This window comes from Neovison vison, chromosome 4 (genome assembly GCF_020171115.1).
Source record: "Neovison vison isolate M4711 chromosome 4, ASM_NN_V1, whole genome shotgun sequence".
Lineage (NCBI taxonomy): Eukaryota > Metazoa > Chordata > Mammalia > Carnivora > Mustelidae > Neogale > Neogale vison.
The window spans coordinates 60,540,313-60,605,963 of record NC_058094.1 but is presented as its reverse complement, the minus strand read 5'-3'; the positions used below and the strand labels follow the sequence as shown (position 1 = coordinate 60,605,963).

The following is a 65,651-nucleotide window of genomic DNA, read 5'->3' as shown; positions in this document are numbered from 1 at the left end:
ATAGAAACTATTCTCACACCTTTCGCAGGGAAGGAGGGCAGTCTCAAAATAGGACAACTCTGCAAAAAAACTTTTCATGCTACTTCTACTTCCTTAGAAGGAAGGAAGTTTTCATGCTACTTCTACTTCCTGCCTTAAAATGGCAAGGAAATTAGAACAGGTTCAAAACTATTTCCTCTAAAAATGAATACCTATGGCGATTTGGTTTCTCATTCTGAAATTTCACATTTATTATTTCCTGGTGGCAATGTACTTGGCGTTTTAACATGTTACATAGTTAATTGACGGTTACAAACAAAGATGAAAAACTAGAAGAAAACAGAAATTTAAAACAAAAATTACAGGAAATGGAAAGATAATTCTCAGGACAAAACAATCCTCAGTTAATCACTCAATGGGAGAAACATTAAACTTACAAAAAGTGATTTGTAAGAAATTTTTCTGGAAACCTCTTTGTACTATGTTTTAAATGTCTAAAAATATACATTGTAATTTATCATTTCAAGTTTATCAACTATAGAAGATAGTTTATCACACATACAAAACAGTACGTGACTTTTCTTTTTTTTTTTTTCCAATTTATTTATTTTCAGAAAAACAGTATTTATTATTTTTTCACCACACCCAGTGCTCCATGCAAGCTGTGCCCTCTATAATACCCACCACCTGGTACCCCAACCTCCCACCCCCCCGCCACTTCAAACCCCACAGATTGTTTTTCAGAGTCCATAGTCTCTCATGGTTTATCTCCCCTTCCAATTTACCCAAAAGCACATACCCTCCCCAATGTCCATAACCCTACCCCCTTCTCCCAACCCCCCTCCCCCCAGCAACCCACAGTTTGTTTCGTGAGATTAAGAGTCACTTATGGTTTGTCTCCCTCCCTATCCCATCTTGTTTCATGGATTCTTCTCCTACCCACTTAAGCCCCCATGTTGCATCACCACTCCCTCATATCAGGGAGATCATATGATAGTTGTCTTACTCCGCTTGACTTATTTCGCTAAGCATGATACGCTCTAGTTCCATCCATGTTGTCGCAAATGGCAAGATTTCGTTTCTTTTGATGGCTGCATAGTATTCCATTGTGTATATATACCACTTCTTCTTGATCCATTCATCTGTTGATGGACATCTAGGTTCTTTCCATAGTTTGGCTATTGTGGACATTGCTGCTATAAACATTCGGGTGCACGTGCCCCTTTGGATCACTACGTTTGTATCTTTAGGGTAAATTCCCAGTAGTGCAATTGCTGGGTCATAGGGCAGTTCTATTTTCAACATTCTGAGGAACCTCCATGCTGTTTTCCAGAGTGGTTGCACCAGCTTGCATTCCCACCAACAGTGTAGGAGGGTTCCCCTTTCTCCGCATCCTCGCCAGCATCTGTCATTTCCTGACTTGTTGATTTTAGCCATTCTGACTGGTGTGAGGTGATATCTCATTGTGGTTTTGATTTGTATTTCCCTGATGCCGAGTGATATGGAGCATTTTTTCATGTGTCTGTTGGCCATCTGGATGTCTTCTTTGCAGAAACGTCTGTTCATGTCCTCTGCCCATTTCTTGATTGGATTATTTGTTCTTTGGGTGTTGGGTTTGTTAAGTTCTTTATAGATTTTGGACACTAGTCCTTTATCTGATATGTCGTTTGCAAATATCTTCTCCCATTCTGTCAGTTGTCTTTTGGTTTTGTTAACTGTTTCCTTTGCTGTGCAAAAGCTTTTGATTTTGATGAAATCCCAAAAGTTCATTTTTGCCCTTGCTTCCCTTGCCTTTGGCGATGTTCCTAGGAAGATGTTGCTGCGGCTGAGGTCGAAGAGGTTGCTGCCTGTGTTCTCCTCAAGGATTTTGATGGATTCCTTTCTCACATTGAGGTCCTTAATCCATTTTGAATCTATTTTTGTGTGTGGTGTAAGGAAATGGTCCAATTTCATTTTTCTGCACGTGGCTGTCCAATTTTCCCACACCATTTATTGAAGAGGCTGTCTTTTTTCCATTGGCCATTCTTTCCTGCTTTGTCAAAGATTAGTTGACCATAGAGTTGAGGGTCTATTTCTGGGCTCTCTATTCTGTTCCATTGGTCTATGTGTCTGTTTTTGTGCCAGTACCATGCTGTCTTGATGATGACAGCTTTGTAATAAAGCTTGAAGTCCGGAATTGTGATGCCACCAACTTTGGCTTTGTTTTTCAATATCCCTTTGGCTATTCGAGGTCTTTTCTGGTTCCATATAAATTTTAAAATTATTTGTTCCATTTCTTTGAAGAAGATGGATGGTACTTTGATAGGAATCGCATTAAATGTGTAGATTGCTTTAGGTAGCATAGACATTTTCACAATATTTATTCTTCCAATCCAGGAGCATGGAACATTTTTCCATTTCTTTGTGTCTTCCTCAATTTCTTTCATGAGTACTTGATAGTTTTCTGAGTATAGATTCTTAGCCTCTTTGGTTAGGTTTATTCCTAGGTATCTTATGGTTTGGGGTGCAATTGTAAATGGGATTGACTCCTTAATTTCTCTTTCTTCTGTCTTGTTGTTGGTGTAGAGAAATGCAACTGATTTCTGTGCATTGATCTTATATCCTGACACTTTACTGAATTCCTGTATAAGTTCTAACAGTTTTGGAGTGGAGTCTTTTGGGTTTTCCACATAGAGTATCATATCATCTTCGAAGAGTGATAATTTGACTTCTTCTTTGCCGATTTGGATGCCTTTAATTTCCTTTTGTTGTCTGATTGCTGAGGCTAGGACTTCTAGTACTATGTTGAATAGCAGTGGTGATAATGGACATCCCTGCCGTGTTCCTGACGTTAGTGGAAAAGCTTTCAGTTTTTCTCCATTGAGAATGATATTTGCAGTGGGTTTTTCATAGATGGCTTTGATGATATTGAGGTATGTGCCCTCTATCCCTACACTTTGAAGGGTTTTGATCAGCAACGGATGCTGTACTTTGTCAAATGCTTTTTCAGCATCTATTGAGAGTATCATATGGTTCTTGTTCTTTCTTTTATTGATGTGTGGTATCACATTGACTGATTTGCGGATGTTGAACCAACCTTGCAGCCCTGGAAGAAATCCCACTTGGTCGTGGTGAATAATCCTTTTAATGTACTGTTGAATCCTATTGGCTAGTATTTTGGTGAGAATTTTTGCATCTGTGTTCATCAAGGATATTGGTCTATAGCTCTCTTTTTTGATGGGATCCTTGTCTGGTTTTGGGATCAAGGTGATGCTGGCCTCATAAAATGAGTTTGGAAGTTTTCCTTCCATTTCTATTTTTTGGAACAGTTTCAGGAAAATAGGAATTAGTTCTTCTTTAAATGTTTGGTAGAATTCCCCCGGGAAGCCATCTGGCCCTGGGCTTTTGTTTGTTTGGAGATTTTTAATGACTGTTTCAATCTCCTTACTGGGTATGGGTCTGTTCAGGCTTTCTATTTCTTCCTGGTTCAGTTGTGGTAGTTTATATGTTTCTAGGAATGCATCCATTTCTTCCAGATTGTCAAATTTGTTGGCGTAGAGTTGCTCATAGTATGTTCTTATAATAGTTGGTATTTCTTTGGTGTTAGTTGTGATCTCTCCTCTTTCATTCATGATTTTATTTATTTGGGTCCTTTCTCTTTTCTTTTTGATAAGTCTGGCCAAGGGTTTATCAATTTTATTGATTCTTTCAAAGAACCAGCTCCTAGTTTGGTTGATTTGTTCTATTGTTTTTTTGGTTTCTATTTCATTGATTTCTACTCTGATCTTTATGATTTCTCTTCTCCTGCTGGGCTTAGGGTTTCTTTCTTGTTCTTTCTCCAGCTCCTTTAGGTGTAGGGTTAGGTTGTGTACCTGAGACCTTTCTTGTTTCTTGAGAAAAGCTTGTACCGCTATATATTTTCCTCTCAGGACTGCCTTTGTTGTGTCCCACAGATTTTGAACCGTTGTATTTTCATTATCATTTGTTTCCATGATTTTTTTCAATTCTTCTTTAATTTCCCAGTTGACCCATTCATTCTTTAGAAGGATGCTGTTTAGTCTCCATGTATTTGGGTTCTTTCCAAACTTCCTCTTGTGGTTGAGTTCTAGCTTCAGAGCATTGTGGTCTGAAAATATGCAGGGAATGATCCCAATCCTTTGATACCGGTTGAGTCCTGATTTAGGACCGAGGATGTGATCTATTCTGGAGAATGTTCCATGTGCACTAGAGAAGAATGTGTATTCTGTTGCTTTGGGATGAAATGTTCTGAATATATCTGTGATGTCCATCTCATCCAGTGTATCATTTAAGGCCTTTATTTCCCTGTTGATCTTTTGCTTGGATGATCTGTCCATTTCAGTGAGGGGAGTGTTAAAGTCCCCTACTATTATTGTATTATTGTTGATGTGTTTCTTTGATTTTGTTATTAATTGGTTTATATAGTTTGCTGCGCCCACGTTGGGGGCATAGATATTTAAAATTGTTAGATCTTCTTGTTGGACAGACCCTTTGAGTATGATATAGTGTCCTTCCTCATCTCTTATTATAGTCTTTGGCTTAAAATCTAATTGATCTGATATAAGGATTGCCACTCCTGCTTTTTTCTGATGTCCATTAGCATGGTAAATTCTTTTCCGCCCCCTCACTTTAAGTCTGGAGGTGTCTTCGGGTTTAAAATGAGTTTCTTGGAGGCAACATATAGATGGGTTTTGTTTTTTTATCCATTCTGATACCCTGTGTCTTTTGATTGGGGCATTTAGCCCATTAACGTTCAGAGTAACTATTGAGAGATATGATTTTAGTGCCATTGTATTGCCTGTAAGGTGACTGTTACTGTATATTGTCTCTGTTCCTTACTGATCTACCACTTGTAGGCTCTCTCTTTGCTTAGAGGACCCCTTTCAGTATTTCCTGTAGAGCTGGTTTGGTGTTTGCAAATTCTTTCAGTTTTTGTTTGTCCTGGAAGCTTTTAATCTCTCCTTCTATTTTCAATGATAGCCTAGCTGGATATAGTATTCTTGGCTGCATGTTTTTCTCGTTTAGTGCTCTGAATATATCATGCCAGCTCTTTCTGGCCTGCCAGGTCTCTGTGGATAAGTCAGCTGCCAATCTAATACTTTTACCATTGTATGTAACAGACTTCTTTTCCTGGGCTGCTTTCAGGATTTTCTCTTTGTCACTAAGGCTTGTAAATTTTACTATTAGGTGACGGGGTGTGGGCCTATTCTTATTGATTTTGAGGGGCGTTCTCTGAACCTCCTGAATTTTGATGCTCGTTCCCTTTGCCATATTGGGGAAATTCTCCCCAATAATTCTCTCCAGTATACCTTCTGCTCCCCTCTCTCTTTCTTCTTCTTCTGGAATCCCCATTATTCTAATGTTGTTTCGTCTTATGGTGTCACTTATCTCTCGAATTCTCCCCTCGTGGTCCAGTAGCTGTTTGTCCCTCTTTTGCTCAGCTTCTTTATTCTCTGTCATTTGGTCTTCTATATCGCTAATTCTTTCTTCTGCCTCATTTATCCGAGCAGTGAGAGCCTCCATTTTTGATTGAACTTCATTAATAGCTTTTTTGATTTCAACTTGGTTAGATTTTAGTTCTTTTATTTCTCCAGAAAGGGCTTTTATATCTCTGGAGAGGGTTTCTCTAATATCTTCCATGCCTTTTTCAAGCCCGGCTATAACCTTGAGAATTGTCATTTTGAACTCTAGATCTGACATATTACCAATGTCTGTATTGATTAGGTCCCTAGCCTTCGGTACTGCCTCTTGTTCTTTTTTTTGTTGTGAATTTTTCCGCCTTGTCATTTTGTCCAGCTAAGAGTATATGAAGGAGCAAGTAAAATACTAAAAGGGTGGCAACAATCCCAGGAAAATATGCTTTAACCAAATCAGAAGAGATCCCAAATCATGCGGGGGGATTTCTCCCCCCTCACGATTGGGTGAGGGATCTCCTCTGATTGGGATCTCCTTTGATTGGGATCTCCCAATCTCTTCTGATTGGGATCTCTTATGATTTGGGGATAAAAAGAGGTTCAAAAAGAAAGAAAGAAAAAAAGAATTAAAAAAAGAGATTGTATTAAAAATTCAATCAAGAATTTAAAAAAGAATTAAGAAAAAAAAGATTGAAGAGATTAGGATCTCTTCTGATTTGGGGATAAAAAGAGGTTCAAAAAGAAAGATAGAAAAAGAATTTAAAAAAAGAAAATGAATAAAGAAAAGTATAAAAAAGCAAAATATATATATGTTAGATAATCTAGTTAAAAAACGTTAAAAAAGAAAAGGGTAAAATTATAAAAAATTTTAGCAGAAGAAGAGAAAAAAAATGAAAAAGAAAAAAAAAATAAATTAACTGCAAGACTAAAAAATCACAGGCAGAAAGCCATGAGTTCCGTGGTTTGTTTTCTCTTCCTCTGGAATTCTGCTGCTCTCTCCTTGGTATTGAAACTGCACTCCTTGGTAGGTAAACTTGGTCTTGCCTGGATTTCTTGTTGATCTTCTGGGGGAGGGGCCTGGTGTAGTGATTCTCAAGTGTCTTTGCCCCAGGCGGAATTACACCGCCCTTACCAGGGGCCGGGCTGAGTGATCTGCTCGGCTTTGCTTTCAGGAGCTTTTGTTCCCTGAGCGCTTTCCGTAGAGTTCCGGAGGACGGGAATACAAATGGCGGCCTCCTGGTCTCCGGCCCGGAGGAGCCGAGAGCCCAGGGCCCCGCTCCCCTGTGCGCCCTCAGCGAACAGCTCCTAGTAACTCGCGTCTGCCTAACCTCCGGCCGCGCTCCGAGCTCACCGAGCCTGCGACCGGTTCAAGGCAACTCCAAGCTGCGAGCTCACTGTCGGCTCTGTCTCTGCAGCCGGCTTTCCCGTTCCAATATCCGCAAGCTCTGCGACACTCAGACACCCCCGATCCTTCTGTGACCCCGCGGGACCTGAGGTCACGCCGACCCCGTGTGGGCTTCGCCCCGGTTTAGCCTCCGGAGCGATGTCCCTCAGCGGAATAGACTTTTAAAAGTCCTGATTTTGTGCTCCGTTGCTCCGCCGCTTGCCGGGAGCCGGCCCCTCCCCCCGGGGTCTATCTTCCCATCGCTTTGGATTCACTTCTCCGCCAGTCCTACCTTTCAGAGAGTGGTTGTTTTTCTGTTTCTAGAATTGCTGTTCTTCTTCTCTTCGATCTGCCGATGGATTTGCAGGTGTTTGCAATCTTTAGATAAGCTCTCTAGCTGATCTCCTGCTAGCTGAGGTAGTCTCAGCCTGCTACTTCTCCGCCATCTTGACTGAAATGTCCAGTACGTGACTTTTCAATTCAAACTAATCATGAAGGGTCTAGCACAATAAAAATAAAACTACACCAAGAAAGAGTATCACGAAATTGCAGATGACTATAAATAAAGTTTTATATAGTTTCTACTGTAAAAAAGCTTCCAAACAGGAAAAAGTTAGTTTCCAGACAATGATTAAAAACTTGAACTGCAACAGATCTCTCTAGGGTATTCCTGGATGCTAAAAGACAATGGAGCAACCATCTTCCAGCAATTTCCAAGTGTGCATTCTGTATTCAAACTATCCTTCCAGTGAGGAGAGAGAATTACCGTATTTATAGGCAAGAATAGTCACCTCCCATGCATAGGGTAAGGGCACAGCTTTTCCAGATGTTGGTTGCCAAAAGAGGAAACGTAAGGGCACACTGATGGATATTACTTGTATTTGTGCAGAAGTCTTCAAACCAGCTTCACTGATCTCTGGCCCCCAGCCCACCTCACATTTTACTCTTTTGATTGTTGGACTTACAAGTAAACTAGTAAGAAAGAATTTCACAGCATTTTTGTTGTTTTTAAGATCTAAAATATTTGCATGAGGGAGCAATATACTATGTATTCTATTGTGTAACCAAATATTTCATTCCATAGTGACCTCTACTGGGAAGAAGAAATAGATCACCAGGACTGACAAAGTAAGCAGCCAAACTAGTCAGTTCAGTCAAGGAATTGGTTAATCTGGAAAGGTAATGCTGGTTAAGTCTGCTATTAAGAATTGTTAAGGCCCAACTGTACTCTGATTATTTTTATTTTAAAAAAAGATTCTGGGAAGTATTTCAAACTTATGTTGTATAGAGAATAATTAATAAATATATACATGCCACCCACTTTTATGAAATGTTTACATTTTTCCATATTTAACTCAGATCTTCTTTTAGTAAAATAATTCTGTGTGAGGTCTCTTACATCCCCTTTCTAGAAAACAGTTCCTTCCTCCTCTCGAAAGAGGGCCCTACGTGGCCTTCATCTTTCTCATGAATTTTTTCCTACTTCCCCTGCACATGAATGTATTCATATTTAATATAGAGTGATGTGGGCCAAGTTTTAAATTTTATACAAATAGGATTACACACACATACACACAACACACAACACACACACACGCACAACACACACACTGTTCTGAAGTGTACACTTTTCTGCTCATTGAATTGTCCTGTTATTGTGATCCTGTCCCCTCCTCCCTCAGGGCAAAACAAAACAAAACAAAACACTGAGACTTACACTGATAAGGAAAACATGATTCTTCATAATAGAGGTAGTTCCGATAGTTTCCAAAGGGATTCTGTACAGAAATGTTTGAGAATCAGGACAAAGGAGAAAATCAGTATGAGCTAGTATTAAGAGCATTTACAATATGCCAGACAGCATTTTAAGGGTTTTTTTTTTTTTTGGTTTAGTAATTTAATACACACAGCGAATCTTTTAGATAACGTCTACAGTGACCTCCACTTTACAAAGAAGGAAACCGAGGTGATAAGAGGTTACCTAGTTTGTAGGTACAAGTAGGTCACGCTGCTGAGCGGCCAGCCCGCCCAGGAAGCCAAACCCCTCTGACTCCCTGCTCTGAATATGCTCATATGTAGAGTTGTAATGTAGGGCCAGTGTGGATGCTCTTGAACTCTACCTGTTTCCCCTCCTTGTGGCTTTCTGAGACTCCCTGCCAGGCCCCAAACGGTGTTGACAGTGGCTCTCTTCTCTCTATTCTGAAATTTCACCAACCAGAAATTGAGCAATCTCCTCCATGCAAAACCTCTTGGTCCCCTGGCACGAGAAAAACTAAGGTTTGTTCTTGACTCCAGCAACTGTGACCGGAGATAAGTCAAATATAATAATTTCTCCAAATCCATTCTTTTAAATAAGGCAAATATTATCCTTTTCCATTTGAAATGATCTTGTTGGGAGGAAGAATAATTTAATGTGTTGTGACATCATAAGTCATTAAATAGGTGGATGGAGAAGTGGTAGGCATTTATTGGCAGAAGCAGATGTGCATGAGAGCTTTTGGTTTTAATTCTTTAGCAGAGAGAAAGGGGAAGTAGACCTCTAGGCCAAGTAGGGCAACAAGGAAAACCAACTGGTTGGTGTCGGCTCCCCCAGGGCAGACTTCTAGTGAAAAGCAGGAATAGCATAGTTAGACCTCCTGGTTTCAAGGTCCTGGGTCTCCATCTTACTAACTAGCTAACTCACTTACTGGTCATGGATGATTTAGCACTCCTCCGTGTTACAGATCCATCCTTTATAAAGCTGTAGGATTATAATGCATCTACCTAATAAACTTGATGTGAAGGGTGCCTGGGTGGCTCAGTGGGTTAAAGCCTCTGCCTTCAGCTCAGGTCATGGTCCCAGGGTCCTGGGATCGAGCCCCACATCGGGCTCTCTGCTTGGCAGGGAGCCTGCTTCCTCCTCTCTCTCTGCCTGCCTCTCTGCCTACTTGTGATCTCTGTCTGTCAAATAAATAAAATCTTAAAAAAAAAAAACTTGATGTGAAGATTAAATTAGATGATACATTAAAAATGCACCTAGGAAAATTCCTGACACCCATGAAACATGCACCAAATGTTAGATGTGGTTGATACAATCATTATCATCATCATCGTCAGTAGTATCTAGCTGATGGAACTTGGTCTGACCTCCTAAAGTTAAAGGGGTAAAGACAGAAACAGAAGGCTCTGGTTTTTTTGGTGAATGTATGCAACAAATCTTAGCATACCCCTTAGTCCTTATTAGCTGAAGTTTTCAAATTCTGAAAAGAATTTCATTGGTAAGAATGTTTTCCATTCTTTTGAGTATCAATTATCTTTTAGTCATGTCTAAGAAAACTGTATTGAATGAATCCATTCATTCAATGAATATTAATTGAACACCTACCACGTGCAGGCATTTTTCTAAGCCTGCTGGGAATACAGTGGTGGACAAGATAAAACACCTGCCCTCGAAAATCATACATTTTAATGAAAGAAACTGACAATTAAAGGAAAAACTAAACTGTGAGTATGATCAGTTGGTGATACATGCTATGCAGAGTACTGCAGATGAGCGATATTTAGACAGAGTGATACAAGAAAGCGTCTCTGAAGTCCCAACAGTTTAATTTTGCTTTTGTTTCTCTTGCCTCAGGGGACATATTTAGTAAGAAGTGGCTACGGCCGAATGTCAAAGACGTGACTGCTTGTGTTCTCCTCCAGGACTTCAATGGTTTCATGTCTCACATTTAGGTCTTTCATCCATTTTGAATTTATTTCTTGCGTATGGTGTGGATGGAGCTAGAGGGTATTACACTAAGCACAATAAGTCAGTCAGAGAAAGACAAATACCATATGATCTCACTCACATGTACAATTTAAGAAACAAAATGATCATAGAGGGGAGAAAAGAGAGCAAGAGGCAAACCAAGAAACAGACTTTTACTACAGAGAACAGATGGTTTACCTGGAAGGGCATAAGAGGGGGGATTGGTTAAATAGAGGATAGGAATGAAGGAGGGCACTTATTTTAATGAGGACCAGGTGTTGTATGGAAGTGCTGAATGACTAAATTGTACACCTGAAAGTAATATTATACTGTATGTTAACTAACTAGAATTTAAAGAAAAACTTTAAAAAAAAAAAAAAAAAGCCTTGGGCGCCTGGGTGGCTCAGTGGGTTAAGCCACTGCCTTCGGCTCAGGTCATGATCCCAGGGTCCTGGGATCGAGCCCCACATCGGGCTCTCTGCTCAGCAGGGAGCCTGCTTCCTCCTCTCTCTCTGCCTGCCTCTCTGCCTACTTGTGATCTCTGTCTGTCAAATAAATAAATAAAATCTTTAAAAAAAAAAAAAGCCTCTCTGAAGAAGGTAGCATTGAATGCAATGGGTTGGCAAGAGATCCAAGCAATTATTTGAGAGAACAATCAAGTCAGAGGGAACAGCATGTGCAAAGGCTCTGAGACAGGAGTGAATGTGGTTTATTTAAGAAGCAGCAAGAAGGTTAGAATGGCTATAGCAGAGTGAGCAATGGGCAGGGTTTCTAACAGCTATTGTTAGAAACATAAATAGAAATAAGTTTATGTCATGCCTTTTAGGCTTACTAAGGAGTCTGGATTTTATTCTAAGAGTGATCACAAATCATTACAGGTTTTGAGCAGGTGGGAAAAAAAAAAAAAAAAAGACCAGGGTAAAAGCAAAGAGATCCACTGGGAGACTAGTGGGGTCCAAACCAGATGAGGATCTGTGGCTGAGTGAGGGTGGAGATGAAGATGATGGTTAGTAACTAGATTCTGGATCTATTCTCAAAGTAGAGCCAACCAAAGCTATTGAAGGACTAGACGTGTTGTGTGAGGTAAGGAAAGGAATTAAGGATGAAGCCTGTGTTTGGGACCCAATTAATTAGCCAATAAAGGGGCACCTAGGTGGCTCAGGTTATGACCCCAGGGTCCTGGGATCGAGTCCTACATCAGGCTCCCTGCTCTGCAGGGAGCCTGCTTCTCCCTCTCCCACTCCTCCTGCTTGTGTTCCTTCTCTTGCTGTCTCTCTCTCAGTCAAATAAATAAATAAAGTCTTTTTTTAAAAGTTCATAATCCACATTAGTGTATGGGTAAGTATGTGGCTCTGAGAAGTCCATGGAAAGGAAAATTGACACTTTTTTAAAACCAGGATTTCCAGGGGGTGGGAGGTTGGGGTACCAGGTGGTGGGTATTATAGAGGGCAAGGCTTGCATGGAGCACTGGCTGTGGTGAAAAAATAATGAATAATGTTTTTCTGAAAATAAATAAATTGGAAAAAAAATAAAATAAAACCAGGATTTCCCAAATTGTGTGTGTGTGTGTGTGTGTGTGTGTGTGTGTGTGTGTAATCGAGTTTATTGGGAGTAACTTACAAGGAGTAAAATCCAACCATTTTAGGTATACAACTTTATGGGTTTTTATACAATCATGTAACTACCGCCACAATCCCAACTGATTTTAAATAAGTGTTAAGGGGTTAATCAGTTTGCTCAAGGATAAACAGAAAATGGAGAAAAAATTCAAATCTACATCTTTCTAAGTTCAGAGCCTGAAATTCAATCTGCATGGTACTGTGCTGTTCAGTATGGTAGCCACCAGCCATATCTGGCTATCTGGGAACTTGAAATGTGGCTACTCCAAATTGATCTGTGCATAAATGAAAATATATGCAGGATTTTGAAGACATTTTGAAAATGTAAAATATCCCAGTAATTTATTATAAGGATTATATATCAAAACAATATTTTGGATATATTGGGTTAAGTAAACTATGACATTAAAATGAATTTCACCTCTTTTTTCTTACTTTTTAAAATGTGGCTCCTAGGGGCACCTGGGTGGCTCAGTCGTTAAACATCTGCCTTCAGCTTAGCTTATGATCCCAGGGTCCTGGGATGGAGCCCTGCATCCCTCTCCCGGCTCAATGGGAAGCCTCCTTTTCCCTCCTCCACTCCCCATGCTTGTATTCCCTCTCTAAAAGTTACCCTCTCTGTCAAATAAATAAATTCTTAAAAAAAAAAAAAGTGTCTCCTAGAAAATTAAAAATTACATATGCAGCTCATGCACTGCTTTAATAAGTAGAGGCTGTCCATAGAATTCTTTTTTAGTGTTATGGTCAAGAGTTTTCCCTTTATTTTTCTATCCGGGGGTAGAACATATCACCGGGATATGTTGTTTTATCCAGAATTTATTTATTTCTAGAGCAAATAGATGGAAACAGCATTCTTCCTCTGGCCTCCAGCTATTTGCAGTCATATTCTTGTGCTCCCACACAATGTTACTGCTTTCACTTTTAGCAGATGCATTTTATTCAAAATATTAGCTGCTCAATGATTTGTTAAAGGCATATACCAGAAGGTTTTTCTTTTTTAAAATAAAGCAGTGAGGGGCGCCTGGGTGGCTCAGTGGGTTAAAGTCTCTGCCTTCAGCTCAGGTCATGATCTCAGGGTCCTGGGATTGAGCCCCACATGGGGCTCTCAGCTCAGCAGGGAGCCTGCTTCCTCCTCTATCTCTACCTATCTCTCTGCCTACTTGTGATCTCTGTCAAATAAATAAATAAAATCTTTAAAAAAATAAAATAAAATAAAATAAAGCAGTGAAATACAATGATCATGGGAAGTCAATCCTTACTCCAGCATTCAACCTGCTGCATTTCCTTGCACGGCGAGTCAGCATCTCTCTGATGCTTGTATTGTGTCAGCCACATCCCACAAGGATCCTGAAATGCACGTAATACCTCCTAAAATATCTCAAGGGGCTTCAAAGATCTTCTAAATATTTTTAAAGTTCTAAAGAATTAGAGTTGTCTAAAATAATATGTTCCTTCCTGAAACCTGCTTCGTTTTAGTTCTAAACATTCCTTTAGTCCTTGGTATTAATTTACTGATTCTGAAAAAGAAAGAAGTCTTCATAAGAGTGTGCTTTTTGCTCCTATTATAGTGTTATGTGTCTCTGTGTGTTTACCTGTTAGTGTCCACTACCTCAAAGTAGCATGGCAATTTGGCATTTATCTACTATCATTTTATTTCTGTGGTTCAGTAGCTATCAATCCTCTTTTGATATTGGAATCAACTGGGGAAATTTTGAAAAACACAAATGCTCGAACTCTGTCCCTAGAAATTCTGATTTAGTGACTCTTAAGTCTACCTCAGCCAACTGAGAAAATTTGATACATCACTGAAGTTGAGAACTGTTTGTGAGGACAGCCAAAGTAGTGCCTTAGGCTCCATAAAGCTTACTTTTAAAAAAGGAATTAGTGTGCACCCAGCTCTCTCTTCTGTCCTCTCTGCCTGCAAGGATACAAGGACATCTCCTCAAACCTTCTTACCAAAATCTCATTGGCTTAGACCCTTTCCCTCCACCAAACTCCTATTAGGGTTACTGTAGTAACCTACATTAGTCTGATGTCTACATACAGTGTCTGTATTTGGGCATGGGTGTTTCCCAACTGGTCTATGATTCTTTTTTAATTTAATTTTTTATTTTTTTAAAAGATTCTATTTATTCATTTAATAGAGACACAGTGATGGACGCCTGGGTGGCTCAGTTGGTTGGATGACTGCCTTCGGCTCAGGTCATGATCCCGGAGTCCCGGGATCGAGTCCCGCATCGGGCTCCCAGCTCCACGGGGAGTCTGCTTCTCCCTCTGACCTTCTCCTAGCTCATGCTCTCTCTCACTGTCTCTCTCTCAAATAAATAAATAGTATCTTTAAAAAAAAAAATAGAGACACAGTGAGAGAGGGAACACAAGCTGGGAAAGTGGGAGAGGGAGAAGAAGGCTTTCTGGGGTGCAGGGAGCCCTAGGTGGAACTCAATCCCAGGACCCTGGGGTCATGACCTGAGCCGAAGGCAGATGCTTAATGACTGAGCCACCCAGGCACCCCTGGTTTGTGATTCTTGAAAGAGAGGGATAACATCTTTATGTTCACCATGCACCATTCCAGCCAAGTACACTTCACACAAGAGGTAATTTTTTACAAAGGATGTTCTAAAAGTACACAAGATGATCCCCAATTGACAATGGTTCAACTTCTTTTTTTTTTCCAATTTATTTATTTTCAGAAAAACAGCATTCATTTTTTTTTCACCACACCCAGTGCTCCATGCAAGCTGTGCCCTCTATAATACCCACCACCTGGTACCCCAACCTCCCACCCCCCCGCCACTTCAAACCCCTCAGATTGTTTTTCAGAGTCCATAGTCTCTCATGGTTTATCTCCCCTTCCAATTTACCCAAAAGCACATATCCTCCCCAATGTCCATAACCCTACCCCCCTTCTCCCAACCCCCCTCCCCCCAGCAACCCACAGTTTGTTTCGTGAGATTAAGAGTCACTTATGGTTTGTCTCCCTCCCTATCCCATCTTGTTTCATGGATTCTTCTCCTACCCACTTAAGCCCCCATGTTGCATCACCACTTCCTCATATCAGGGAGATCATATGATATTTGTCTTACTCTGCTTGACTTATTTCGCTAAGCATGATACGCTCTAGTTCCATCCATGTTGTCGCAAATGGCAAGATTTCGTTTCTTTTGATGGCTGCATAGTATTCCATTGTGTATATTTACCACATCTTCTTGATCCATTCATCTGTTGATGGACATCTAGGTTCGACAATGGTTCAACTTCTGATTTTTCAACTGCATGATGGTGTGATTCAGTAGAAACCATACTTTGACTTTTGACTTTTGATCTTTTCCCACTAGCAGTATTTGGTAAGATAAAGTCTCTCATGACCCCAGGCAGCAGCAAGCAGAAGTTCCCAGTAAGCCATGTGATCACAAGAGTAGACAACCAATATACTTAAAAGTATTCTTTATCTATACAGCCGTTCTATTTTTTACTGTGCGTATAGTTTTTGATAAACTAAATTTTTTTATAGTTTTTGATAAACTAAATGATAAATTACATGATATATTCAACACCTTATTATAAGATAGGCTTTGTATTAGATGATTTGGCCTAATTGTGGACTAATGTAAGTCTTCTGAGCCCATTTAAAGCAGACTAAGCTATTATGTTCAGTAGGTTACATGTATTAAATGAATTTTTGATTTAACATTATTTTCAACTTAGGATGGGTTTATTGGGACAGAACCCCATTGTAAATCAAGGAAAATCTGTATGTAATTTAGATAATCAAAAGACAATTAACTAAGTACAGAAATAAAACAGTTTATATTATTCATAATGAGATCATTAGCTTATAGTAGTGACACATTTTTAACATGGTAAACATAATTTAAGAAATTTATAGGTTTCAAAGTGTTCCTTAGAAAACAGTCCAAGGCAAAAACAGTCTTGGGAATTGTCGGTGCCTGAGTGGCTTGTGGCGCATGCGCGGCGGGTTGGGCTGTGTGCAGAGCCAGCGTGGAGCCGGAGCAGCCGCGGTGAAGCTTCTGGGCTCCGCTGAGACCGCCGTGCCCGCTCGCTGCCTTGGCCACCGCTGCCTCAAGCTGTCGCCGCTGCCAGGTGAGCGGCTGCCTATTGTCCTTCTTGGTGGTGACGGTGCGGAGCTGCTCTGGCTGGGCCCGCGGGGGAGCCCCGGGTGCCGCACGACTTTGTCGGTGCCCCAAAGTAAACACTCCATTAAGATGGCGGCTGGATGCGAGCCAGTAGGCGGAACTGAGGATTAAGGAAGTAGTCCAAAATGCCTCTTGTATCTATGTGGCTGCAAGTGATTGGTTGTACAACTTTGGTATATATACACATGCGCGGGCGGTGGAGGGGGAGATCCCAACAGCTACCCAGAGGTAGCTTCGCTGAGGTCTCCTGGTCGTTCTTGCTGGCGAGAGCAACAAATGGTGCCGAAACCCGGGAACCCTCGGAAACCGAGGAGTTCTCAGTGAACCCAACGATCCAGTAAGTGCGCACAAAATTTCAGATAAGAAAGTTCCTAAGTATAGGATGAGAAGTGAGAAAGTTCCTAAGTATAGGATGAGAAGTAAAAGGGTTCCTAGGCATAGGACGAGAAATAAAGGGATCAAAGTTTACTAAGATGGAAGGATTACTGACGGAAGTGCTTAAGGCTAACGACACTCCGCTAGACTCTAACCATAAAACGGTTAAAAATGTTATCGAGGTGATGGAGCAGGTCAGAGAAGCCTCTAAGGCAGGATCTAGCAGAGGGGGAGAAAGTTCAGAGGAGAGCTCCTCTGAAGATGAGCTTGGGGAAGCCATGACGCACTTAAAATTAAAAGAGGAAGTCCCTAACGAACCTTTAAAGGGAAGGACATACAAAGAAGCCGGGAAAAAATATGACTCCCTAGCGCCCTCTGTCAGAAGGTCAAGAATTCCTACCCCTGAATGTAGGCCTATAGCGCCACCTGCAGAATGGCCGCCACCATATAACACTTCATGCTCCCGAGGGGCATGCGGTTGTCCAGAATGTAGAAATGCAGGATGGAGGGACATTACGGACTTTACTAAACCCTCCCCTCTTGCATACCCAGTGTTAGAAGATCAAAATCAACAGAGGTTTCATCAACCACTAGACTTCAAACTTATTAAACAGTTTAAGGAAGCAGTCACTACTTATGGGCCACAGGCTGCTTATACACTTTCACTTTTGGAAGCAGTCGGTAGCATGAACCTTACCCCAGACGATTGGACTAACATGGCAAAAGCAACTCTGTCTGGTGGACAATACTTGATATGGTAAACTGCTTGGCAAGAGTGTAGCTCAGAAACTGCCCGGCGTAAAGCCGCGTCAGGGAATCCCCACTGGGATATTGACATGCTCATGGGAAGAGGTCAATTTGTGGGACAAAACAATCAGATTGGGTACCCCCCAGGGGTGTATGTACAGATAGCAGCTGCAGCCACTAGGGCTTGGAAGACCATACAGGGTTCTGGCGATTTGCAGGGACAACTTTCCAAGGTATTGCAGGGGCCTAATGAACCCTATGCTGACTTTGTAGATCGTCTGCTCTAAGTAGCAAGGCGCATATTTGGGGATGTGGACCAAGCAATGCCCCTTGTTAAACAATTAGCCTATGAACAAGCAAATAAATGGTGTAAAGAGGCTATCCGCCCTTGGAAGTCTAAGGACCTGACTACGTATATCAAAGTGTGTTGAGACATCACTGATACAGTTGTTCAGAGCCAAGTTATGGCAGCAGCAGTAGCCCAAGGTATAAGAAGTTTCAATGGAGGAACCAGGAGTTCTTCCAAGGCTTGTTTCCTTTGTGGAAGGGACGGTCATCTTAAGAGGGATTGTCCAGAGGATAAAGGATCTCCTAGGCCAGTCAAGCCTGCACCTGGGTTGTGCCCTCGTTGCCGTAAAGGGAATCATTGGGCTAATGAATGTAGGTCCCAGAAAGATATTCAAGGAAATCCCCTGCCACCGAATAACTGGATTCAATCCAATGACTCAAAAAACGGGAAGCAGGGCCCCGCGCCCCGGGGCCCAACACAAATTTATGGGGTGCTAACGCAAATGCCCAGGACATGGTATCCTCCCTCGGAGAAAGGCGCGCAACCTCTGGATCAGCAGGGCTCGATATCAGAGCAGCCGCCCGAATGGTCCTAACACCGGAGATGGGCATTCAAGCATTGGCCTCTGATCTAAGAGGGGGCCCCCCTCATGGTACTGTAGGTTTATTACTTGGCCGAAGCTCCACTTATCTCAAAGGTCTGATAGTTCACCCTGGGGTAATAGATTCAGATTATGAGGGAGAGATCAAGATACTGGTGTCTTCCCCAAGGGGAGTTACTGCAATTAGCCCAGGAGATTGGATAGCTCAACTTCTCATACTCCTTATCCATCATCAAGCCTTTCCCAGTAAAGAAAAAGAAAAAGGTACGGGAGGTTTGGGGTCTACGGGAGTTGACCTAACATGCCTGACCCTGGATATGACTGATAGGCCCATAATTACCCTCAAGGTGCAAGGAAGAAAACTTTTAGGGTTACTGGATACGGGCGCCGATAAGAGCATCATCAGCCAGCAAGAGTGGCCTCCGAGATGGCCCCTAACACAAGCAAAACAAACACTCAGGGGTTTAGGAATCGCTCAAAGTCCTGATCAAAACGCAGCTACCCTTGAGTGGGAGGATGACGAAGGCCATAGGGGAACTTTTCAGCCCTATGTCTGCAATATTCCTATTTCCCTCTGGGGACGAGACGTTTTGGAACAGATGAGCATCCGCCTGACAACTGAAACTATATACAGCCCCCGATCAATAGCTATGATGCAGAAAATGGGATACACACCAGGAAAAGGGTTAGGGAAACAGGAGCAAGGTAAAATAGACACCATCCCTTTCACCTCATAATATAAGGGGCAAGGCCTGGGTTTTCGGTAAGGGCCACTGAGGCAATGAAAATAACGTGGAAGACAGATACGCCCTGCTGGGTGCCTCAGTGGCCCCTTACTAACGAAAAACTATCAGCTGCTAAAGCCCTGGTACAGGAACAGTTAGAGGCGGGCCATATGAAACCTTCTACCTCACCTTGGAATACATACACCTATCTTTGTTATTAAAAAGAAATCTGGTAAATGGAGACTTTTACATGATCTTGGAGAAATTAATAAGCAAATGCAGAACATGGGACCAATACAGCTGGGATTACCCATGATAACCGCCTTACCGAGAAACTGGCCATCAACAGTGGTTGACATAAAAGATTGCTTTTTCTCTATCCCTCTGCATCCTGAGGATACAATTAAATTTTTCTTTACCCTACCTTCTATTAATCATGCAGAGCCTGACCAAAGATATGAGTGGACTGTCCTCCCTCAGGGCATGGCTAATAGCCCCACTATGTGTCAATTATATGTTTCTAAAGCCATACAGCCTATTAGAGAGACTTACCCTGATTTAATGTGTTACCATTACATGGATGACATATTGTTGTGTGGATCTGACTCTACTACAGTTTCGGAAGCCTTAGTAATGTTACAAAAAGAGCTAAATTCATGGGGGTTAATTATAGCCCCTGAAAAGATACAGGCTTCCAACATCAAAGACTATTTAGGCATGAAACTATACAATACCATAGTAAAACCTTCAAAGGCCTCCATTAGAACTGACAAATTACAAACACTCAATGATTTCCAAAAGTTATTGGGGGACATAAATTGGATCCGACCCTACCTGAAAATAACTACAGGAGAATTGCAACCATTGTTTGATATTCTGAAGGGTGATGCCTGTCTAGACTCTCCTAGGAGCCTTACTCTGGAGGCAAAACAGGCTTTGAAAATCGTGGAGGACAGACTTGCCTTGACTTCAGCAGATAGATGTGATCCTAGCCAGATAGTCCAAGCCATAGTGATTCCATCCCCTTCTTCACCTACTGGAGTGCTATGACAAGGTGGGCCCTTACAATGGCTGTACCTCCCAAATACTCTTCCTCAGATAATCAGAACATATTCAGTTGCAGTAGCCATGCTAGCTAACAAATTGATCACTGTTTGTATTTGTACTCTTGGAATCATACCTGACAATTGCATCGTGCCGTATACTAAGGAACAGATTCGCCTACTATGTGCTACCCTAGATGATTGGGCGATACTGACCACCTCTTACTCAATAGAATTTGATAATCATTATCCTTCACACCCACTTACAGAATTCACAAAGGGTGTTGAATTCATACTACTGAAAATTAGTAGATCGACACCACTAAAAGAAGCCTCTACTGTCTTTACAGATGGAAGTAAAGAGGGCACAGTAGCTTATATCATAAATGGAATCATGAACCCAGTCATAGTTCCTGCCAGGTCGGCTCAACAAGTAGAGCTACTATAGTGCTCCTAGTGCTCCAGAGATTTTCAGACACTCCCCTAAATATTATTTCTGATAGTCAACACGTGGTAAATGCAACAAAAAATATCGAAACAGCCATCCTCTCCTTAAGTGATTCACCTATTCCATGGATCTTAAGGCAACTACAAGAGGTTGTGCAACTGCGCACTGCACCATTTTTTTATAGATCACATCAGAGCCTATATGAGCCTACTGGGACCATTATCCGAGGGCAATGCTCTAGCAGAGCACAATAGCCGTTTCCAACTTATTTGCCCTACCTTAGAACAGGCGAAGCTGTTCCATAGCAAATGGCATGTGAATTCTAATACCTTAAGATATAGATTCCATATCACCAAAGAACAGGCAAGAGATATAGTAAGGACCTGTGGGAATTGTGCCACATTACTCCCTCAGCCTTCCTTGGGGGTAAATCCCAAAGGCCTTCAAGCTAATCACCTATGGCAAATGGATGTCACACATGTACCCGAATTCAGGCAACAAAAGTACATACATATATCAGTGGACACTTATTCGGGTATCATAATGGCTACTCCCCTCACGGGGGAGAATTCAAAACAAGTCATCACACACTGTCTACGATGCTTCGCAGATTGGGGTATCCCAAAACAAATAAAGACAGATAATGGACCTGCATATACATCAAAATCTATCCATCAATTCCTGAGTCAATTTGGTATAGTCCATACTACAGGTATACCTTACAATCCACAAGGTCAAGGAATAATGGAACGCGCCAATGGCACCTTCAAACGATGCTTACAAAAAATAAGAAAAGGGGGAATAGGGGATGACTACAAGTCACCCCGTGATCTTACATCTCTCACCCTTTACATTTTAAATTTTTTGTCCTTGGACCATAATGGTACATCTGCAGTGGACAGGCATGTGGCGGTTACCGAACACACTCTAGCCCAGGCAAAGTGGAAGGATATACTCACCGGCCAATGGAGAGGCCCTGACCTGGTCCTAAGATGGCACCGAGGTTCTGTTTGTCTTTTTCCACAGGATGCCCAAGTGCCTATCTGGGTCCTGGAGCGACTGATTAGAAGAATCGATCAACATGGCCCTCCCCGTCCTGATGCTCGGCCTGATAGCGATCCTGGCGACACCAGCATCCCTTCAACAGATGCACCAATGGGCAATAGTGAAAGCCTGGCCGTTCCCCATGCCACTGACGAATGAGTCCGCCATCCTCCCTCCTGTGTACCTACTTTCATTCCCATGCCCGTTTCTGTAAATCCTAACGATTTGCCTGTAATGCTCTCAAGACATAAAAGAGACTTTGGAATCACTGCAGCCATTATTGCGGCTGTAGCGGCCTCCGCAGCTGCAGCAACTGCAGCAGCTGTAGCTCTCACCACGTCTGTACAGACTGCCTCCACTCTTAATAACCTAACTACAGGGGGCGCCTGGGTGGCTCAGTGGTTTAAGCCTCTGCCTTCGGCTCAGGTCATGATCTCAGGGTCCTGGGATCGAGCCCCACGTCGGGCTCTCTGCTCAGCAGGGAGCCTGCTTCCCCCTTCTCTCTCTCTGCCTGTCTCTCTGCCTACTTGTGATCTCTCTCTATCAAATAAATAATCTATAAAAAAAAATCAATAACCTAACTACCGGAGTTGCAGAAGCCCTCGCCACACAAGAACTAATTAATGGCCACCTTCAAGCCGGTATTATGATCGTCAATCAGTGAGTAGATCTAATCCAGGAACAAGTGGACATTCTCCAGAAACTATTGACGACCGGATGCATCCAATCACTTTCTGGGCCTTGCATAACCTCTGTGGCCTATAATGACCTTTCTATCGCCGCTAATCTGTCGAAAGAGTTAAGCAGACAAGATTGACATAGCTCCATTACGGGATCTGGTATCTGTTGTAAACCAATCACTCTCGTTCGCTAAAGAGTGGGCCAGTATGGGTGCACTATTAATTGGACTACTCCTGAACTTGATCCTTATGTTCCGCTGTTTTGCATCATTAACAGTTGGCGCTAATACAAGCTTGCATGGCACTGGAAGCTGGTACATTTCCCCAAATCTGGCTGGCAGCGCTAGATCAGTAGTCAATGACGGGTAAGATTGGCTGCATGCACATAGCAACCTAAGCCAGGAGTTCTCCAACCAGGGGGAATTATCCGATGACGGGTAAGCATGTTCATGGCAGCTGACAACCTAAGACAGGCACGATCTCCTGCCTTGCATGCCTAATATAAAAGAAAAGGGGGAGATGTCAGTGCCCGAGCGGCTTGTGGCGCATGCGCGGCGGGTTGGGCTGTGTGCAGGGCCAGCGCGGAGCCAGAGCAGCCGCGGTGAAGCTTCTGGGCTCCGCTGAGACCGCCGTGCCCGCTCGTTGCCTCGGCCGCCGCTGCCTCAAGCCGTCGTCGCCGCCGGGTGAGCGGCTGCCTATTGTTCTTCTCGGTGGCGACGGTGCAAGCTGCTCCGGCTGGGCCCGCGGGGGAGCCCCAGGCGCCACACGACTTTGTCGGTGCCCGAAAGTAAACACGCCATTAAGATGGCAGCTGGATGCGAGCCAGTAGGCGGAACTGAGGATTTTGTATCTATGTGGCTGCAAGTGATTGGTTGTACAACTTTGGTATATATACACATGCGCGGGCGGTGGAGGGGGAGATCCCAACAGCTACCCAGAAATAAAGCTTGCTTCGCTGAGGTCTTCTAGTCGTTCTTGTTGGCGAGAGCGACAGGGAATTGCAACAATACAGGGAATGTCATGTAGCCTTTATGGGAATCTATATTAGTTAGCTTGGGCTCCCTATGAAATCCCACAGACTGGGTGGCTTAAACAACATACATTTATTTTCTCACAGTTCTGGAGGCTGGCAAATCAAGGTCAAGGTACTGGCTGATTTGGTTCCTGCTGAGAACTCTCTTCCTGGCTTGTAGATGGGTACCTTCTCACTGCATCTTCCCATGGCTGGAGAGAGAAAGAGGGTAGAGAGCTCTCTGGTGTCTCTTCTTACAAGGATGCTAATCCTACAGGATCAGATATTCACCATTATGACCTTATTTAACCTTACTTACCTCCTTATAGGCCCAATATCCAAGTATAGTAACATTGAGGATTAGGGTTTCAATAGATGAATTTGAGGGATGGGGTGGGTCACACAATTCAGAATCTTTCCACATAGAAGAATCTTTCCACAGTATCTTTGTCTGGTGATCAGCCAGCCATTACACCAATGATTCTAGTGGTGAGAAATCAGTACCTGGCAATATGTCACTGTGGAAAAGCTCTAATGGTTAGAAAGCACATGCCATATGAAGTCACATTTGTATCCCCAAAACTTCAGTCTTTGGCTCATGATGTGTTCTTAGGAACATCCCAAAACACTTCAAATCTCTCCTCTCATAAAACTCCTTTAACTAAAAATAAATGTAGCAGTTACAGATCTCAATCCACAAATTCAAGTTTGCAAGAAATATAATCTCCTAATTTTACCCAAGGGAGGACTTCAAAATCACATTCAAGATTTTCTCTTGACTCACACATTCCTTTACCTCAAACTACTAGGATCTCGCTCCTGAAAAGCAGTCATGAAGGAAATGATACCTTATAAACTTTTCTTTTTCTTTTTTTCTTTTTTTTTTCAAAGATTTTATTTATTTTTTTGACAGAAAGAGAGATCACAAGTAGGCAGAGAAAGAGGGGGAAGCAGGCTCCCTGCTGAGCAGAGAGCCTGATGCGGGGCTTGATCCCAGGACCCTGAGATCATGACCTGAGCTGAAGGCAGAGGCTTAACCCACTGAGCCACCCAGGCGCCCGATTTTCTGGTGGGATAAAATTTTTAAATAATTTTTGATCCACCCCTTTAGGCCAGTCCTTCTTAAATATTCTTCAGTGAAATACCAGTAAGAGAAGAGGACAGAGAGTGCAATACGTAGCTGTAAGTAGCCCCTAAAGTAAAATTTTGTTTGATGATTATGATTAAATCTTAATGAAATTATTCACCTGGGGTGCCTGGGTGGCTCAGTGGGATGAGGCCTCTGCCTTCGGCTCAGGTCATGGTCCCAGGGTCCTGGGATCAGGCCCCACATCGGGCTCTCTGCTTGGCCTGTTTCCTCCTCTCTCTCTGCCTACTTGTGATCTCTCTCTGTCAAATAAATAAATAAAATCTTAAAAAAAATTATTCACCTCATTTCATTACATACCATTGCTTTAAATATTAAAAAAAAGTTTCACTTTCCTGAATCTTTCAGTAAAATGATGCCATAGGAAAATATGTTTACTTTATGGTTTTGAATAAACTGGTGTTATACCTAAGAATAACATTTAACTCCAGGCTGGGAAGAAGCAGAGGCTTGGAAGAAAGGAAGAAAAAGCAAACCTTATGTGAGAGCCCTGAATGACAAAAAAAGTTTCAGTTTGGAAACCAGGGGTTTGTTTGCTTTGCTCATAATGTGCCTCGACCCTTATTTCCTTAGACTCTGTTCCCCTGTATTGTTTGCAAACGTGACTTACTTTCCATGGGACCATTAGAGCCTGAAGGTGCAGTTCCTTCCAACTTAACACTCTCTTCGAGTCCAAATGTCCTGCTTGTCCAGCTAATATTAACTGAGCACTTATTATGCACCTGGTTTCCTTTTAAACCCTTTACATTTGTCAAGTCTTTTAATCTTCCCCAAAAATCTATGATGAGGTTATTATTATAATGCCCAACATATAGAAGAGAAAACTGAGATACAAGTAGTCCAAGGTCACCCAGCTAGTGGATAACTGGCAGAGTTTATTACAAGCTAGGCATTCTTAATGGCTACAATATAGTGCTTTATTTAAATGACTCCACATTTTAAACTATGGCCTTAAAGCAATAACAAATGTGTAAAATTAAAACACATAAAGCCTTGATAATGTTGGATGTTTTTTCAAAGTAGACTTTTTAATATTGGATATTGAAAAGTGCATAAATCATGTTCAGAGGTAACTATCACTCACGTAGAAAAACAGAATATAACCAGAGCCCGCTGTTCCCTCCTACGCTCTTACGTTTCAAAGTCCAAAATAAGTATCCCCTTATTGTTTAAAAACTGAACTCCATAATCTATTTAAAACCCTAATTAAATTCATTTCCATAGTAATATACTCTTTCTAAAGTAGTGATCCTCAAAATGTGGTCCCCAGACAAGCAGCCGCTCTAGCATCATCTGGGAACTTGATAGACTTGCAAATTCAAGGAACTCAAGCCAGACCTACAGAACAGAAACTCTGGGAGTGGAGCCCAGCAATGATGTTTCAACCCCGGAGCGGACTGTGACGCGCGCTAGGTTGGAGAGGCATGGATGTACGTCCGCTGGGATGGTTTTGATTGGGGATCGCATGCTGTCTTACGCGAATACTAGCGTATAAAGCGTTACCCTTAAATAACGGTGACAAGTTCTAATAACCTACCTTTTTGAAGTACACCGCGGGTAAGATGCTTTTCTATTTTAACTAACCGCGTTTCCGTTCCTGTCCATACTGCATTTTATCAGGACCAGAAAGCAGGTCCCTCACGTCCTTATCTCCCCGGTAGCCCGGGCTGTACTAGTCCAGTTGACCCGCAAGGCCCGGCCCCAGCGCCCCGGCGAATTCAACATCCAGAGGCGGGAGCAGGCATCAGCCAATCAAAAGCAGCGCTCGCCCATCCTGGCAGTGTGATTGGTGGTTTCCCACCGGCGGACGCGACCCATGGGGGCACGCCCAGGGTCTTTCAGCACCAGCCAATCCTCGCTCGGCGCCTGGAGGGGCGGACCCGTTCGAGTGTTTTAACATGGCGGAAAGTACTACCGTAGAGGCGCAGAGTCCGCGGGGTTGTGCGGACGGGGAGGACGCAGACCCCCCAGAAGAGGGGATGGCAGAAACGCCGAGAGATGATCAGGAGCAGTTTGAGTGCCCGGAATTGCTCGAGTGGCAAGTGCAGGTGGGGGCCCCTGGGGAAGAAGAGGCCTCTGGCCCGGTGGCGGAGGCCGAGGCGATAGCTGCCGGTTGGATGCTCGATTTCCTCTGCCTCTCTCTTTGCCGGGCCTTCCGCGACGGTCGCTCCGAGGACTTCCGCCGGACCCGTGACAGTGCCGAAGGTGAGTGCTGGGCAGGTCGGGCGGGGGGCTGCGCTGAGGCCGGGGCGACGACGCGCCGCGGGGCGGGAACGGCGGCGGGCGGTCGAGGCCTGGTTTGCCGCGCCGTACATCTAGTCGGGTCGGTGGCGACGGGGGCTGCTGCTGCGGTGGACCGGAGAGACCGCGGCTCTGAGGAGAACGTCGGTTCGAATCTCGCACTGGCCCGTTTTCGGCTTCTCAGTTTTTCTCAGATTCTTGTTTTTTCTCTTCAGTAAAAAGGTAAGACCCCGCCCCCCCCCTTGTAGAACTGATAGAGGATTCGGTGAGTGAAAATGTATAAAATTGCCCAGTGCCCCAAGTTCTTTTTCTAATTTGGCGCTTGTATTTGGTGTTTCTTCCGACTCAGGTATTCCTGTGATAGCGTTTATGAAGCGGTCACAATGGCCTCCAAGTGACCCAAGCACCGGGGTTTTCTGTTATTTTGTGAGCTTTTCCAATCCCATTTGGCCTGCTTGCACATTATAGGCTACAGGGAAAAAATAACTTGTCAGTGAAATGTGCTCCTTAGACAACACAGCCTTGGACCGACAAAGACACAGACTCCTAGAGAAGACTAGCCTGGCTTTTTTAGTGGTAACAGAAACGTGCTCTGCTATTTAATATAAAATTAAATATTTTGTAAAACTATATTGACATATTTCATCTTCATGGTAATCCCATTGCTTAGGCAAGTAATTTTAGTTTATAAATTGGACTAATTAAGCAGCCTCCAGTATTGGTAGGTTCAAGGGAATGTTCCACACTTGTGCCTTATCTTCCAGTTCAAGAACCCTTCCTCCAGCTCTGTCGGATAACACTGAAGCCTTGGTTAGTTAACATGAATGAGAAAGTTAAGTCGTAAATTAGTGTATTACAGTGATTTATTGAAAAAGTCCACTTTGGGGAAGAGGGTACAGTTATCTACTTGTCAATGAATTTGGATTGGAAAGGTCAGTATGACTTCCAGTTTGGCTTAATTACCTTAATACAGGTATAGATGGTGTTCAGAAACAACATTCAGCCAAGTACATTTGCAGATGTAATTGCAGAGCTAATAAGCAATTTCATGAATTGGGCAGACAACATCCCACCTTGTGAGTAGGCAGGGAGCTTGGTGTTGTACAAAATGGAAGATTTTTATAGATGGAAGGTGGGGTAAGAATGTTATTAGCAAAAGAAAAGGATTGTTCTAGGATAGGTACTTTCCCTTAGGAGGAAGAGCAGGGGGTTATATGCAGATTACCTCATCTTCCTTTGGGGCTGGAGACGACCCATTTGGCAGACTCTGGCTCCAGTCACAAAATTCCTTCCCAACAGGTTAAGACTATATTTCTGGGGGACATTGAAAGTGCAATTAGATTTGGTGTTAAGCCCCAGTTTGGGCCAGCGGTTCTCTCTTAACAGTGATTACATACAAAACTATGTATGTAATACCCATATATATGGGTATTTCTATACATCTCTAGATATAGGTTAATATATATGCATGTATTTCCTCATTCTGTTAGGTAAAAGTGCCCAGAAGCAATGTAACCCTAAGTAGCAACCTATCACTCAAGTCTTGGTTTCTAATATCAGTCCTTAAGAAAGACAACCAGAGGGCACCTGGGTGGCTCAGTGGGTTAAGCCACTGCCTTCGGCTCAGGTCATGATCTCAGGGTCCTGGGATCGAGTCCGGCATCGGGCTCTCTGCTCAGCAGGGAGCCTGCTTCCCTCTCTCTCTCTCTGCCTGCCTCTCTATCTACTTGTGATTTCTGTCTGTCAAATAAATAAATAAAATCTTAAAAAAAAAAAAAAAAAAGAAAGAAAGAAAGACAATCAGAGCTCTTTGGAGACATGACCTGATTCTGGGACTGGGACAGGAAGTGTGCAAGATGAACCTGGAGCATCTTATACCAGAAAATAAGGAAATGCAAAAATCATCCAAACAAAAAAACCCCACAGCAGTGACATTACAAAGGGACAGGAACCAACTGCAAGAGCTGCCAATGGCCAGAGCAACTCGAGTAAGAAAATAGTTTGGATTCGAACCCAAAGGTCAAATAATTATCTGTGAGCCCATAATGATGGAAATGAATGATGGGAAAAATAAATAAGTGGGAGAAGAAACAAATCTCATATAGAAGAATTCAGGTAATTTATGTGGTAGCTACTGTGTTCTCAAGGAAGTGAAGTATAACACCCCATTCCTTAAATGCGGGATGTGCATAGGGACTTTATTTTGAAGACAATAGAATGGAATTGGAGGGAGGTTAATTTCACAGTAGAGAAACCTAACAAATACTACTTAACCGCTAGGCAGCAAGGTCAACAGGAACAGTGCCAGTTGGTGGTGCGTACACTTTATTTGACATGTTGAAGATAGAACTTCTTTGATCTTTCTCCCAAAACCCCTTCACTCATTCAAATTGTAAGGAAAACGTCAAACTGTAATACAAAATGCCTCAAAACTGCCACAGTCCTCAAAACCATGGGAGTCTGAGAAACTTTCATAGCCAAGCAATGCTTAAAGTGACATGATAACTGAATGTAATGTCCTGGGTGGGATCTACAGCGGAAGAAGGACATGAAGTAAAAACTGAGAAAATCTGAATAAAGCATGGACTCTAGTTAATTACGTATTCTGTACTAATATAAGATGTTACTAACAGGAAACTGGGTGGAGGGAGTATAGGACTTAATCTTCACAATACTGTAAATTAAAAACCTTTCTAAAAAATAAAGACTCCTTTTGAGGTTCTAGAACAAGACCCAAAGAATAATCTAGGCAAGGGCACAGAATCCCAGAGAAAGTAAACTATTTTCAAAGTTGCTCTGCTAATCAGTGACATATAAACTTGAATACAGTGTTATCTCTCCCCATTTTTGACCAAAAGGACTCCCTTTTATCTTTTATAGAATTTCATTTATTATAATTTTCAGTGTTATAAAAATACACAACTCTTGATGCTTTCTCAAAAATTCTTAGCACTTTCATTCTGACTCAGAATTGTTCTCACACCTCACTTAATTCAGATAATACCTTTTCGAGACTGTTATTCCTAACCTGTCTCTTTCCATGGGAAGCAGTGTAAGATAGTGGGTAAGAGCATGGGCTCCAGAATAAATTGTCTGAGTTTGATTCCTGACTCTTCTACTTTCTAGTTGTATAACCTGAATCAAGTTACTTACTTTTCGGTACCTCAATTTCTTCATCTTTAGAATGGTGACAGTAGTATCTACCTCACAGAGCTGGTGATCGGTATAAAGTAAGGTTTCTCAGCCTCAGCACTGTTGACAGGTTGCACCACATAATCCTTTGTTCTGTGTGTGCGTGAAAGTAGAGGGGGGTGAAGGTGGAGCTTCTGTACATAGTAGGATGTTTAGCATCCCCCTTACATTCATGATAATCAGAATTGTCTCAGACACTGCCAGAACTCCTCTAGGGGTCAAAAAAGACCTAGTTAAAAACCACTGGTGTAAAGTGCTTAGACTAGTACCTGGTGTTAGAAGTGCTTAAATCTGGTTCCTGTTGTAGCTAGTCACTAGATCTCCCTATGTGTCTTTCTGTTAGCAGTGTTTGGTTACAAGTGAGGAAAAAGCAGATAGCAAGGTTCAACCAGGTTTTCATTGTTTTTGCTTTATTTATTGTCTAACAGGTACAAAGAACAGAAGGGCAGTGGTGCGTAAGATAATTTGTAGTTTTTGCATAATGGACTAAAGGGAAGTGAAGGGAAGTAAAGATAGAGGTCTTTCTTCTCTAGAATAGAGTATATTCTTTTGTTTTGCTTTTGTACCATACTTTTAACCTTTGTGACATTAAAATTTTAATAACTTGCATAAATTTGGGGTTGTGTCTTCTCAAACTAAAACCTTCTTGAGGAACAGGGGCTATCTTATCAGTCCCTAACATTGGCTAGCAGTAGATGTTTACTAAATATTGAATGAATTGTTTAAATTTTATATAAGTTTTGTGCTCTCTCTCAATCCTGTTTAATTATATTGTGGCTATATTTGGTCCAGATAATCTCTAGGATAGCACAAGAGTATGCTATTTTAGAATTGAAATAAATACAAATAAATATATTTGCCTCTTACTTCCTTAGTAACTGCAGGACTGCTTTTTGATTTTTCTAGCTGATTTAATCTTTATATACAATAGCCAAGCCCTGAGTGAAGTATAATAGTGGCATCTTCAGGTTTTACTTTATAAACATTATTTCCTCAGAGAAGCTTTCCTATCTTATCCCTCCAGCTAGCTACTAAAACACACGCTAAGGTTTGTTATATTGCACCCACAGCATTATGTACTTGTCTTTTTCAGTTTTCCCCATGTTTTTACTTTAATTGCTCAATCATTTGTCTTTCATTTCTACATAGTAATAAACTCATTGAGGCCCAGGATTATGGTTTATGCACCATGATACCCACTGCCTAACACAATATCTGGGTGGGCATTCAAGTAGTTAGAAGATTAATATTTTTTTTTAAAGATTTTATTTATTTATTTGACAGACAGAGATCACAGGTAGGCAGAGAGGCAGGCAGACAGAGGAAGAGAAGCAGGCCTCCTGCTGAGCAGAGAGCAGGATGCAGAGGGACCCCAGGATCATGACCTGAGCCGAAAGCAGAGGCTTTAACCCACTGAGCCCCCAGGTACAGGGAGATTAATATTAATAAATTTGTTTCTATACATCTGCAATCTTATTTCTTTGGAGTTAGGGTTGTGGAGAAACAGAGGTTTTGAAGGAAAAATAAACTTTTAATTGCTGAGATTGTATCCTGGAAGTTTTAAACCTGTCTCAAAACCTAATTACAATAGGGAAGGGAACTATTCTCTTTATTTTGCTGGGTGATGATCTAGACTGGAGACGGAGAAGGGGGTGACCACAAGTTCCCAAGAATGAGGGACATAAGTCCATTCTTGTACTGTCTCTGCTGAGGTACAACCCCTAAGACCCCTATCAAAGGGTAAAAGGTAGCTGTATGGACTCAGTTTGCTTCCATTTTCCAGAGCTTTTCTATCTAACAGTCACCAGTGGACAAAGCAAAAACCAAGGCACACCCATGACAGCCCCTTCAAATTTCCAGAGTAAGTGTTAGAGCTGAGCGGCAGCTTTGAAACATTCCTCTTAGATGAGCTGCATTATGATTTTTTTTTTTTGGCCCTGAGGAACCACACTCAAGGTGGTTTTAGCCTGGGAATTGGAACATGGAGCACCTTATTCTGCCACCACAAACTCTTCTACCAGCCAGCATGGCAAGTCTGACCTGCTCACTGTCAGCTTCTCCGCTTGCCCAGGAGCCTCTGCTTAGCAGAGCATTATAGTAGAGTGTTAAGTTGAAAGTGCAGAGCAACCGCCAGAGGTGGCTGCCCTGAGGGAGATCATGCATCCCTGGGCCCATAGGCCTGGGGGGCTCAGTGTTGCACCTGTCGGGACTGCAGGACCAGCTTGACCAGCTTCACTGGCCTCCTGCCTCCCTCTGGTGCTATGCTGTAGCCCTCCTGGAGCTTCCGCATCAGGGTTGCCGAATGCTGGAGTTGCCTATTGGGGCAGAGACTTTATTGCACCATCCCCACAGTGAGAAAGACCAACACACTGTTTGTTGGATTCGGCTGTGAGCTCACTTCTGACCCTCACAGCCCCTGGAAAAGACTTCGGGGCCTAGGGTCTAGTATCCTGTCGCCACCGGGCCATCCCTGTCTTCGGCCAGCTTGCCCCAGTAAATGTTTTTTTTTTTTTTTTTTTTTTTAAAGTCTTTGTGAACTTAAGAGACTCACTTAACTGAAACCTTGACTGAAATAACATGAAGTATTTCCTGTAATAGGAGTTTTAAGGTATAAAATAAGCTTCCAGCTAATGATTTGACACATTTTATAGTTTTGAATCTAACTGTCCCTTTTTGTTAGTATAGAGTGCTACCTGTGGAAGTACTATTAAATATTATTATTCTGCATGTGAAAATCTATTTTATTTTGTAAGTGTTCATTGCTGTTCTTCTCATTTTTAAAAAATTGCCTGTAAACAAAAGTATACAGTTCCCAGTTTGTGATAGTTTTTGTGTGTAACCTATTATTACTCAGCCAACCACACAGAGGCGCTGCTGGGTCAAGTTTGGGTTTTTTAAAAAAATGTTTTAATGTTTTTCTTTTTCAGCTATTATTCATGGGCTGTCCAGTCTAACAGCTTATCAGTTGAGAACGATATACATATGTCAGTTTTTGACAAGAATTGCCTCCGGAAAAGCCCTTGGTAAGTATGTGTTTTTATCTTATTTTGGAAATGTTTTAATCTATGCCTAAAGGTAAAACAATGAGAACAGATGAGATCTGTTATTTTTGAGAGTTTGCACAAGTGTGTTTGGGATGTTCATCTATACAAGCATATCTAAAGCAACTAAAAGAAATAATAGTTACAGTCTTCTTAGAGCACTGGTTGTCAAACTTAGCTTGCTTCAGAAGTATTAGAGAACTTGTTTAAAAAAAACAAAAAACAAACAAACAAACAAAAACCAGAATTCTCCACCATGAATTCCTGATGAGGTAGGATGGATGGGAGGGGCTGTGGAGTTTGTGTTTGTATTGGAGTTTCCAGATGCTTCTGACACTGCTATTGGTAAGCTGTACTTCATGGACTGTCTTTTGGAGAGTTCACCTCATACTGGACTGTATGGTAAGTTTGTGGTGACTCTTACTATCATACACACTTTTTTTTGTAGCAACTATGATAATTGACACCTCTTATTTGAACTGGATTTCCGCACTTCTTTAGATAGGCGAATATGATTTGTAGCTATAACAGCTCTCTCCTTTATCTCTACAGGTTATTTTAGATTGTAATGGGTAAGACTGCTTCAGTTTTGAGTAATGCCTGATATTTACAACATGGTCATTTAAAGGACCTCTTGATGCAAATAATTACATATTTATGTTGGTTTTTATAATTTACATAATGCTTTCCCAGAGTGCCAGTTGGTAGGCGGTACTTAAAATGAAACCAATTACTTACAGTCCTATTGTGTTATATGAAATCCCAGTGTGCTTGTACCATTCTCATGGCCCTCACTGTCTAGCTCTGGCTCATATAGCATACTCTCTGGGAGTGAGGCTGGGTCTGGAGTTGGTGCCATGACCATAAGTGAACAGGACTAGAAGCAGAGTAAATGTTGGGGTGATAGATCTATAAGTAGTTTGGGCCTATAACTAAAGAAGAAAACCATCTTGATGTGGACACAGAGAATTCCTGATCATGTAGACAGTAAGTTAGCATGGTTGTTGACAGTTGTTTTGTAAATTAAAATATGATAATATACTCTAAAGTGCCCAGCTGCATTTCACATACTAGCAGTTGTTCAGTAGTTCTTACTTTCTCCCCTGACAACCCTTCCCCCAACCTGTCTTTTCATTCTGAAAAGAAATGCAGATTTTATATGTAACCCCACTAATCTTGAAATTCACCAGGATCCCCCTTTTAAGTATATCTTAGAATAGGCCCACGTCATTTATCAAGAATCAGTGTATTTCACCATAATGAGCTCAAGTGAAGCCACAAAATTTTAATTTATATGTTGGATTTTGAGCTATACGTAACTCTTCTGTCTTATTTTTAAGTGGTTGCTCAACAGCAGCACTGCCTAATAGAAAAGTAATGTGAACTACATATGTAATTGAAAAGAAATATGTGGAATTAATTTCAGCAGTATCCTACTTATCCCAATATTTCTAAAATATATATCAACATGTAATCCATATAAAACATATTAATGGGATATTTTACCCCTTTTTTTGCAGTAAGTCTTTGAAATCTGGGGTATATTTGATACTTAAAGTGCATCTCAGTTTGCAGTTAGCCATATTTTGACAGCTCATTAATTATATATGGCCAGTGGCTACCATATTAGCTTTAGTTTCCTGCTGCAAATAGCTTTAAAATATGGTAAACGTCTTGAAGGCGAAATGTTTGTCTATGGCAGCCACCCTCATTTCATGGAACTTTATTTTTTAAGATACGTCTGGGAGACTTCCCTTCTTTCCACTCCAGCTTTCTGCAGCACCCCAGAACTCAGCAGATGTCTTGAGGGGAAAACCAGCTATGTGTTTTCAGTTCCTCTAGTTTCCAATCCACCGAAGTAGCCCCAAGGAAACCACCAGAAGCTTTTCCTCATTTTCTTAACCCAGTGAAATCTCCCTGCCTGGAATACACTGAATCTTCATCCTTATAAGCAAATACGGCCAGGGAAGAAAAGTTGCAAATCATTGACTAACTCCTGGAAATGTAGTTTATCTGGTTCTCTTTGCTTCCATCACTATCCCATGTCTTTTAGCAATATGATTTTGCAACTTACTCCACTTTTTTCTAGTTGTAACAAGAGTGTTGGCCTACTGTAATATCCTATATTCTACCAGAAGGTGAAAGGCTACTCTAAAATTTTTGAAGTTAAGATCTAACATAGGTACATTTTTTTCTGTATCTCACATTTATAAGAAGGCAGCAGATTAATGAGATGGGTTAGATAATGTCAGTCAAGAAAGACTTAATAGGAAATATAAATACTGAAATGAGTTTTTAAAAGAAAAACAAATGTGAAATGAAGATGGATTAGGCAGTCTGTCCTTCCATTTCATGCTTTCCAGCACATAGTCTAGCCTTACCAAGCATCTTGTTATTCCTGAAACATACCTTTTTCCTAATATAGAGTAAGTGGTTTTTAAGGGTTCTGGTTTCTGCTTTCTGCTACTTGCTAGCTGAGTGACCGAAGTCTCAGGTTCTACTTTATAAGACAGGGTTGGTAATGTTATAAACCCTTCTAAAGAAATTATTTGAATAAAGGAGATACTGCATATTAAGCACTTAGCATAGAGCCTAACAGGTTAATAGGACCTTAGTATGTGTTGACTATGAGTGTGAATATTTTTTTTTTTTAAGATTTTATTTATTTGACAGACAGAGATCACAAGTAGGCAGAGAGGCAGGTAGAGAGAGGAGGAAGCAGGCTCCATGCTGAGCAGAGAGCCCGATGCGGGGCTCTATCCTAGGACTCTGGGATCATGACCTGAGCCAAAGGCAGAGGCTTTAACCTACTGAGCCACCCAGGCACCCAGAATGTGAATATCTTTTGTCCTCTTCTTCCTTATGTTCTACTGCTGCCTTTCTGAAATATTCTTCCCATCCTTCTCCTCTTCACTTAGTTATCTCCTGTTTATACTCAGTGTCCCAGTTTGGATGGTTTCTCTTTCATAAAGGATTCTTTTGTTAGTATCCTTTCATAGAGCTTGTCTTCTTGGAAAACATAGATGCATGGGCTCTACCCTGTACTAATAAAATCAGTCTTTAAAGGATGGGTCGAGGCATCTGCATTTTTATAAAAACTCCTCAGGTGATTTTGAGGTATAGGTAGGGTTGAGAAGCACTGGCATAACACGTACTTCTAGTAGAGTACCAGTCACATTGGTTTGTCTTTCTTCATAGCTAGCATGTAAGTTTCATAAGGTCAGGAACTGTTTCTTCTTCCTGGTCAGATCCTAAGTATCTGGTATAAGGCCTGGAATATAAAGAGACTTTCTTTGTATATGAATTATATGTTTATGTTTAAAATGTTGGATAAACAATTATAACAGGAAATTGTTTCTACAAAGTAGGAGTTGTTGAAACTGCTAAGATTTAAATTGCATGCTCCTTCCAGTTTTTCAAAGGAAAAAAAAAAGGAAATTAACTTGAAAAGTTATATCACTTGCCTAAACTATTGTATACAGGAATAGTACCTGGCACATAGTATATACTCAGTAAATATTTAAAGAACTGAAATCATAAAAAATTAACAAAATAAGGTTCTGCTTAGCTTCCTAAGTTACTTATTTTTGTTCTGGTTTTAAAAGATGCACAGTTTGAAACTGATGAACGAATTACACCCTTGGAATCAGCCCTGATGATTTGGGCTTCAATTGAAAAAGAACATGACAAACTTCATGAAGAAATAGAGAATTTAGTTAAAATTCAGGTATGTGTGTTATATTATTATTATTATTTTGCATATAACATCAAAAGAGGGGCGCCTGGGTGGCTCAGTGGGTTAAGCCGCTACCTTCGGCTCAGGTCATGATCCCAGGGTCCTGGGATCGAGTCCCGCATCGGGCTCTCTGCTCAGCAGGGAGCCTGCTTCCTCCTTTCTCTCTCTGCCTGCCTCTCTGCCTACTTGTGATCTCTCTCTGTCAAATAAATAAATAAAATCTTTAAAAAAAAAAAAAAGAAATTAAGAGCCACTTAACAGAAGTTGAGCAGTAAACCCAAAGTAAAATTTAATATAATAATACTCTTCAGAAATTTGACCTTTGGTTTATAATCTTCATGCAGGCTCTAAGAACTGGGACTTAATGTTTGCTACCTAAGTATATATTTGCCCCCATATGAGAAAATACATCACATTAATTTAAAGATCACAAAGCAACTTTCAAAAACAAATGGCTTGTGCTCTCACAGTTTCTATTCAAGGTTACAAATATTAAAAATATATATATATATTTAAAAAGAAATCAATGGATTTTTGTAAATAGGAGAATGTAAAACTTTAGGTATGTAGAGGGAATTTTAGAAGTCACCTGTTAAAAAGTAAGAAGCTAAAACAGTCATTCAAAGATACAGTAGCAGGGAAAATATGTTTTGCTAGCAGGCAAAGCAAATACTAAGGATTGTTCTAATTAAATATATTTGTCCTCATTCTTAGAAAATTATTTTATGGTGGGGTAGGAGAAAAAAATCTGAATGATCTCTCACCTTCCCCCAAATTAATTATTGTTAGTTTGGTGACTGCCAAGGAGAATTAAAACCAGAAGAGAATGGCAGAAATATGACTACTACTTCTAAGAATTTCAGCCTGGGACAAAGAAATGTGTTATATTATCTCAGTTTTGGGGGGTTCCAGAGAAGAAGGCCATCATTTTATACTAGTTTAACATTGAGTGGGTTACCATAGCAAACATGTAATACATTGCGTACTATTTGTCAGGTACTGTTCTAGGCACTTTTCACATAGAAATCCAGTCCTTACGGCAACCCTATGAATAGATATTAGTATCTCCACCATTTTACATACAAAGAAACAGAGGCACACGAGGTTAAATAGCTTGCCAGAGCTACCCAGATGATATTGGAAATTCCCTGTTTTATTATATACATTATGAGAAAGGCCAGATTATCAAATGCTCATTCAGAAGCATCTGGCTTCTGTTTCTATTAGAAATTTTCCAGGGATTCTAACTAGCTATTTTTATGTATCCTAATCATCATGAATGCCAGCTACCTCCTCTTTAATTTCCCTTTTCCCCAAGCTAATATTTAGGTGGGTCCTAAATGTACATAATGTAGCTCCTAATTTATTTATTAATGTCTGCTTTTAATTGGCCTCAATTCAAAAGAGCTAGAGTGCTGTGCATTTATCAGTAAATATGCAAGGGGCCAGTGAAACACTTTTTTACATCTTTTTCAAACCACAGTTATTTCATCTTTGTAAAGATATTTCCTGTCATGTATCAGAAAGTAAGTAAAGTAGTAGATAAGTAACTACTTTAAGTAAAGTAGTTTAGACTTAACAGGATTTATATCGATATTAAACAGTAGTTACACATTTAAAAAAAGCAATCTAAGGTTTGTATTTGTCATCTTGTCTTTTAGGCTATAGCTGTTTGTATGGAAAATGGCAATTTTAAAGAAGCAGAAGAAGTCTTTGAAAGAATGTTTGATGACCCGAATTCTTATGAGGTAGTTGTTTATAATAGAATCAGAATTTTAGAATTGCTTATATGGAGTGAGGTAAATGAAAGAACACTGGAGAAAGAAAGTGATGCTTTATCTTTTAAACAGTATAGAACAGTGCTGTCCAATAGAAATATAATTGCAAGTCACACATGTGTTAGTAGCCACATTAAAAAAGTTAAACTAGGGGCACCTGGGTGGCTCAGTGGGTTAAGCCACTGCCTTAGGCTCAGGTCATAGTCTCAGGGTCCTGGGATTGAGCCCCTCATCGGGCTCTCTGCTCAGCGGGGAGCCTGCTCCTCCTCTCTCTCTGTCTGCCTCTCTGCCTACTTGTGATCTCTGTCTGTCAAATAAATAAATAAATCTTTAAAAAAAAAAAAGTTAAACTAGTGAAACGGATTTTAATATTTCATTTAGCCCAATATATCCAGAAACATCATTTTTAACATTTAATCAACATAAAACAAAATTGATGGGATATTTTATACTCTCTTTTTTTGTAGTGGGTCTTTGAAATCTGGTGTGTATTTTTTACCTATGTCTAAATTCAGGTCTCACATTTCAGGGGCTCAGTAACTACCTGTGGCTAATGGCTACCATATTGGGCAGCATAGGTACAGAAAAAAAGCTTTTTTTTTTTTTTAAGATTTTATTTATTTATTTGAGACAGAGAGAAAGAGAGCACCTACATGGGCAGGTGGGAGGGGCAGAAGCAGGCTCCCCGCTGGTCTGGGAGTCTGGTGGCCCTGGGGTCATGACCTGGGCTAAAGGCAGCCAGTTAACCTACTGGGCTACCCAGGCACCCACAGAAAAAAAAGGAAAAAACAACAGTATAGCTCGTTTTTCTAGAGGGTTCTTACGTGATCATTAGTAGTTCATGTGTAATGTTAAGATCAATTGAACTTAGTTCTTTAAATATTAAAAATAAAATGTTAGAATAAATTGAGCTTATTTTTACTTAAAGAAATAAAAAATAGTTTTATACATTTTTAGTGAAGTTTATTGAACAGTAGCATACTATTAATAGCATACCTGTACTATAAGTGTATAAAAAGATGTGTTTTTGCAAAAGAAACATGCTTTTGTAATGACCCTCTAGATCAGGAAAAAGAACATTGCCCACACCCTCCTGTCACTGTCCCTCCCATCTTTTCAAGGATAGCCATTATCCTGACTTGTAACATCCAAAATTAGTTCTACTTGTTTCCATATTTTATGTAATGTAATCATTTAGCAAGGGTTTTTTTTTTTCGTTGTTATTGTTTTAGATTTTATTTATTTATGTGACAGAGACAGTGAGAGAGGGAACACATGGAGGGGGAGTGGGAGAGGGAGAAGCAGACTCCCTCTGAGCAGGGAGCCCAGTGCAGGGCTCGATCCCAAGACGCTGGGATCATGACCTGAGCCGAAGGCGGACACTTAATGACTGAGCCATCCAGTGCCCCCATATAGCAAGTTTATGTAAGATTGATCCATGGTGTTGCTTGTAACAATAGTTGACTTAGTCTCATTGTTCCATTATTAGAATATGCAATTTAGGGACGCCTGGGTGGCTCAGTGGGTTAAAACCTTTGCTTTCAGCTCAGGTCATGATTCCAGGGTCCTGGAATCGAGCCCCACATCGGGCTGTCTGCTTAGCAGGGAGCCTGCCTCCCCCCGCTCTCTGCCTACTTGTAAACTCTGTCAAATGAATAAATAAAATCTTTTAAAAAAAATAAAAAAGAATACTACTGTTGAGAAACATTTGATTTACTTCCTGTTTGGGCCTGTTACCTTCTTTTACACATCTTTTGTAGAACAAATAATACGTGTTTCTGTTGGATATATACTTAGAAATAGAATTGGTGGGTTGTGGGATATACATATACTCGGTTTTAGTAGATTCTGCCAAACAGTTTTCCAAAGTGGTTATGTTATATCCGTTCGCTCAGTAGTGTGAAAGAGTTCCACTTGCTTCACAGACCTGCTCTGTAGTTTTCGTTGTAGTCATTCTGGCAAATATGTAGTAGCATCACATTGGGTTTTGGTTTCTCTTCCTTTGAATAGTTAAGTTGAGCACCTTTGAGCATGCTTGTATAGAGTTGGGGGTGATCACCTTAATCTGTTGAGGGACTGAGCGGAGTCCAGAGTAGGTTGAAATTTTATTAAGGCTCCGTTTATTTCTAATTTGCTTTTGTTTCTAAGGTATAAACCTCCACAGAGGTTTGATGTGTTTATTGGGTTCCATGCCCCTACTTTTTTTGCCTTAACATGTGAGGTTACTGAAAAACCCCACTCTGTACAGCACAGAAAAAAAAAAAAAAAAGCTTACAGCCAATAAGCGTAAAAGGAAATGCTTAACCTCACTAGCATGAGTAATCAGGGCAATCCCACATAATATATTGAAATAGTATTAACTAAACCTCAGGCTGGCAATGATTAAAATACCTTAGAATACTAACAGTTGGCTCAAAGAGTGGAGAAATGGTAAGGCTGCCATACCTTCTCTGTTCTGTAAATTAGCTCATAAACTTGAGAGCATTTTAGCAAAATCTGAGTATACATTCCAGCAATTCTACTTCTAGATAAGTCCCTAGAGTAATTTTTTTTTTTTTTTACTGCACATTTTTAAAAGCCATGAAGATTTTCTTTTAAAGATTTATTTTAGAGAGAAAGCATGTAGCGGGGGAAAGACAGAGGGAGAAGGAGACTTTTAAGCAGACTCCCCATTGAGTACGGAGCCCAACTTGGGACTCATTCCCAGTACCCCGAGATCATGACTTGAGCTGAAATCAAGAGTTGGTCACTCAGCTAACTGAGCCACCCAGGCACCCCTAAAAGCCATGAAGTTTTATAAAAACAAACAAACAAACAGATCCCACTAAAACAGTTGGTCTGGAGTAGAGACTAAGAAGTAGAATTTTTTGAAGGTCTGGTAGCTTTTACTGTGCAAAACCAATCTTGAAAGAACTAATGTCCAAGAGAAGCTTGTACTGTGCACAAGAAGACCTATAGAAAAATGTTTACAGTATAGCAGTAATAGAAAATAGCTTTTAAATGCTTTCAAAAGGCTGGAAGAATGGATGAATAAATGCTATTTTTGATAAGTGGAATGTTGTAATGAGAGTGAAAGTAGCTAGTCCTATAAAAATCAAATCAACATGGATAAATGTCACAGAGTTGAGCAAATATAGCAAGTTTCAGAAAAATACGCATATGCTAAATAGTACCATATATTTATGGTTACCTTCATTCTTAGTGCAAGTGTAAAGGAATGTGTGGATATGGTAAATTCTAATTTAGGATAATGGCTGCCTTGAGGAGAGGAGAAGCTAGAGGTGTAATCATTATGGTAGAAAAAGAGGGCTTCAGTAGTACAGATGATGTTTTATTTCTTAAATTTGGCAATGGACTTTCAAGTTCATAATTTATTTTTTAATCCTTCCGTATGTGTGTGAAATACAAAGTAGTTTAAGTAAGAAAAAAATGCATTGATGGGCCATTTAAAACAATTTTTAAAAATCTCATGTGTCTTTGAGTTTATAATGTGATTTTTTTGAATTAAATAAGACAGCATTTCTACCATCTTATTTGTGATTTACATGTTAATTCATTTTTCCTATTGTCTTTAGCCTTTAAAAAGGAAATTGCATAAGATAATCTCTCAGAGAGATACATTCCACTCAATTTTTCAGCACTTCAGCTACAACAACATGATGGAAAAAATTAAGAGTTATGTGAATTCTGTGATAAATGAAAAATCATCAGCCTTTCTTATGAAGGTATGCATATTTCAGAGAGACTCTAACAATAGAGTAAGGAGAGATTATTATAATAAAGGAGAATACTTGAAATAGAAATCCTTAAAAACTAATCAGAATTTTATTTAGTGATTTTTATAGAATGACAGTGTTACAATTAGTGAATCTAAAGGGTTTATTGGTGATCTTTGTAGTATTTTTTAACTTTTTTGAAATAAGAGTTGGGGAAATTTTTCAAAATAAAAAGTTGAGGGGAGAATAGATCAAAGGAATTTTTAGCATGTTTTTAGAAAAAAGATTTAGACTGAAGAAGGACCTTTAGAAAGATTTTTTTTTTTTTAAAGATTTTATTTATTTATTTGACAGAGAGAGATGACAAGCAGGCAGAGAGGCAGGCAGAGAGAGAGGAGGAAGCAGACTCCCTGCTGAGCAGAGAGCCCGATGCGGGGCTCCATCCCAGGACCTGAGCCGAAGGCAGCGGTTTAACCCACTGAGCCACCCAGGTGCCCCTAGAAAGATTTTTTTTGTAACATTTTATCCTCAGTCTTGGCCTCAGAAAGTTTTAACTTATGTTATAGGGGAGCACTGATTGAGTATAAATACCTGTAATTTTTATTTTTTAATTTTTATTTAATTTTTAAAAGAGTTTGTTTAGAGAGGCAGGGGAGAAAGAGAATCCCAAGCGCACTCTGTGCAGAGCATGGAGCCTGATGGAGGGCTCAGTCCCACGATGCTGAGATGATGACCTGAGCCTAAATCAGGAGGCATATGCTTAACAGACTGAGTCACCCAGCTGCCCCTATCTGGACTTTTTATTGATTTTTTTTTTTCCTAAGTAACCTTTTATCTTAAAATTGCCTACTGAGTGCCCCATGTATCAAACAGATGTACAAAGAAATCTTCTCCGTACGATTTATAAACCAAGCAGGTGACTAAAACAGCTGCTGTTGATGATAGTTACTGGAGAAAACACAACACAGTCCCTTTCTTGACCGGTGACCAGATACTTTAGTTATGACTATCAAAGAATTAGAAGGCTTAATTTTAATGTTATTTGTTCAGAATGGTGTAATGGATTCCTTTCTCTTCAACAACTCCATTTTTTAAGGCAGCAGCAAAAGTAGTGGAAAGTAGAAAAGCAAGAACAACTCAAGATAAACCTAATGGTAACAATGTTGAAGTGGAAACTGAAGCTAATTTGGATGTAGGAAAAAGGTTCGTAAATTCATTAATACATGTTTGTTTTCATGGATTCATGTTTATGTGAAAGTATTGCTAGTGAGCCATTTTTAACAAAAATAATTTTATTATAGAGGGTATGTTTTAATGATTAGTAACATTTGGATATTTGGAGTACTGTGCAGTTACTTCATAATTTATACAAATTGTTATGTGTACTAAGCAAAATAGTACAGTTTAAATAGTGTGAGTAATACCATTTACCATTCTTAGGCAACGTAGGCTCTGAAACAGCGTTGAGGTTGGAAACTTGAATCCTCTGTGCCCCTTAGATCTCAGATCTCACATGCCATCGTCAGTGCCTCACTATACTAAGGGTTATTCTAGTGTTTTGTTTTTTTTTTTAAAGATTTTATTTATTTATTTGACAGAGAGAGAGATCACAAGTAGGCAGAGAGAGAGAGAGAGAGAGAGAAGGAAACAGGCTGAAGCAGAGATCCTGACTCGGGACTCGATCCCAGGACTCTGGGATCATGACCTGAGCCGAAGGCAGAGGCTTTTAACCCACTGAGCCACCCAGGGTGCCCCTTTAGTATTTTAAGATACTGTTCGTGGGGCACCTGCGTGGCTCAGGTGGTTAAGCATCTGCCTTCAGCTCAGGTCATGATCTCTAGATCCTGGGAACAGAGCCCCATGTAGGGCTCCTGGCTCAATGGGGAGTCTGCTTCTCCCTCTGCCTCTTCCCCTGGTTGTGCTCTCTCTCTCTCTGTTTCTCTCAAATGAACAAATAAAATCTTAAAAGAAAAAAGGATACTGTTCCTACATCTTCAGTAGTAGCCTAACCACTTCATCTGGTGCTCAACTGGGGAAATTGTGATTTGCTTCAGTGCTGGAGGGAAATGGGCTGTGTCGGGCCTATACATAGTAGTTCCCCTTGTCTGTGGGGGGGGATGCATTCCAAGACACACACACACCCCACCCCCCCGTGGAGGCCTGAAACCACAGGAAGTACCAAACTCTCTATATACTATATTTTTAACTATATATACATACCTGTGATAAAGTTTATTTATAAATTAGATACAGTAAGAGATTAACAACAACAATAGAACAGTATAATGTAGTAAAAGTTATGTGATTATGGTCTCTCCTCTCTCAGAACATCTGAGTTCTGAGACAGTGTGAGGATGTGAGCTGATAAAATGCCTACGTGATAAGATGAAGCAAGAAGAACAATGCAGGCATCATGACCTGGTCATTATGACATAGTGTTAGGATGATGAGATCGTCAAGAGGAGAATCATCTTCCAGGTGCAGTTGGCCATGGGTAACAGAAACTGGAAAGCAAAACCACAGATAAGGAGGACTACTGTATTGAGAGACAAATTCAGTCTCTAAAATTATTTCTTTAGGGATTTTCAAATTTTTACCTTTTGTTTTGGCTTTAGAAGCTAACCTTATTGAAGAAGATAAACTCTACCACTACCAAGTTCTTTTCTGTTGAACCTATGGTCCATTCCCTCTATTCTTCTACCCTTAACCCAAGGCCAGGTGTCAAATCCATGTCATCTCTGGATGGATGGATTTGGCAGTGGATGTAATATCACTCTTTTTTCTTGGTCATGTGACTTGAGTGCTGCAGGCTCCTCATCTCAACTACTTATTTAGAGGTGCGGATTGGGTTTCAAGTTGGATGGACATGCATTGCTTATACCTCAGGACTAAGCTTAGTCATTATTGTCTATCCTTGTCCCTACCTATCTGTGATCTGCTCCCTCACTGGTCTTCCCCCAAACCCAAACTCTATTAAGGTCTTACTATTTTCTAAGATCCCTTTTAAGAAGAAGAGGTCATTTTTATTGGCTAAATTATTTCATTCTGTTTAGGAAATCAAAGTTAAGTAGTAATACCAAGACCAAGTACATTGTGGAGCCTAGCCTTCCAGCGCAGTGTAATACTGCTTTAAAATCAAATTAAAGCTTGCTATGATTCATGCAGATAATGAACACATTTCCTATGTACTCTCATGTAGTACTGCTCACTTATTTCAGATGTCTCTTACACAAGACGCAATTTAATGTGTAAACAGAACTGTTGATGTTCTCATCTCTCTCCGTATCCTGACTCTCCTCACACATCCAGTTAACTCCCCAAGTGTTGTAAATCCCATCTCGATGCTTCTTTAATATAGTTTTTATTACTTGTATCCTAGGTTATTACTTAGCTCTGTACCATATAAATCCATCTTTGACATGACTTCTAGAATTAGTGTCCCATAAAAATAAACCTATTTAAGTCACTTTCCAACTTAATAATCTCTTTTGGCTTTCTTTTTCCTACTAGATGAGTTAGAGTTTATTGGCATGGCAAGCCTTACAAGGCCCCTTTCTGTTTTTGTTTGTTTGTTTTTCATATACAACCTTATCCCTAAGCTTACCCTCTCCTGCCCACATACATGGTACTTTCTAGCAATACAGAATTCTAGCAACACTGATCCTCAAATATTAAAAGCTTTTTCATGCCTGTCTCTTGCTTCAGTTTTGAATTCCCCTCATTTTGTTGTCTTAAGGCAGCTCCTTACTTGCCTTTCAGGGCCTCACTCAAAGATCCCCTATGTTTTACTGAGCTCTCTGATCAGTTGTCACTTCTGTGCTCCTACAGCATTGAGTCACATTTCTATAAAAGGACTTCTCCTGGATGGTAACATACCTATTTATCTTTATGTATTTCTCACTAGACTGAGAATCTTTCAAAGTTTCTTAATTAGCTGTGTATCCTTGGTACTTAGTTCAAGTACCAAGTGTATATTAGAATTTGCAATGCAGTAGACCCAGAGAATAAAATTAGAGACAAAATGAAGATCAAGAACCAAGCAAATCTCAAGACCACCCTGGAGCAAATAGAATCAGGACAAGTAAGGCATCAGATTCACCAGTATCAGGACAAAAATCAGCAGGACACAGGTGAACAAGGGTAGAATCAGAAATGTGATTGTAAAATCAGACAAATAATAGGAAAGATGAAACCTTCATATTATCAATGGTAAATGAAATAAAAACTTTGATAAAGCTTATAAACTATTTTGAGGCAATAAGAATTATAGACAGGAAACGGGAACTGAGGCAGACATTACATAATTTGTTGTTAAAATGTATAGACTTAAATGCTAAAGAAGTTGAGATGGAAGCCTCAAGGAGGGGTGAGTATTGTGCAGGGCCTTGAAGGATAGTTACGATTTTTACAGTTGGACGAAGAGGAAATGTCATTTTAGGATAGAAGAATAGTTCCAGTGAAGGCACAAAGGTGTAAATGGTTATGCTGTGTTTGTGGAAGCTAAGTTTAACTTGGGGCGGGACTTGTTAAAAAGTTCAGTAGGAGGCTGGTGGGGAGGGCAAGAAATTAAATTTAAATCCATGGAAATAAAGAGACATGGGAGAGTTTTTGAAAGAGTGACATGAATGCCTGGTTACAACATTAACTCTGCTTAACTTAACGTTTGTGAAAGCTTGATTTAATATCTGGTAAGTACATCTGGGCAAAATTATCTATGTTGTAATGGACTCTGTATGTCCTGATGTTACCAGGGTTTCTTTCCAGAGATACTTTGTATAAATTGAAATATGACTTGATTATGTAGTAAGTATTGACCTTGTGAAAAGTTTCTTTTGTTTACATTCTTACATATTTTTTCTTTTTTTAAAGTGTTAGTGACAAACAGTCTGCAACTGACTTCTCAGGGGGTACAGTGTCCTTATTGAGGTGAAGTAAATGGATATTTTTCTTTTCTTGTCTTTAAGATTTTTGATTGAAGTACTTCATGCAGACCTAGATGTTTTATAATAACTGTCATGTTGATGGTGTAATTTAGAGAATATTGTAGGTGCCTGCTTATCTCAACAGATATTCAAGACCTTCATGTGTCTTGAAATTCCAAACTATGGAGACCTGCCTCTGGGATCCTGAGTTGTTACACATTGTTTCCACAAGGCCATTATTGTCATACATGTATAGGGAGTGCTTGAACCTAAAGCAGATGTTTAATAAACTCTTACTCTGTCCTAGAAACAAGGTTATGTTGCCAGGGGTTTGGGGGCAGTTACATTTCTGATGTATATCTCAAATTCTAATTTTATGAAATTACTTGAAACACTGTGTTTAATCTACTAGAAATTTTGTGACAGACAATATAACATGGCTTGGAGAACAAAAGGTCTACATCAATGATTTTAGAGATAGAGCAGTTAGGATGCTGAATAGGAACCATAGTGGGAGGTTTTGATTTAGTGTGTGGGGGAGTCATTGGAAATGAGGAATTGAGAGGTCAGGATTATATATGGGTTATCCACAAGAACATGGAAATAACATGATAAAACCATCACTTGAGTGTAGAAAAAGATCCATGAATGATGAAAAGTGTTTGCAAGGGTCTGAATAACTCTGAAGTATGGTAGATGATGGTACACATTAGTAGAATGAATCCATAAGGGCTAAGATTTCTTATGGAGGCAGGATCCTGAAAGTGGCATTTGTTAGGAAATGGAAAGTATAGACACCCACCTCTGGAACCCTGTGTTCAAAGAAGGTAGAAGGCCGGTCTACTTGAGCCAGCCACAGAGAAATATTCTCTGTAAAGGAAATTTTAGGCAAAGCGAAGAGGTAAGAGAACTGGTGAAGAGTTTGAGAATGGCATTCCAGAGAGCACAATAGAAAGTTTGGGGAGGAAGGGAACGGATTAGTAGGTTTCATGCATGGGTACTTAGGTAATGATACAGATTTTAGGTGGTGATAAAATCATTTCCTAAGTTTAGGTGAACTAATTTTTTCATCTAAACTGGCTCCTTTATAAAATTGGAATAATACCAACTTTGCAGGGTTGTCAAAATTTTGCCACACTGTTTCCAAACAACCTTCATTTTAAAAAAACACTCCTTTTAGAAGCTGTGAAGATAAGTGATACCTATCATTATGTGTAAAGGAATTTTAGAATTTAGGAGAGAATGAAAGTTAATAGCTGACAGTCTGAGGATTTTTTTTTTTTCTTCACCTATCTAATTAGAAGGCCAAATGAATCTTGATTTCTAAGTAGCTGAGATGGAGAAAATAAGTGATGGGAGGAGAGGGAAGCCAGACAACAGAAATTTTAAGAGGCCAAAAGTTAAGATGGAGCACTCAGAGCACCAGAGGAAACAGGGCAAAGTAGAAGGAGGTCCTGAAATAGAGATTAAGACAAGTCAGCTAGCTTCTTTCATTGCTTTTCTACTCTTGGTGGAGCTAATCCCATGCTTTTTTGTTCAATTTAGGTGTCACAAGAAGCTCATTCTATCTAAATCAAAACGCGGAAGCCAACAACAGGATTTTAGAAGGGAAGAAGAAGGAATGGAAATTCTTCAAAGTGAGTACTCATAGTACAGTTTTAGAAGTAGAGAATTGATGTGTCCTTGAAAGTGGTCCAGCCCCTGCCCTCCCTACTACAACACCCAGAGACACTTCAGAAAACCAAAGCACAAAGGATTAAATGCCATACCTTCATAGAGTTAGAAAGTTATTACTTAATTTAGAAAGTTAGCTATTCTGATTGACTAACTTAGAGTACTTATGCTATGATGGTACACTGCTTCTCTACCTTAACTTTATTCAGCAACTTGAAATATTTACTTAATCTGAAACATACCATGGTTATCATGATAGTTACGTTCTGTAAAGTTACTGTGGTTGGTGAATACTAAACATTACTGGGGAATTACAGGGTTAGATTCCTTTCAGCCTCTTGTCACCAGTTTTGTCAGCTGATAAATACATACCCTTGTTCAGTGTGTTTCTGTGTTTCTGTTTAAAGATACTAATATATAATGTTGATTCATTAACCTTGAATTTGTGGTCAAGTAGCAGTGTAACTCATGCCTAGATGAAGCTTTCTAACACACATTTTTTTTTCTGTTGGGAACATTCTAGTGTTCTTTCACCTAGGAACAGCATCTCCACAATACATCTTGGGGCCATTTTAAAAAGCTATAGTACCCCAAAACACAAATTGTTGCATTAAGTAGACTCTAAAAAAGACAGTTATTTATAACATTGCTAAAACATGAAGGCAAAGCATCACTTTGCTTAAGCTTAGCTGGGAGCACACATATCAGGTAAGATAATTTTTTTTTTACAGCGATCACAAGCAGGCAGAGAGAGAGGCAAGCGGAGAGAGAGGGGGAAGCAGGCTCCCTGCTGAGCAGAGAGCCGGATGTGGGGCTCAATCCCAGGACCCCGAGATCATGACCTGAACCGAAGACAGGCTTAACCCACTGAGCCAGCCAGGCGTCCCCTTTTTTATTTGCTCTGTTCATGTCCACCAGTGACCACAAAAGCATAATATACAAAAGTGTATTGATTTTAGAGGTACAAATTATTAGCAGGGAAGTAAATTCACAAATACAGAATCCATGAATAATGACGATTGACTGTGGAATCTAGCTACCCTCCTTATTGGATTTAGAATTTATTCTTACAAAAGACATTGCTTGATTTTAAAAAACACGCAACAATAACCAACAAAAAAATCCTTAAAAGTAGTCCATAGGGGCACCTGGGTGGCTCAGACAGTTGGGCACCTGCATTCGGCTCAGATCATGATTCCAGGGTCCCAGAATCTAGCCCCATGTCGGGCTCCCAGCTCAGTGGGGAGTCTGCTTCTGCCTCCCCTTCTTGTGCTCTGTCTCTCTCTCTCTCTCTCTCTCAAATGAATAGATTAAAAAATCTTTTAAAAAGTCCATAATTGTTTTAAATTACAAATCTTTAAAAAAATATTTATTTATTTGTCACAGAGAGAGAGAGCACGCACAAGCAGAGTGGCAGGCAGAGGCAGAGAGAGAAGCAGGCTCCCTGCTGAGCAAGGAGCCCAATGTGGAACTTGATCCCAGAACCCTGGGATTGTGACTGAACTGAAGGCAATGGCTTAATCAACTGAGCCACCCAGGCGTCCCTTAAATTACGATTTGATTGTAAGTTTCTCCTTGGTATGTATTCAGTCAGCAAATGTTCATGGAACCTACACTACATTCTAGATACTGTGGGAATGAACGAATGAACAAGTACATGCATGCAAGGATTTTTTTTAAACTTCATTGATCCACACCTAGCAGCTTGTGGTCAATATGAAAATAATAGATGCACCAGCTTGATACCAGGGACATAGTAGGGCTGCAATAAGTATTAATTGAATACATTCTTAATTGATGGCTGGTGACAGGGCCAGTATTAACTAGTATTTGTAAATTAAAGCTCTAAAACATTTACATCCATAGATACTGTTGTCTTCATTTTAAAAATGGTAAAGTTAAACTCAAATAACTGCTTCATGTTGTTATTCCAAAATTGTGTCTGCATCTATTACTGCAAAATGGCTAGGAATCATAATTCTAAGCTAAAATAATTTGGGGATTCTGGACTTTTAATTTCATAATACAAAATTCAAAGAAGTAGAAGTACATTTTTTTAGATTCTAAGTAGTTGATTAGTAGTTAAACTCTAAGAACTGTAATCTCATTACAGACTGGTTTGACAGTGACTGTGGATATTGAGCCTAGAAGATCCTGAGTTTTAGTACATTTTTCAACTTTTTGTTAGATGTTAGTAATATATGCATACACATTTTTTTTTACTTCTAGTTTGCTTAAAAGGTATGCAGTATCCTCTCTCTTCATAGAGGATATTAGTTTTGTTTATGCTGAATTTTTTCAGATTTGTAAAATTGCCATGTACTTTTAAAAAATCAGATGATTCAGAGAACTTGAAAGAAAGAAAATCAACTAAATTCTTTCTGTGCAGAAAATACTTACCAGCATTCAGTGAAATGATGTGTAAACTCATTTAATCTTCAACAACCTTACAAGTACCTTTTTTTAAAAAATTCATCCCCATTTTACAGGTGAAGCCACTACAAAAAGAAATTAAGTAAAATATACTTGGTCACAGAAATAGTGAACCAAACTAGAATTTGCAGTTAACCTTGGGGTGCCTGGGTGGCTCAGTGAGTTAAGTATCTGCCTTCGGCTTAGGTCATGATTTCAAGATCCTGGAATCAAGCCCCATTTTGGGGCTCCCTGCTGAGTGGGAGCCTGCTTCTCCATGTCTGCTACTCCCCCTACCTGTGCACACTCTCTCTTTTCCTCTCAAATAAATAAATCTAAAAAAGAAAAAAAATGACCTTTTTAAGTAAGCTCTATGCCCAACATGGGGCTTGAAGTCACAACCCCAAGATCGAGAAGTTCATGCTCTGCCAGCTGAACTGGCCAGGCAAAATCGGACACTGTCTGCAGTGCCCGTGCTTTTAATTGCTGGACTAGACTATGTCAGTGGAAAAATAGTCAAAAATTCAGAAAAATGTGATTAGATTACATGTTACTTTAAAACACATTAACATTTTGAATTTCATGTAAATGCTATTTCATAAGAAGTATATCAATAATCTGTATGATTCCTCCAAAATGAAGGGATATAGAATTTAAAATGCTTCAAGAGGTTGAATCAGGTTGCCTCTGTAATCTTAAATTTAAATTTTAGACTGTTGAAGGACTTTATCTAAAAAAGGGGGTATTATGGGACGCCTGGGTGGCTCAGGGAGTTAATCCTCTGCCTTCGGCTCAGGTCATGATCTTGGGGTCCTGGGATCGGGCCCCTCATCAGGCTCTCTGCTCGGCGGGGGGCCTGCTTCCTCCTCTCTGCCTCCTCTCTGCCTGTGTCTCTGCATACTTGTGATCTCTGTCTGTCAAATAAATAAAATCTTTTAAAAAAATAAATAAATAAATAAATAAAAATAAAAATAAAAAGGGTGGTATTAGCCAACAACAACAAAAACTTCTCCCGCTAATTCCCAGTTTTTCAATTGCTTGAAATTAATAATTGAATTAATTTTTAAATTATTTTGTATGATAAAAGTTTGTAGAATTCTCTTCTCTAGCCATAATTTCCAAAGTAGTTTAATCTATTTAAACTGATTTATTGCTGATTACCAATCCTTTGACCGTCATGTCCTCATTCTATAACTCTTGTTCTGCTACATTTTTTTAAAAAAAGATGGGATTATAAGTACTATATTTCTAAATATTTACATCACTGAGAAGCTCTGCTCTTCTTTTTTCGTCTTGGGGTGAGAAAGGGAATTTACTGCCTCGTACTCATAATTTCAGAGGTATGTTAGCTAGCGACAAGTGTGGCTGGCTGGATCCAGCTACTCAAGCATTTTTGTCAGACCTGGTTCCTCTGTGTCCCTCAGCTCCACTTTCCTCTGTGATGGCTTCCCTTCCGGGAAGACTCTCTTCAAGTGGCAACCCCTGACAGATTCTCCTGTCATCACTGAAGAGGAAGATGTTCTTTCTCTTTTCTTTTTTTTTTTTAAATTGAAGTATAGTTGACACACAATGTTGCGTTGGTTGCGTGTGTTTAGTGTAATAATTGGACAGCTCTATGTATTATGCTGTGCTTACTCCAACGGTAGATACCATCTGTTTCCATACTTCATTATTACAATTAAAAAAACCACTGGCATAGGGACTATGCTGTACCTTGAGTGTGTACTTTTTTTTGCTTAAAGGGAAATTTAGCTAAACATAATATTCTTCAGAGGTACTTTCCTTAAAACTTTGCAGATACCGATCCATTTTTTGACTTTACAAGTGCTGCTATGGGCAAGTCTAATATCAGCCTTTCTTCCCTCTTTGTATGTGAGTTGCCTATTATTCATAGATTCCCAGATCTTTTTTAATATGTGCATTTAATGCTATAAACTCCCCTTTAATTACTGCTTTAGTTTCATCCCACAGATTTTGAGATGTTGTTTTTTCATTTAGTCCAAAATATTTTTTTCATTTCCTTAAGACTTTCTCTTTGACTTCTGGGCTGTTTAGAAGCTAGCTGTCTGTTTAATTTCCAAATAATTAAGGGTATTTCAAAAGGTCTTTCTTTTAGTGCTTTCCAATTTAATTCTGTTTGGGACTGAGAATATACTTTGTAGGATTCTTTTTTTAATTTAAGATTTGTTTTCTAGTACATGGTAGGGTCTGTGTTGGTGAGTGTTGATATGCACTTGAATGTGAATTCTTTTATAAAATATCAGGTCAAGTCGATTCATAGTGCTGTTCAGATTTTGTGTGTGCTTGCCTATTTTTGCCTGTTCGTTCCACCAATTACTGAGAGAATATTAAAACCTGTAATTATGAATTTCGTTATTAATTATTAATCTGTGCTAATTTGTTAATTTCCTTTTCTGCCTTTTTAGTCTTCTAGCGCCTGTTTAAACAATTTGCAGTATGAAAATCTCTGTTTGTAACTAGTGTGGTTTCCATTTTCCTGACTAGAGCCTGACCAGCACATATGGTCTGTTCCTGCATCAATGTCAGATTGTCTAAATTACTGTAGTTTCATAATAGCTCAGTATTTGGTTGGGAAATTCCCTTCATTTTACTGTTCTTCAGGAATACCTTGACAGTTCTTGGTGTTTTAATCTTCCATGTTGTCAGGGAAAACCTGCTGCCACTCCACAGGTGTCAGAAGTAGCCAATACGACTTAACGAGTCAGAGCAAAACAGTTTATTACAGCACAAGTAGCATGGTATCAGCATAATTGTGCTGGATTCTTTATTCCAAGTCCCACAGGCAGTGCGGTGGCTCCAGATCAATGCTGTGCAGGCAGATAGGTTGTACTGTAACTGAGAAACTTGTGCCAAGGCCTGCCTTTTTTGGAGTAAGCAGCAAAACAGGATTGCAAAATGGGATAGCAAAACAGCCAGTCCCCTCCCCAAGAGAGGGTAGTTACATGGTGGTCAGGCTTTGGTTCCTTTGACCTACTTGGGTGGCTATTTGACTACAAAACTGTTTAGTATCAGGAAACAAATAAACCTTGTACATTCAGCAAAAACTGCAGGGATGCTCAGGGCTGGTGGTGAACTACTCATAACACATACAATTTTAGAATAATGTTAAGTTCTACAAAAAGCCCTGTTGAAATTTTCATTTGAAAGTGCATTTTAACAGTAAGTACTTTTGGAAAGAACAAACACAGTTATTATATATTGGTATTAATTATAGACTTTATATTAATTATGTTGTCTTCCTATGCACGAACAGAAGCATATTACACTATTTAGTTTGTCTTTTTTTTTCTTATAATGTGTAGTGTATATATATATATATACACACACATATATGATGGAGATTTTTATTTTACTACATAGAGATTTTGACCACTGCTAGACATCCCTAAGAATATTATATATTTTGTTAGTATTGTAAATATTATCTTTTTGATTGTTTCAAATATTTTAACTATTGCTGATGAACAAATACTGTTGAGCTTTGTTTATTGATCTTCTATCCAGCCATCTAAACTCTTTAATTCTGTTTGTAGATTCTTTAAGATTTTTTATATGAACAGATTTTTTTCAGTTAACAGTTCTCTTTTCAGTTACGTATACATCTTGTCTTACTAAACTGACTATAACTAAGAAAGAAGAAATGAAGGAAGGGCTGTAGTTCTTAAAAGGTTAAATATTCCTTAAACATTAAGAAAATTTCAACAATCCTTTAAGATAAAATATTATTCCGTTTTTTAACAGATGATGAAAAAGGACAAGTTCTGGGAGGTTGAGATAACTTGTTTAAAGACATAAAAGAATCAGCATTCAATATCCACTATTTTCAGAAACTGATCTTTGCATTGTACTCTGCTGCTTCCAGATTCAAAGGGGAAAAAATTAAGCAGATAGAGTTCTTTTTATTTAAAATAGCTAAGTACTAGATAGAATTTCATGGTAACCTTTAAAAATATCCCCCTTTTTATTTTAATGTGAAGCAATTTTTGATGATTTTTTCTACTTCTAGGTGAAAGAATGAAAAGACTCAGGAGACAAGCTGCTGAAAATAAGAGACGACATGTTTTGAATAGTCAGCCAGAAACTTCTAAAAAACCACAATCTAGGAAAAAACAGGTATTTATTATATTTAAATAAGACTTAATGGACATTAATTCAATTATTTCAAATTATTTCTGCTCAACCATGGAAGATCTTGAATGTAAAATGTTTCCACTTCACCATCTTTGATTTTGCCATGTTGGATTAATTGGCTAGTCCTAAGTTCCAAAAAAAAAAAAAATACTTCACTTATATTTTTAAAACAGCCCTAAGTTGGATTTTGATAATGACATTTATTTAGAATTATTGTGATACTATCATAAGGTCTATTTATCAATGTAAAGTGGGACTTAAATCCACAGTATAAGCTTTTATAGTCATATCTTCCTAATCAGGATCCTATTTATTTATTTATTTTAAAAAAGATTTTATTTATTTATTTGACATAGAGAGAGAGAGATCACAAGCAGGCAGAGAGGGGGAAGCAGGCTCCCTGCCAAGCAGAGAGCCCATGCAGGGCTTGATCCCAAGACCTTGAGATCATGACCCGAGCTGAAGGCAGGGGCTTAACCCACTGAGCTATCTGGGCGCCCCTCGGGATCCAGTTTAAATATGGTCCTTCTGTGCTTTAAAAAAAGAAGAAACCATTTGATAGGAAATTTTTCTATTCAGAAAGTTAAGATAGGTCAATTTTAGGACTCACTTCATTTCTGCACTTAGTGATTATAGTCCTATGCCATCTGTCCAGTGCCTCAAACCATTGTTTCTTGTATTTTATCTGATTTTCTAGTTTTTTTATAGCAAGTGAATAAATCTAGTCCTTTTTATCATAGCTAGAAGTTGAAGGTGATCTAGTACTTTTTTCTTATTCTCCTTTATTTAAATGAGATTTTCTCTTACCCCTTTGAAAAGCTATTTGTTAATAGTTCATGTTGAGACACAGGCTAGGGTCAAATTCCAGGTTACTGGGAATATCTTTTGTGTCTGAAGTGAACATAGCAAGCAATTCCTACTTCATGAGCTTTTGTATTGTATCAGATATCATCTGTGCACTCTATTAAAGGTAATTCATTCATATTTGAACAAGAAAAACTGTCATATATATGAAATTTGCATGAACCAAGGACTACTTTTTAAAATTGAGGAAAACTGTAGCAGCTTCTTACACAACAGAAATTCTTAACTTGGGGACTATAAAAGTGATATTTTAAGGTTAGTGTAAGTGGCCTCTGAAATGTTATGTGAGGTTGTGTATGTCTTCACTGGTCTGTGAAATGGATCCATAGGTTTTATTATTCTCAAAGATTTATGTGACCCCAAAGATTAATAACCCACTGCTGAAGTACTTTTAATCGGTAAATCCATCTCTCTCTTTTTTAAACTCCTCACCCACACACGGACATCTCCTTTGATTTTGCATCAGTGACAAGCAGTGAATTGAAATTTGTAGGAGTGGTGACTGATGAGAGAAGTGGCTGGGTTGGTCACCGCAGACTGCCACTGGAGGATGTCCTCTTGGTCTTTGTCTAGAGATCAGTTAGCCATGCGCACCATGCACTCAAGACAGCCCGGTTGCCAAGACATGGCACCTCAGACAAACTTCTACAAGGGGTTTAATTATGGTCAGTGCCAGTTTTATGGCATTGAGCCGTACACGAGAGTTTTCATCTCAGGTTTGTCTTCTTGAAGCCACCTTAGTTCTTTTTAACAGTGCATCAGACAACTGAGTTCAAATTTTTTAATTGTAGTGAAATATACGTAACAAAATTTACACTTAACTTTATTAAAGTATATATAGTTCATTGGCATTAAACACATTCATATTGTTTTGCCATTACCATCATCCATCCACAGAACACTTTTCAACTTGAAAAACAAAAACTATATCCATTAGGGGCACCTGGGTGGCTCAGTCATTAAGCATCTGCCTTCGGCTCAGGTCATGATCCCAGGGTGCTGGGATCGAGTTCCCATCGGGCTCCCTGCTTGGCGACCCTCTCCTGCTCCCACTGCTTGTGTTCCTTCTCTCACTGTGTCTCTCTGTCAAATAAATAAGAATCTTTAAAAACAAAACAAAGCTATAGCCATTAAACCCTGACTCCCTATTTGCCCCTCTCCCATGCCTCTGGCAACCACCATTCTACTTGCTGTCTCCAAGTTTGACTGTTTTATGTACCTCTCCTGCAAGTGGAATCCTGCAATAATGTCCTTTTGTGTTTGACTTCCTTCACTTAGCGTAATGTCCTCAGGTTTCATCCATGTTACAGTATGTGTCACAATTAACTTACTTTTTAAGGATAAATGATATCACTATATTTACATACCACATTTTGTTTATCCATCCATCCATCAGCAGATAACTTGAGTTGCTTCCAACTTTTGCCTCCTAACGCTGTTACCAACATGTGTGTACAGATTTCTCTTCAAGTCCCTGTTTTCAGTTCTTCTAGAATATACCACAAGTAGAATTACCAGATCACATGATAATTTTATTTAATTTTTTATGAGGAACTACCATTCTGCTTTCCACAGTGGTCACAAGTTTTTCATTCCTTCCCACAGTGCGTAAGAGTTACAATTTCCCCACAGCCTTACCAATACTTAGTATTTTTCTGTGGTATTTTTTTTTTGTTTTTTGAGGGGGGTTTTTGATGATAGATGTGAAAATGGGTGTGAGGTAGTGTTTTGTGGTTTTGATTTGCATTTCCCTAATGGTTAGTGATGTTAAGCATCTTTTCATGTACTTATTGGCCGTTTGTGGATCTTTGGAGAAATGTCTGTAAAGTTCTTTGATCCTTTTTTAACTTTTTTATAGCTTTGTAACATAATAACAAAATTTTTCTTAATCCTTCTTAAGTGTATGGTTCAGTGGCATTAAATGCATTCACATTGTTTATGCAACCAGTTTCTGACTTTTTCATATTGTGAATCTAAAACTCTGTACCCATTAAACAGTTTCTCATTCTCCCTTCTTCCCATCCCCTGGCATCCACTATTTTACTTTGTTTCTGTGAGTTTGACTATTCTAGATACCTCATGTAAGCGAAATCCTTACACTATCTTTTCACGACTTGATGAATGGATTTTTAAAGAAAATAGGAAATTCAAAAAAAGAAAAAAAAAAGAAAATAGGAAATTCAGCTGGGGAAATTAATCCTAGTCTTGACACAGTACATAATCACTCAGATAGTCATTTGCTCCTTAAGCATGTCAGCAAAAGGGGTAGGTTAGTTGGTCACTTGTAGCAAAAGCCAGCTATCAAGAATTTTTTTCCTATGTATGGTCCTAATTTGATTTTTTAAAAATTTTTAGCCGTTTTCTCCAAAAGAAAACAGTATGTTTTGAATTAATCTTTTTTAGTTGCATTTTTAAGAATTTGTTTTCAGGAAAATCTGAGGTTTATGGCTGTGTATACTTTACCTAACATAGACCTGGGTTTTTACTGGGTTCATTAGTAAAATAATAAATATTTAAATATTAAAATTTAAATTAAATATTAAGTATTAAATATTCATAAGTTCTATTTAGAGTTACATGGGAAGTACTAGTACTAAGCAGTACTAGTCTGGGGATGCCTGGGTGGCTCAATCAGTTGAGCGTCTGACTCTTGGTTTTGGCTCAGGTCATGAACTCAGGGTTGTGGGATCCAGATGAGCCCTGGGTTGGGCTCCCTGCTCAGCGGGGAGTCTGCTTCTCTCCCTCTGCCTCTTCTTGTGAGCATGTACTCTGTCCATCTCTCTCTTTCTCTTTCTTTCCAGAATTAATAAATCTTTTTTTAAAAGGGCGAAGGGAGAATAGCAGTTTGATAATAATTGTAGAAAAGCATGGCAGGAGACAGTGTAGGCTTAAAGTCTGATGAATTGGGTTGGATTAGCTCTGTCACTCTGTAGCTATCTGATCTGGAGCAGCTGAGCTATTCTGTGCTTATGTGAAATGAACTGTAATAGTAAGGACCCTGAGAAATCTTATAAACATAAGCTCTTGCAGAAATCTAAGAAATACATATGCAAGTTCTTCCATCCTTAAGAAACTCATATTATTTTGATTAAAAACAGCCACCTGGGTGGCTCAGTTGATTAGGTGTCTGCCTTTGGTTCGGGTCATGATCACAGGGTCCTAGGATCGAGCCCAGCATTGGGCTCCTTCCTCAGCAGGAATCTGCTTCTCCCTCTCCCTCCACCTGCCACTCGCCCTGCTTGTGCTCACTCTCTCAGTCAAATAAATAAATAAAATGTTAAAAAAAAAAAAAAAGTTGGATTTATAGTAAGTATGTTTTTTAAAGAATTGTTTCTGTGAATAACTGTTCTGCATTTTATCAAAAGGCATGGCTTTGGGAAGAAGACAAGAATCTGAGATCCGGTGTGAGGAAATACGGAGAAGGAAACTGGTCTAAAATATTATTACATTATAAGTTCAACAACCGAACAGGCGTCATGTTGAAAGACAGATGGAGGACTATGAAGAAGCTAAAACTGATTTGCTCAGACAGTGAAGACTAAATGTTTTTGTAAAAGCTTGGTAAAAGGACAGTTAAATATTTTGGTCACTGCCTTTTGTTTGAAAGTCGGTGGTCATTGATGTGTCTTAAAATTTTTGTCTAAAGCATTACAGTATCATTATAGTATCACTTTGACTAATACGAAGACTTACGCTATAAGAGTAAGGTGAAATGCCATCATTGCATTCTTTAAGAATCTTTTTCCTTTGATAAAATATAAATTTGTTGAACCCTTGTGCTTTCAGTAACCCTATCCTCAAATCCTATTCCGATTAAAAGAAAGTTGAAAAAATATATTTATTCCCATTAACCTATTCTGTGTTTGTAGGCTCACTTCATCTTTGTAACACACATTCAAGTGAAGTTTCTCTATGACTTGATTTAGGGCCTTAATATATTAGTTACTAATACATTTGTATATAGAATGATGCCTGTATAAAAGTAATCCATGAGTTGTAACATACTTAAATTTTCCTTTCAGTTGTTTCATTTAGAGGAGGTAACTTAAAAATAGTAATACCCATAGGAGGAAAGGTTTGTACTATTATCAAGAACAGCTTCATGTCTCATTAGGTACATTTAACTTTGTTCCAGTGTTAAAACTTTGATAAACATGGTTTTAAATCTGCTTTTAACCTGGTGTCATAAATGCCAGTTTCATTGACTTTTTTTTCTGTATTTTCATTTAATACATCAGTATTGGGCCCAAGTGGTATTCTATAAATGCTTAAATTAGTATTACCCATGATCATTTTAATGTCTGTGGTAATTGCTAAATAAACAAGGTCATCCATAATATACTGAACAGTTTTGGGTTTTCACAGCATTTTATTCTTCAGAGAATTTAGTCACAAGTGAAGAATTAGCGTTTTGAGTTACATGTGTTTTATTTAATGAGTGGAAATACTGAAGTACTGGTGTACACAGTTAAATGGTAGTATTTAATAATTTAAATTTCATTTCTTATTAAAGTTGCACACATTACTTTCTTGTTCCTGAAGTTATGTCTTTATGCATATAGTAAACAGAAATGTGGATAATTACTGTATACTTCCTGATTCCATCTATCCCATTACCACTCGTTACTGTCAGTGTTTATTACAGACATGTTGATGGTAGCGCCAAAGTTAGCGACGTGAGCCAAGATGGACCCGTAAGTAAACCTCATTCCAAACATACCATAAATCATCAAATCCTAAGTTTCCACTAAATGTGAGATGCTCAATTATTTTATGTGCTCCTAAAAAAGATTAGAGTAATTACACTGTAGTGTGGTGCTTTCTTGAGAGTTTTATTTTAGTTCTTGGAAGAGCTATTTTAGATTTATTTAAAAATAAATTTCTATCACATAATTTATGGATGCATAAAAAGGAGATGCAAAATAAGTTCAATAATGTGTTTCTAAAACTACCTCCTATTAAGTCTGAAATCTTCTGAATTTTTTAATCAAAATTTTTGAGATAATTATAGATTCATATGCGGTTGCTAAGAAATGATGCAGAGAGATTCTTTATACTTTTTTCTCTCTGGTTTTTCTTCCCCTTAGTGTTCATAAAACTACAGCATATCGCCATGCACATTTTCCTAGTTTTACTTGTATGGTAGGTGTGTATTTAGTTCTAAATAATTTATCACTTGCGTAGGTTCACATATTCACTACCATAGGCGAGACCCCGAGCAGCTCCCAACACCGTAAGGATCCCTCCTGTTGCTGCCCCTCTCCCTCTTGCATCGTTCCTCCAACCCCTGGCAGGCACTCATCTGTCCTCCATTTCTAAAATGTCATATTTTTAAAAGGGACAGTGACATCACCAAAAATGGTGGGGTGGGGAGCTCCCAAGGCTTTTCCCTTGACTCAGACAACTATTAAACTGACAAAAACTGTTAAAATCTAATTTTTGAAACTCTGGGTTATAATCAAAGCCTAAAACAACTGAAGCAATGCCTAATAAAGAGACACTAAGTTTTGTAAGAAATTCTTGGTATGGCTTGATGGTGCCAAAGGGGACACTTTGTTCTTGCCTTGTTTTGACCTGACATTTCCCTGAGGGTCAAATTCAGAAATTGGCCCTTGTTTTTCACCCTCTGAGCTCTCGGGCTTTAAAAACTATGACCTAGGGGCACCTGAGTGGCTCAGTGGGTTAAGCCTATACCTTCGGCTCAAGTCATGATCTCAGGTTCCTGGGATCGAGCCCCACTCGAGCTCTCTGCTTATTGGGGAGCCTGCTTTCCACTTTCTCTCTGCCTGCCTCTCTGCCTACTTGTGATGTCTGTCAAATAAATAAATAAAATCTTGAAAAAAATTTAACAACAAACAAAACCCCTGTGACCTATAGCTGCCTAGTGTCAGAGGTGCCACACAAACCTGAAGCCTACGGAGGAAGGTACATGGGGTGGTGAGGGAGGGGGCAGTTAAGGGGCTTTGAAGCACTGAAGTAAATTAGGGAATCTGGAAGGCAGCCGAATGCCCAGGACTGCCCAGTCTCTGGAAAGACTTGGGAGGACCCTAGGTCTCTACCTCTGGTCTTTGAGCTTCATATGTACAGGAGGTGAAGGATAAGGCAGAATTGTCAGTGATCTGGCTACCTGTTGAATGAGCCCCAGCTCGTCTGTTAAGGCCAGGAGAATATCTTGATTTTCTTTTTGACTTGAGACACTTAAGGAAATCAAATGAAATAACTTTGAATTAATGAGTGTAGCTCTAGTTTGTTCGTGTATGTAGTAATATCTGATTGTACTACGTTTATTACATTGTTGAGCATTTGAGTTGTGGAAATAAAAACTCAGAAGTGAGAACAAGACAGGCTGTTCACTCAGCTTGCTGTAGCAAGGGAGTCAGCCACGACTACGTGGGATGTGCGGAGATGCAGAAGTTTGTGAGGGGAAGGCTTTCAGGTGACAAAGCCGCAGGCATGCTCTGGTTGGAGGTCATTGGCATGAGGAAGCTAGAGCAGCAGGCATCTTATGTGATTGTTGGGGGGAAAATATTTGGCTTTCTCTGCTTGGTCCTGAGTTTGGACAAAAAAATCAGGATGTTGGCAGTCATCAACCGAGTCTCCACCATTCTGAGTGGTTGCTGCAGGGTCCCATTTGGTGACCTAAACTTGTTGCCACAAAGGTTGTGGGTCAGAGTTTGTTGTCCTATAAGGTCTCCCTATTGTCCATTTTCATATTCCGTCTCAGAGTTGTTTCAGTTTATTGCTGCAAGCCTTTTCCAAATTACATGAAGTCTTACTTAGGAATAATATTAACTCTTAAATAAATGGAAAGGCTAGGTATGATACTTAATCCCTAAAGCAACCATTTTAAAGAACACGTATCTACCAACAGGTAAATTAAAAAATAGAATATTAAAAATTACTCGGATAATCCAAAAGAAAGTGAAAGGGGAAACAGGAAGCAAAAACAAACCACAGGGACAAATAAAAATTGGTACACTGGAATCCAACCACATCAATAATTACATTAAATGTCAGTGGTCTGAGCCAGGGGTTGGCAAGCTTTCCGTATAAAGGGCCAGAAAAAATATTTTAGGCTTTGTGGGTAGAACAGTGTGTCAAGTCTGCTTGGAATTAGCCATACATGTAGGTAATAAATGAGTGGCTATGGCTGTGTTCCAATAAACTTACATTTACAAAAACAAGCAGCAAGATTTAGCTTGCAGGCTATAGTTTGCTGGCCCTGGCCTTTGAATTCTTAAATTTTGTTTTCTTTAAAATATGTAGGACTTTGCGGCGCCTGGGTGGCTCAGTGGGTTAAGCCTCTGCCTTGGGCTCTGATCGTGATCTCAGGGTCCTGGAATTGAGCCCTGCATCGGGCTCTCTGCTCGGCGGGGAGCTTGCTTCCCCCTCTCTCTCTGCCTGCCTCTCTGCCTACTTGTGATCTCTGTCTGTCAAATAAATAAAATCTTTGAAAAAGAAATAAATAGATACGTAGAACTTTGTTCTGGTATGCAGTTACTTCTGAAACTGGGAATGTCTTTCAGTTCCCATTTTTTTCTTCCAGATTTGGCAATTTCCAAGTTTGGAACCACTTTTAAAGTAAATCAACAGTGTAGGGTTTCTGAAGACCAGCCTGGCGATGAGAATTTGGGGTGCAGATTCACAAGACAGCACACTGTGGTGACAGCCTTAATTAGGCCAAAGTAATGTGCTCCCACAATTCCTTAGAGAAAAGGGGACCATTTTTTATTTATTTCCAGTTCAGTTTTCCTCTAAGAGTAGAGTCTTGTGGCATCCTTGTTTAATCATACCCCACTTTAGTCTGGCCTTGGGCTTTGCATTCTGCCCCCGTTGCTGAGGAAGAGAAGATGATAAAGGAAGTACTGTAAACGGGCACCCCTTGCCTCTGCTGAGTGGTGGAGCACAGTCTGCTGGAGGTGAAGAGACTGGCAGGGGCTACGGGTGGTGCTGGTCTGGAAAAGCAGCCCACCCACCATTCCTGGGTGGTGTGGGGACTATGGAGCGGGGGCCGGAGGGTGCGGCTGGAGTTCATCCACGCGGCTCCCACACTATGTAACTATGGAAGGGAGTGGGCTTGCTGTCACCATCACTGGAGTCACTCCAGTGCCCTGTCTTGATAAAGCTTAGCTGTTAGGTCAAGAGACGTGTGTGCAGTTCTAGCTCCAGGATCACAAAGCAGGGCACAGAAAGGGGTTTGCCGCTGAGAGCCAAAAAAATTGCTTCTGTTTTTTGTTTTGTTTAACTTAACCGTTCCCCACCACGTAACACCTTCATGTGTCAAAATACTTTAATATGAAAGTAAGCCTTCATTTAAACCTATCCTGTGTTGAGAGAGCAAAAATAGACAATTTGACATAAGGAATGTGATGGTTTATATAATCTACACCTCTCAAAGGAAAAGAATCCTTTTTCAGTGTCTTTGTTTTTTACAAGAAAATTATTTAAAGAAAAGAATGTTTTCCCTTTCCACTTGAGTCCTTGAAGAGCTCACATCTGTCTTTGTCTTTATAAGTCTGTGAGCACTTTGGTTTGCATGAATTATAACTCTTGCAAAACCCTGATGAGGGGGCAGAACAGTGTTAATAATTACTTGTCAGAGATGAGGAATCAAGCTTCGTTTTTTCTGACTTGCATTGGCAGAATCGCATTGGTGACACAACTTTTATTTTTTCTTTATCAGAAAAAAGGGCAGAATTCTCTTCCTTCTTTAGTCCAGGAATGTTGATGTCTCTCATTAAAAAAGCCCAGCTCAGTATTCTCAATTCCAGTGGAACTTGGCAGCTGCAGCAGCAAGTAAAATATACAAGAATTCCTCAAAATACACCTGTAATTGAAGTGTATTTTTCACTGTCAAGTATTTTTTTTTTTAATGATTTCAGAGATGCTTTTCTAAGTCTCTCTAATTCTAAGGCTTTCTACCGCTACTAAGTGGTTAAAAACAACAGTAACAACTTTGAGGAGTTGCTATCCAAATGAATCTTACAATGAGCCCCTTTGCTTATGCTTCTGTATCTTGATTCCTTCGACGTGGCTGTTGCTATCACCATTACTCCCCGGACAGGACACAGGAGATATTTAACTCCCCTCCTGTGCCCCTTCCCTAAACTCAGCGCTTAGTTCTTCCCAGCCCTCCTATCACCATTACATTGCTAAGAGGTTCTGTTTGTTTGGATTGGTTTGGTTCATTTTTAGCATTCAATCTAATAGTGAAATATTTTGTGCTTTAGATATGGAGTCATTCTAAAAAATCAGAAGCCAATAAGCCTGTATTATGATTATACCTATATTATTCACATTAGATCTTCAAAATGTGACAAACTAAAAAAATGTAATCTTGTATCATGAATTCTTGCAACTCAAAGAAGTGTCAAGGTAAATTGTGTTCTCTCTCTTTCTCTCTCTCTCTCTCATTGTGTCCTCCTATCCATTCCCCCTACCCTAGTAGCTCCAAACCATGCCACATTTTAACCATACTTTCCGTTTTCAGTTTTTTCTTAGAATTTTTATTGCCATTTTTACTAAAGTAATCCATGTT

At 39.7% G+C, this 65,651-nt stretch overlaps 1 protein-coding gene across 4 annotated transcripts; it reads left to right on the top strand.

Annotated features, from left to right (window-relative positions):
* The first annotated feature begins 26,267 nt into the window (after positions 1 to 26,267).
* TERF1 (telomeric repeat binding factor 1) lies at positions 26,268 to 60,463 on the top strand. 4 transcript variants are annotated; one of them, XM_044245463.1, is made up of 10 exons: positions 26,268 to 26,590; positions 32,746 to 32,841; positions 36,465 to 36,586; positions 38,257 to 38,343; positions 42,012 to 42,098; positions 43,186 to 43,292; positions 46,959 to 47,015; positions 48,557 to 48,648; positions 55,125 to 55,231; positions 59,479 to 60,463. In XM_044245463.1, the coding sequence occupies exons 1-10, from the start codon at positions 26,284 to 26,286 to the stop codon at positions 59,653 to 59,655; spliced, it is 1,239 nt and encodes a 412-aa protein (XP_044101398.1). In that variant the 5' UTR covers positions 26,268 to 26,283; the 3' UTR covers positions 59,656 to 60,463. The 4 variants fall into 4 exon arrangements, with proteins under 4 accessions (XP_044101398.1, XP_044101396.1, XP_044101399.1 ...); XM_044245461.1 differs by having other exon boundaries at positions 41,949 to 42,098; XM_044245464.1 differs by lacking the exon at positions 38,257 to 38,343 and having other exon boundaries at positions 41,949 to 42,098.
* Positions 60,464 to 65,651: the final 5,188 nt, after the last annotated feature.

Coding starts and splice junctions, on each gene's coding strand:
- TERF1 (XM_044245461.1), top strand. CDS start 26,284: ATGGCGGAAAGTACTACCGTAGAGGCGCAGAGTCCGCGGGGTTGTGCG. Junction 32,842..36,464: donor TGCCTCCGGAAAAGCCCTTG/GTAAGTATGTGT, acceptor TGGTTTTAAAAG/ATGCACAGTTTGAAACTGAT. Junction 55,232..59,478: donor CACAATCTAGGAAAAAACAG/GTATTTATTATA, acceptor TTTTATCAAAAG/GCATGGCTTTGGGAAGAAGA.